The 57,840-nt window shown below is 33.1% G+C and overlaps 2 protein-coding genes across 2 annotated transcripts; both read left to right on the top strand.

The window, feature by feature from the left end:
- The first annotated feature begins 25,729 nt into the window (after nucleotides 1-25,729).
- Nucleotides 25,730-38,677, top strand: LOC125833031 (protein CHROMATIN REMODELING 25). The gene is made up of 21 exons (XM_049512193.1): nucleotides 25,730-26,013; nucleotides 26,477-26,857; nucleotides 27,384-27,470; nucleotides 27,573-27,813; nucleotides 27,882-28,007; nucleotides 28,101-28,157; nucleotides 28,248-28,334; nucleotides 28,564-28,659; nucleotides 29,206-29,256; nucleotides 30,106-30,180; nucleotides 30,287-30,373; nucleotides 31,742-31,833; nucleotides 31,924-32,056; nucleotides 33,089-33,208; nucleotides 33,286-33,399; nucleotides 33,483-33,566; nucleotides 33,648-33,722; nucleotides 33,792-33,847; nucleotides 37,489-37,663; nucleotides 37,737-37,835; nucleotides 38,219-38,677. The coding sequence occupies exons 1-21, from the start codon at nucleotides 25,826-25,828 to the stop codon at nucleotides 38,654-38,656; spliced, it is 2,862 nt and encodes a 953-aa protein (XP_049368150.1). The 5' UTR covers nucleotides 25,730-25,825; the 3' UTR covers nucleotides 38,657-38,677.
- Nucleotides 38,678-41,031: 2,354 nt separating this feature from the next.
- Nucleotides 41,032-41,479, top strand: LOC125833026 (uncharacterized). The gene is made up of 2 exons (XM_049512188.1): nucleotides 41,032-41,187; nucleotides 41,267-41,479. Exons 1-2 carry the CDS (start codon nucleotides 41,124-41,126, stop codon nucleotides 41,425-41,427), a joined length of 225 nt encoding a protein of 74 aa, XP_049368145.1. The 5' UTR covers nucleotides 41,032-41,123; the 3' UTR covers nucleotides 41,428-41,479.
- Nucleotides 41,480-57,840: the final 16,361 nt, after the last annotated feature.

Genomic DNA, 57,840 nt, shown 5'->3' with positions numbered 1-57,840 from the left:
CCGTTTATTTGTTACTATACTCGGCTGCCCACTGTCGTTAGTTGCTTCACTGTTCTACCCAGTAGCAATGTCATTATTCTCTGTTTTCTTCATGATTTGTAGTATTTTTGGTTGTAATAGTTTTCCCCACTTGCTACCGAGAGTTAGATATTATTTCCTAGGACATTCATTTATGCTTGAGACTTTTCTTGGGATCATTGTTTTACCGAAAGTTGTTGCCTGTCTGTTTTAAATCAATCTCCTAATTCTCTTCATAATTTTCCAGAAATCCTTTCATTTTAGCTTTTGTTCAAAGTAAATCACTGTTGCTAATATTTTATATTGTAGAGTTGAGTTGTGATTCATAGAAAACTAGCCATGTGGTTAATTGATTGGTTACTTGTTTGATCATTGTGAAAATAAGAAGTGTATCCTGTTAGGGAGTAATTTGGTTGGAGATCATCTAATTCCTACATGTTATCTTTATTGATGAGGTTGAATATGTAGTTAAGGTTTGTTGTTCTCTTATGCCGTATTAAATCGCTTGCTAATTCTTTTTCTTCATCTTATTTGCATGAACACTCTCCCATTGAGTCCAATTGGACTCTGCCTCTTGCATACTTCTCTTCCGTTCGAGTCAGACTCCACCAAGTCTTGAAAAGGAAGTTATTATTATTGAGTTAAAAATCCAAGAAATGAGGCAAGGTGGCAGTAGCTCATCAACAACAGCTGCAGTAGCCTAAATGGCTGAAAGAATTGAAAATTGGACTAAAGAAAGTCCAATTTGAATTCAATAGCAGCATCGACTAATTGCTTTTGGACCAAAAGTCCAAATTCTTTTAAATTTTGTCATTTTTACCATGTCGGATGTGTTATTATTCATTATTTTATTTGTTGACTACTAATGTTTATTAATTTAGATGAATCCTTGGGAGATATTTTTTGTTCAAGTTTTTCAAAAAAATTTTTTAACTCTTTTACGTTAGGCATTCTAAGCTTCAAGACTAACTTGAGAATTATCTATATTCTTTCATAGTTAGTATTTAGTTTTCAAATCCACGCCTAAGTGATTGTGTTGATTATTCAACTCAAAAACTTGACTCGGATAAATTGTTAAATTTAAATTTTATTTTGGCACTTCAATATTTGCATTATTTCATTATTTGGGATAATACGAATGTACAAGTATCAAAAGATTTCTCATTTATCAAAAAATAATAACATAAGATTTTTCAAGCAATTTAAGTTTTCTTTTAAAATTAGCCAACTTTTAAATCCGTCGGTCAACCGCGCGTTAGCGGATTCTCTAAGATGCCTAAACCCTTCCTTAGAGAATTATTTGAATCCTTACCCGACTCTGGTTTATTTAAATATTTTCTTTATAAAAAAAATTACACTTTTTAAATGGTTTTCTTAATTTTCCTTAAAAATTAAGTGGCGACTTCCAAATTATGATTTTTTCCAAAACTTAACCAAAATTGCCAAAGTTGCGAAATTGGTTTCGAAACCTTAGTTTTCGAAATCAGGTCGTAACATAACCAATATAGATATTATAGATTTTCTTATCGGATATCCTTGTCTTAAGACCGTTCTTCATAGAATTTTTAGGCCCGGTGTTTTAAAAGGTGGGGGCGTGAGGTGGGGATTTTTACTTAGTATAGGGCGAGGCGTAATCCTTGAGGGCGTAAGACCTATGGATCCTTAAATTTTTAATTTACAATATAATATAATAATATAATAACACAAAATTATAAAAATACATCAATGACTTGAAATAATTAAAAGCATGATTAAAGAAACTCATAGAAAATAATACTTCTAACATGATTATACAAGTATAAATAAACTAACATCTTAACGTTCTAATAATAAAAGAATCATTATTTCTAAAATATTGTTTCTATCATACTATACAATTCATCCCCTCAAAGAAAATAATCAATAAAACTTACTAGTATTATAATAAAAGCATCACTCCATCATGAATATAAATAAAATTACTTTCAAATAGCTAAATAAAATATGATAATTTTGAGACATGACAAAACCATGAAGACCAATCTTAAGTGAAAAAATAAAATTTTGCTACTTATTTTTAAAAGAAATGTTACGTAATATATAATCGCGCTCACAGTGTTACGAAATAGTAAAGATGCGATACTACAACTTGTTATTTGAGTTACTTTCAATCTTCTTATCTCTATAGATTAAAAAATTATTAAGTTTCATTCATTTATTTAAGAATTATGAGGGTCAACAATGTTAACTAAAGGTTTTAATATATAATTTGTGCAAGATATGTTAGGCGATCCCCGAGCGTTGGGCGTGCTTAAGGCGTACAGGCGGGCGCTTGGGGTGTAAGTCTTATAGAACTTAAGCACCACACTTGAGTCTCAGAGCGTTTTGCTAGAGCCGCGCCCCAAGGCGAATCCCAATAGAGTCTTTTAAAACATTACTTGGGCCTGTGCCACATCTAATATTGAAAGAAGTGTACATAAGTACAAATATTTCTTTTAGGAAAAATTACACATATAAGTAAACATATACTGGTTAATTAATTAACATAGTTCTAGTTTGTCTTAATTACAATTCGCGACATACTTTTACCTATAATTACGCGGCTCATCTTTTTAGTTTGGTATAATTTCCACGTTTGCATAATTCATAATTTGTATGATATAGTTTGTATAAATTTTGTATAATTCATAATTTGTATAATTGTTTACACTTCTGATGCTTGTAATTGTATAAATTCATTATTTTGACTTTATGCAAAAATAACTGAATTATACAAATGTACTTGTAAATTATACAAACATGCGAATTATACAAATTCGCGACTTATACATGTTTTATATTAAGAAGAAAACGAGAGTTTTAAGAGAGTCGCCACTTATTTTTTAAAGAAAATTTAAGAAAACTATTATTATTATTTTTCAAAAGATTAAAAACAGAAAATCTAATGAAAATATTTAAAGGGGGGTTCGGGGTTCACATTAACATTTCGGGAAAGGTTTGAAAGCACCTGAAATGCCCGCTAACACGCGATTATTCGATAATTAACTATTTGACTAATTATTTTTATAAGATAAGCATGCTTGAATAAATTGCGGAACTAAACAGTTTAAAACTTAAAACCATTTTTTCAGGGGAGGGGAAATATTACTTAAGTAAATAACTTGCCAGTATTCTAAACTAAGATCGACGATCAAATATGCTGACCAATAATTTTTCAATTTTAATTCATCACAGCGGGCGTTGGGACTCATCAGTTAATTTTTTTGGTAGTAATTCCTTTGGTTTTGTCGAATTTGGTGAAGTATACATTCTTAAGATTTTGGTTAATGTTCTGGTGCAACGGTAAAAGGTATAATTATTAAATATATATTAAGATTTAGCAATTGTTTGTGGAATATTAATAGGATTTTCACATAATCTGCATTTTAATTCTTTTTGGTATTTATTCGTTGTAATACAACAACATCATATGATTTTGGTTGTAATCTGACGAGCCGAATAAGTTTTTTTTTTTTTAAAATTAGGTTAAATTGATTAAAGCATCAAGTTAATATAAAATCATTAATTAAGTGGTTTCATTGTTATGTTGCATGTCGAATGTTAACAGATTTTATCAATAGTTTCTTTTGGTATGTGATATGGTGTACACATACCAACTTCAAGTTAAATTTCAAGTACATATTTTTGTATATTTAGTTGTATTATTTGGTATATAAAATATAACTTCCAAAAAAAATTGGTTATTTTTTTGGTGTATTTTATTTATCTGAATTGGTGTAGATAGTAATTTGAAAATTGGTCATATGAGATTTGGTACTTAATCTGGTATATTTATTTCTATAAATTGGTGGTAAATTAATACTCTGATAAATGTGTTGGTATATTTTTGGAATGTCAAATTACTTTTGGTACATCGATTGGTGTAATACATTGTATGGTTTAACTGATTGTGTGAATTACCACAAATTGATTTAGGTATGTGATGTGGTATTTATGCTGGTATATTTGTTTCTAGTAAATGACACCAAAATAATACTGTGATGTATAAGTTGGTGTATTTATTGATCTAATATATAATACCATAATTTCAAAATACGTAATAAAGTATTGATGTATGAGTTGGTGTATTTATTGGTGTAATTAATGGTGAAAATTGAGGTGAAAAATTTGGTGAAAACATTGGTGCACATTTTGGGCAATTACTAAAGTATATTGATAACTGTCTTATATACCATCGAATACCAATGTAACTACCAAACTATTTAAATTGGTGAGTGTATAAAATTCATTTTGCATTTAAATTTTTTTTTATTAATAATTTGAAATTTTCTACAGGTAATTACGTGGATTACGAAATTGAAGGAGTGATGTATGATGAAAACACCAAATACGAAGGCTTGATTACTACTATATTTTTCACAATTGGGTGTTAACACAACCATTTATCATTTGGAACTCAAGTATTTCGTGATTGGTCCATCACCACCAATGAAGATTCATAACGATATGGGTGTATATAATTCCAGCCTAAAACATAAATAATTTCAGTGAAACTACTTAATGTGAAAAACTTGGTTACCAAAAATAATAGACTATGTTAATGTAAAACGTTGATTAACAATTGTAAAATATGCCCAGATATTGATAAAAATATAGGAATAATGAATAAAGGTGTGTTAATATATTGGTTTGATCTAGAACCAATATATGGCAAAATAGTCACGAAATTGGTAAACATATAGGCGCGTAATAATGACTGTGTGTAGAAATCATATGTTTACTTTATATACCAACATAAAACAATAAATTGGAAAGAAACTAGTTTAGGTTAAAATCATGGTTTGAATGATAGCAGAAAAAACACACTATGTTAATGTAAAAAAATTGGTTTACTTGAACTAAAAATTACACAAAACTTGATAAACGTAATGGTATATATATCAAACTAAACATTGCATGAAATCAAATAGCACATATAAAAAAGATTTGGTAATGCGAAAACCAATTGCCATAATATTGGTTGTAGAAAGTAATTCAAATGTTTGAGTTATATACCAACCTATAACAGTATATTGTAAAAAATTATAAAAGGTTAATATTTTGGTTTGGACTGTTACCATAATTACCACATTCTGTTCATGTAAATTTTTTTTGTTTATATATGGTAAAAAAAAGGCACAAATCATGGTAACGCAATGGTATACATACCACAGTAAAACAATGCCAGCAATAAAATAGTTAATTAAAAGTTGAAACTGCTATAGTTACTCTGTTCAGGCAATTCTTATCCTCTCGCATTTTGATGTTTCAAGAATCAGATCCAGAAATAAATTGCATCAACAAGTTCAGTTTGATCCTCATTCCATAACAAAAACAAAACAAGAGAAATCTCAATGAAGCTCCACAAGAAAACTAGCACTTAAAAGAAGATAAATTTTCAATCTTAATCACTGAAAGTGGAATTTTTCTAAATACAATAAAGATCAATTCTAAGGTCACACATATTTCCACAATTTGAAATAAAAAAAATAGGACCATCTCTTACTTTTCCCAGCAACCAAACAGAGAAGGGAAAAAGAACACAGTAAACTTAACGAAAAAGGCAAAATACAAGAAAAATATCAACTTCCCTCACTAACACACTGATTTCGAGGAAAAGGAAATACACAAGTAGAAACCAAAAGCAAGAAAGTGACGGAAAACTGAAAATAAAAAAATCACATGAAAACTCACAAAACCATCTAAACATATCCAAAACGCAACTAAGATACCATCCAAATGTAAACAAGGGAATAAAATCCATAATAAAATGCATGAAAGTCTGTCTAAATAAGTGAAACTTTTTAGTCCTTCACCCTCTGAATTAACTGACTACCTTGCATAAATGTTTCATCTTCACTCACAGTATCAGTCTCAATTTTCCTCTTTTCATATTCTCACAGTAATGCTCCATATCTCAGCCGAAGACTTTCAAAATCAAAAATCGACATAGATATGTTCATATCTCCACGACACACAAATTCAGCAAGGGAACAGGTATACATACCACAATCACTATAAAAAAATTAAGACGAACAGCAGACTTAGAACATTACAAGGTAGAAGCAATCACAAAAAATAACACAATATACTTAGAGAAAATGGCCAAAAGCCCCCCCAACCTATAGTCGGATTCCCAACTACACACTCATACTTCACGGGGGTCCTATTACCCCCCTGAACATTTTTTTTTTACAAATTATCTCACCCTTATTTGCTGACATGTCCACATAAACCAGATATAATAAAATGTTTGGTTACACGCGTTGCCAAGTATTAAATGGACCCCATAACTCTAAAATTTCCCTTAATCTTTTCATTTTTCTCTTTCTTTCTCTAAACCCTAACCTTTTCTCAATCACTCCATATTCACCTCCATTCTCTTCATGATATGAGATTTCGTTCCAATTGAATTTGAAGAACAAGTTTTGAACCCTAACTATGAAAGCTTATTCAAGTCCCCATTTGCAATTTTTACCCTAACAAAGCAAAAAACAATGAATTTGAAGAATAATGTTTGAACCCTAACTATGAAATCGGAGAAATTACATGCCCTAAAGCTTCAAGCTTTTTCGAAATTGACACTACAGTTGAATGCTTTGACAAGTAAATTCAAGTTTTAAGCTGATTTGGGAGAGAATGAAGGAATATACAATTGAAAATTGAGAAAAATAGGAAGAAAAAGAGAGTTTGATTTTGGGAGAGAATGAGATTATACCATTGGGGATTAATTATAGTTGATTTGGACTCACATGTGTACTTTTCTTCAGTTTTTGATGTTTTATTTTCTCTGCTTACGCACCTAAGGGAGTTGTTCTCATCTTCTTCGACATGTCAGCAAATAAAGGTGAGATAATATGTAAAAAAAAATGTCCAGGGGGTAATAGGACCTCCGTGAAGTATGAGTGTGTAGTTGGGAATCCGGCTACAAGTTGGGGGGGCTTTTGGCCATTTTCTCATATACTTACGTTGAGGTGTCGTCTTGTTGAGGGATGCTATCACGCTTCCCATATACCAAAGGATCACCAACGGGCCTTTCCGAATAATGCACATCTGTATTCCAGTCAAAATCTTTCCTTATACCATAATAATCAGTAGCAACAAATTTCCCTCAAAGACTTTCTCTTCACCATTCGTCTTGGTATCAACAACCAATTTAGTATTTTTTTGAACTTTCTAGGACGAAGTCAAATCAATAACAATATACTGCTTGATTTTGTTATCAGGCAATTGTGTAAATGCATTCAACTCATAGGAAGGTCTTAAGCTTATGATGGGTGGACTATCAACACCCATTACTTGTTTATTAAGCCGAGGGCTCTTGCGGAGAGTCTTATCCATTGATGGAGGATTATATATCTGATCAGAGAAGAACTATGATGATTTTGGTTGTAAAAAGAAGGACTTGGAAAGATGGAAGGTTAGACAAAGAAAGATGGAAGGTCGAAATCTGAAAAGAAGATGGATTGGTTTTACTTGGAACAATGAATACCTGGGTAAGTACACCAACTTTATTGAAAACGTAAAAGGTTTTACAAAAAAGGAAGCAAATAATTAAGATCCCAATAAAACTGTCATTAACCCATGGAAAGTAAATATATCATATACATGTAAACGTATATAACTGGGATTGTTTAGGAGAGATAAAATAGATAATTATTAAATACCATAATTATGCTCCACATGAAAAGGCACATAATTAAAGACCATAAAAAGATAAAATCGAATAGGAGAGAGAAAATCAGAAAAAAATACATTTAAATAAAAATTAATAATTATTTTGTTATCTATGTAATTTAAAAACTCTTTATGTAATTATATATAAATATATTGATTTTAAGTTAATTAAAGTCTTAAAGTGTATATTTTTCCATTTTGGGTTTTCCCCAAATTATTTGCTTTCCCTTCGACAGCTTAACAAAGGTTGACTCGAAGAGAAACGAATGCAAGGAAATGGGGAGCCCTAATGGACTCACACGAAAGGGTTAATGCAAGAAAATGAGGAAAAAACAAATTAGTAAACGAACAAATTTTTAATAAACCAAGATATAAAGGTCGGAGATAATTAAATCAACAATTTATCCTCCACCATAGTTAAGCCGACAAACTCATTATTATCAAGAACTACTGTATTAACAAATTAATCATAAGAGAAGTAAAATTATAACATAAAACCAATGAGAATTAAAAATATTTAACTAACTTTCAAGAAGCTAACTAACTACTCTAAGTGACTCCTTTAATACTCCCCCTCAAGTTAGATACTCTAAAAATGTTTTGAATACCTAACTTGAAACTCAACACTTCATGCTGCATTCTGGCCAAACTTTTAGTTAACAAATCTGCAGGCTGTTCATTTGTAGGAATATACTTAGTAGAAATCATTCCTTGCATAACCTTTTCTCTAATGAAATGACAATCTATCTCAATGTGTTTAGTCCTTTCATGATAGACTGGGTTTGCTGCTATTTGTATAGCAGCCTTACTGTTACTATAAACATTAACTAGAAGAGTAACTTCTACACCAATCTCCTTTATTAAACCAATTATCCATACCAACTCTGCCACTGTTGAAGCCAAGCTTCTGTATTCAGCTTCTTCTGAGCTCTTAGAGATAGTTGTTTGTTTTTTAGACTTCTAAATGATAGGAGAGTCTCCAATCTTAACTACATACCCAGGTACTGACTTCCTAGAATTTGGACATGCAGCCCAATCTGCATCACAATAGGCTGATACCTTCATGTTCTCATTGCTAGACAGTAAGACTCCTTGTCCTAGTTCTTTTTTCAGATACTTCACTATTCTAATTGCTGCTTCCATATGAGACTGTTTAGGAGCTTGTAAATATTGACTCAGAGTCTGTAAACAAAATGAGATATCAGGTCTGGTCATAGTGAGGTATATAAGTTTACCTATAAGTTTCTGATAAGACCCTTGATCAGCCAAAGGTTCTGCTTGTGTTTTGAACACATGATAATCATATTCCTTTGATGTTAACTTAATATTTGCATCCATATGAGTCATAGCAGGCTTTGCAGCTCCTAGACCAATCTCAGAAATCACCTCTAATGCATAGTTTCTTTGATGCATTAGAATACCTTCCTTTGATCTAGCAAACTCAATACCAAGAAAATACTTCAACTCTCCTAAGTCCTTCTTTTTGAATACTTGTTGTAAGCATCCTTTGGTCTCATTGATCAGCTTTAGACTATCACCTGTGATAAGCATATCATCCACATAAACAAGATCTATTGTAATGCCTTCTGCGCTTTTCTTAGTAAACAAAGAATGATCTTGTTGACTTTGTTGAAACTTGAACTTAAGAAGTGCCTCTGTTAGCTTAGCATTCCATTGCCTAGGAGCTTGTTTCAATCCATACAAGGATTTCTTGAGTCTGCACACTGTCTTAGTCTCCACCTGACTCTGAAAACCTTGAGGTAAATCCATGTAAATCTCATCAAACAGATCACCCTGCAAAAACGCATTAAACACATCCATTTGATGGATATGCCACTGTTTTATTGCTGCAATAGCAAGCACTGATCTAACAGTTTTCATTTTCACCACTGGAGAGAACGTTTCTTGGTAATTAATCCCTTCTTTTTTACTATACCCCTTTGCTACCAACCTAGCTTTAAATCTTTCCACTTCACCATTAGCTTTGTACTTTATTTTGGAAATCCATCTACACCCAATAGGTTTTTTTCCATCAGGCAAAGACATTACCTCCCAAGTGTTATTTTGTTGTAGTGCACTAACTTCTTCCTTCATAGCTTCCACCCACCTAGGATCTGTGATTGCTTCAGCATAACTTCTAGGTTCTGTGGAGGCAGAAAAAGCAGCAACATAGGATTGATATTTGGGTGCCAAATGATCATAAGCAATATACTTGGACATAGGATAGGTTACTGTTCCATTCATACTTAAGGAAACAAAATCTTTTAGCCAGACATGAGGATTTCTATCTCTTTCAGACCTCTTGTTAACTCCACTAGGTGCCACAAGAATTTCCATTGGTCTAGTTCCTTCAGGATGTGTGCTATCAACATGTTTTAGAGGTGTTGTATCTCCATGTGTTACCACTATGTCAGTCATAGCATTGATATCATACTCAGGACTTCCTGGAACAAACAGTTTATTACATGATCCACTAGTATTTGCTTTGAAAGGAAAGATATCTTCTTTAAATATAACATCCCTGCTAACCACCAACTTTTTTTTATTCTAGATCATACAACACATATCCTTTCTGAGTCATGGAATATCCCATATGCACTGCCATTCTAGATCTTGGTTTAGTTTATCAAGTTCCTGCACTACCTTAGCATAGCAGAGACACCCAATTACTCTTAAATGTGAGATACAAGGTTTCTTATTGTAGAATACTTCATAGGGAGATTTTTTATGTAAAACTGTACTTGGCAGCCTGTTGATAATATGTACAGCAGCTAACACACAGACCCCACAAGTCAATAGGTATCTCAGCTTGGAACCTTAAAGCCCTAGTTACTTTTAGTAGGTGTCTGTGTTTCCTCTCAGCTACCCCATTTTGCTGAGGTGTATAGGCACAACTAGTCTGATGAACTATGCCTAAGTTATTGAATAAATCTTTGCACACTGAATTGACAAACTCAGTACCATTATTAGACCTTATGATCTTAACATACTTACCAAACTGAGTTTTAACATACATAATGAATTGCTTAATGACCACACACACATCAGACTTCAATTTTAACAAATACACCCAAGTTAACCTTGAAAAGTCATCCACTATGGTGAGAAAAAACCTATTACCATCAATTGTAGGTACTTTGTAGGGACCCCAGACATCCATGTGTACAAGATCAATGCATGCTGAAGTTTGGATACTACTTGTAGGAAATGAACTTCTAACTTGTTTTGCATGAGGGCACACAACACACTTATTCAAAGTATTTTCTATACATTCAGATTTTACTCCTATAAGCTTGTTTAGAGACATTATAGAAGCATGCCCTAGCCGTTTGTGCCACAACTCTACATCTGCAGTCATCTGATCAGAATGACCATTTTTACAGCAAAAACACATCCACTATTTTGAGGCTGAGGCTGCTGCACCTTTGTACTTCCAATTAGAATATACAACACATTCTCTTCTCTACCAATTTCCCTCACCATTCCATTGGAGAGATCCTGAAACAGACAAAAATCCGGAAAAAAACTCACTGAGCATCCTAATTCTTTTGTGAGTTTTGACACAGACATCAAATTGAACTTGAATTGTGGTAAATGCAACGCATTAGTCAAGGATGTCCTTGTAGTGATATTACTAGAACCAGCATGAGTAACTTTAGAAACAACTCCATTGGGCAAATAAACTCCCCTAGACACTATCGCAGGCTTATCTAACAGGTTGACATCTGCTACCATATGATTGGTAGCTCCAGTGTCTATTATCCATTCCTGTAAGTTTTTAATTGAATGAGTATTGGACTGACTCATACATGCTAAGTTTGTTGATGAGTTTGCAGAAGTGTTGTTGTCACTCATGTTCTTCAATAGACTCACAATCTGACTATATTGCTCCTTGGTAAAAGGATACAACCCCATTTCAGACTCTCTATTCTGTGAAGAAGACTCAGCCTTGTATGCCACTCATTTGCCGTTGTAATCTGCCTTATTTCCTTCAACCATATTCTCAAAAGGATCAGCCATCATATCACATTGTTCAGAATCCTGCAAATGACCAGTAACCACATTATGAGCCCTTGCATTTGGGTGATAATCACTACCTCCTACCTGTGCCCCTTTCTTTCTGAATTTGTTGAAGTCTGAGGGATATCCTACTAATTTGTAACATACCTCCTTAGTATGTCCTTTCATTTTACAGAATCCACACTGCATATTGTAATTTTTCTTGTATCTTGTAGAGTCATTCCTTGTAAACATAGCCATATCCAAATTACTACCACTTGATGCAGGACTTGCCCCCTAGAATTCCAGAGTTCGCAGCTACAAATTTTTGTCCTTCATCACTAATTACCATTTCATATGCCTGATTCACTGATGGCATATGACTCATTAGCAAGATCTGACTTCTTGCTTGATTATAGGCGTCGTTCAGTCCCATAAGGAACTGAAACAATTTTAACTTCTGCAAGCGCACTACAAACTCCTTTGATTTTTCACAATTACAACTGGGACTTGGAACAAGAGCTTCAAATTATTCCCACAAACTTTTCAGTTTAGAGAAATATGCAGAAACTGTAGTAGTACCTTGACTCAATGTAGCAATTTCCTTGTGAAGATTGAAAGTTCTTGAACCATCAATCTTGTTGAATCTTTCATACAGATCATCCCATAATTCTTAAGCATGAAAGGCATACAATATACCTCCTAGCAATCCTTTTTCCACAGAATTCATCAGCCAAGACAATACCACAGCATTCACTTTTTCCCAGTGACTCCACATTTGTTCTGGAAACACTTCTTTCTTACACGAACCATCCACCATTCCCAATTTGTTCCTTCCTAGTAAAGCTACTCTCATTGACCTATATCAAATCGAGTAATTTTCAACTCCCGTTAATTGAAACGAGATGATTTGTGTACCACTTACATCAGCAGGGGAAAGAAACAGTGGATGATTATAGTCAATCTCAGTCTTCTGACCAGATTCAGATGATTGTGGCAGTGTAGATTGATCTTCTTCCATCGCCATTGAAGCTTACAAAGAATTCTCAATTCCTTCTTACCAGACTTAAACAAATTTCGATCTAACGTGTGGATCGATTCTTTCAACCAACTTAGCCAGTTGCCAATTGCTAATTGCTCTGATACCAAGAAATTGTATTAATGTGACAGATCTGATCTATCAAGATGAGACGAGAAGAAGAAGAAGAAAAAAGGAATATGAAGATGACTTGAGAGAAAGAATAACCTTGTGATTCTTATTATTTAGTTCTCTTAATGAAACATACAAGACACTTATATATAGAACTTAAAAGGAAACCAATTCTAATTAACTATACTAATCTTAACTAACTATCAATCTGTTAATTAACTAACTTTCAAGAAGTTAACTAACTACTCTAAGTGACTCCTTTAATAATATGCTAAGAACACATTACTAACTCAAGCCAAAATGCAAGCTATACATATGACACTACAAAGAACCGCAGATTATGAAGAAACATCTTATCACGAAATGGATACAAATTAAAGGTGAAACATGACTATGATAATGATTGAAATTTCCAGAGTTTTTACCATTAAACAATGCCAAAATAAGCCAAGCTATGTTTAGAAGTAAAACAAGGCAATAAAATTCTCAGTCATATTTTTTAAGCTAAGGCTGACTCAGAGGATATGCAGAGGGAATTTTTTCTCAAAATCAGACATGAACGGATTCATAAGCATGCTATTTGAAGAACACAATTCCAAAACATCATTTACATTCAAAGCAGCCAAGTGCATAACTGCTTAAGGCATGTGACACCCTCCGAATTATTATTTTGAGAGAGCTGTTTGTTAATAAATAAATATAATATTTAAAATGTGAGTTGTTTAACATTTACTAATTGAAAAGGTAAATATATCACCATATGACGTTTGTGATCTTAATTGAATATTTTATTTGTTGGTTTATACATGGTTTCTATTTTGAACAATTTATAAATTGCATACATATTAAAACTACACATTGTAATTTTTATATGTAAATATATATGATTTATTCGATTTTACTATTTTTATCATCTTTTCGATTTTAAAGTAGATGGTCTATCTATTTTAAATTGAAAATTAACGTTTTTAAGTGATTAATTTATTAAGATAACAATTGTTTACCCTCAAATAATTATGACAACAAAATTGTTCTTCTCCTAGCTAGTTGACCATAAAAATATAATATTGTCCAACAATTATCTACCTAGACCGATTACATAAAATAGAAAATCTCATAATAATGCAAGGGTATAATTGGAAAGAGGCTTTTTGTAGAATTTTAATCCAAACACAAGATGAGGTTAGGAGCAACGAACCAAACACTTGATAAAAAATAAACCTTGCACTACTAATTCCTGCATTATTAATTCTTGCGTTACTAATCTCTGCATTATTTATTTTTCTACCAAACGACCCCTAAGAGTGGGAATTGGATAATTGGTTTGGGTTGCTGGGTTATTCGGGAAAATTGGAATTGGGCTGGGAATTGGAATTTGAGAACATGCCCAAATCTGATCTTAAATTTGGTCCAGCTGAGATTTAAATTGACATAGGAAAATTGCCACATGGAAGCAATTATGGCCAAATGGGAATTAGAAAGTTAGCCAAATCGAGTCGATTAGCAAATTCGGCTAAGTTATAATAAGATGAATTAATTAATTAGTTAATAAGCTTCTTAATTTCAACGAAATAAAATAATTAACTTAATTATAACCATAACTTTAAATTAAACTAATTTATAAAATATTTAAAATAATTTTTTTTGAGATGATTTTCAAATATTCTTAAAATATACTAATTATATTTATAACTATAAAACATATTTATTATTTGAAAATTATAAAAAGACAACAAACATATTAAAAATAACTTGCAAACTATATTGTCATTATTTATTTATTTATTTTGAAATTTTATAAAACTAATTGTTTAAATCGTTCGAAGTTAAAGAAGCTTAAAAATTAATTTGTATCGGGGAAGGTCAAAATTGGGTGTCAACAATACAAACGAGGTAGCTTAAACTGTAGCTACAACCCGTAAATATACAAACTATAGCTATGGAGCGTAATTAAGTGTATTATAGTGGCTATTTGCGAAAGTTTTCCCTTTTATATATTATAAACATGGAAAAATCACCCCATATACACATTTAAGAGTCAATATTACAGGTTTTAAATCTACTTTTAAAAAATTCTTGCTTATAACAGTTTAATTACGGGTTATAACATATCACTAATTATTTATAAATTAATTAAATTTTACTTTATTAAATAAGTAATTTTTTGTAATTTTATATTATTATTAAATTATTTAAATAAAGAATACCCCATAATTATCTCTTACACAATTATAGGGATTTTACATTGATTACACTTTCTTATTTAATGTTATACTCATAACCTCCCATTAGTCAATCCCACCACCCTTCCTCCACACATATCCAACTATACACGTTATTACCCCACTTTCACCTTCTTCTCTCCCATTTTTCTCACCAACCAACCACACCAACATTCAATCTTTCGTCCAAAAAAAATTTCCAACAAAATTGTCACGCCCCGAGCCTACACCCTGGGAGAGACCGGCACCCGGAGACCATTTCTAGCCCCAAGCGAACCCTTGGCCTGACTTTCTTAACTCAACGAAAACCTAACTCAACAGAAAACTCAATGCAAACGCAAGATTTCAAAACAACTTATCTTATAGCATCTGGCCACAAAGGCAACTCGAATCTCAAACTAGGATATTTACATATATACATAGATGAGAGACTCAAAACTAACTGAGTGACTGTCTATCAAGCCTCTAAAGTACTGAGATGGATGTTGGGACAGACCCCACAACATCCTAATAAAACAAAACTTAAGAATGCAAAACAACCGAGTCCTCCGGAAAGCAATGAGGCTCACCACTGACTCTGAAGTGCTCAGCTGGATCAACGACGTGCAGGGTGCTGATCCGGGGTACCTGTATCTACATTGTCATAAGATGCATGCCAACTGGCATCAGTACATTGAATATACGAGTATGCGAGCTGGAAAACTAAGCAACATAGGCTAAAAGGAAATCTGGAAGAAACTGAATAGCTTACCTGGCTCAACTCAACCTGACTGACTTCTTTCAATATAAGACAATTTAAAACAAGTGTTATATAAAGAAAGACTGCTTTAAACATGCATAAACTCTGTGTGTATACGAAGATACAATAAGCCTGAGATGTATATAGAAATACAAATGATCTGATGTATATAAAAATACAATAACTGTTGTGGGAGTTTCTCTAACCGACAACCATCACTTAAGAGCTATAGTGATGATACAACGATCGACCTCACGCTGCCAGAGCATCTTACACCCGGCCAAAGGTATAAGACCTGAACTGCCTAATGGATCCACTAGTCTATCTGGAAGAGGATTCATCTAAAAGTATGACCCTTTTCTACCCATGGTGACTAACATGGTTCTATGGGGACTGTGGGTTCTTTGAACGCTCCCCCAATTCGGTGCTCGATACTACTCCCAAAAATGTACTGGCTCTTATGTTTTTAAAACATATGATTTCCTGCTGATTAAGATAATTACTCAAAAACTAGCCCGAAGGCTCTTTGGAAATCTCAGTTTCCAACCTTGTTTAAATGTAAAAACATTTCTTTAAAACTTCTTTGGGAATACATAGTTCCCTAATAACTTTGGGAAATGAACTCAACTTTATGCTCTTGACTTAACTTGAAACTTGGGACTCTTTACTTAACTTGGAACTCTATACTCTTTTCTTGACTTGAAACTTGAACCTTAAGACGACGTTAAAACGTTCGATAACGACTCTTGAAAAGCTTTAAAAACTTGCTTGGACTTACTTCTTAACTTTACTTAACTTGACTCTAACTTTACTTGACTTTGATCCAAACTCACCTCAAATTGAATTATGGATTCAAGGTGTATGATCAAACGTTATGGAGGGGTTCTTGATGTTTAGAAGTATTTTGAAGTGTTGGAAACAACTATGAAACATAGGTATAATACCTAGGAACATGCATGAGAAAGCGTGGAAAGAAAGGGAGAACTGGCGTCCTTGGCGCTTTGCAAGGCGCGGAGCGCCAGCCCTCGAAGCTCAGAAGGCACCTGCTGGCGCTCTGAGAGGCGCGCCGCCCCAAGGGCTGGACTTTAGAGTCCCCTTTGGGGCGCACTGGCAGGCGCGACGCGCCAGACCCTTCCCCAGAAAACCTTGCTTTTCTCCCTCTTTTCTCCAACTCTAAACCTTCTAAACTTCAAGGTTTCCAGCCCCAAACATTTAAAATCACAAATGCCTCAACATACAATAGATTTCAACTCAAAAACACAACCAAATCATGTCCTACAACCAACAAGAACTTCAACAACACAATCAACAACATCAACAACACAACCTAACAACTTCAACAACATATCCAATCTTTTCTCAATAATGAAAATGAGTTTGGTGTGTGGGGAAAGGATTATCCAACACTAAGAACTCACATACCTAGTAGGGATCACCCCCGACGATATCCACGAGGATCCTTGACGGAAACTCCTTGCTTGATCTTCTCTTCCTCCTCTTCTTCTCCTCTTCTTCTCTCAAGCCCTAGCTTTCACTCTTTAAAATGGGACCAAAAATGATCCAAGAATCAGCCTAACACAACAATATAACCCCAAAAGAAAAACTGGGGAAAAGACCAAAATGCCCTTAAAATTTTCGGACGGATTCCCGGCCAACTGCCCGACTTTCAAAGGGCATAACTCGCTCATACAAACTTGGAATCGAGCAAACTCGGCAGCGTTGGAAAGATCATTCCAAGGGATTTCCAAACATAACTGGAACTACTCCTAACTCATCCGGAGCTAGGAGTTATGACTGCTCAAAGTTGGCCAAAACTCACTGATTTCCATACTTAGCCAAATTTCCAGATTTTTGAATTCCTTCCAAAAATGACTATATCCGATTTTTAAGCCTCTTCATAGATATTTCAAATTGCCAGATGTTACAAAAATTATGTCTAAGAAACCCATTGAAACGCCTCAAAAGAGTCCCATATTGGGTGAAATTGTTGAAATTTCGGCGAATATTCAAAATCTGGCGACGGATGGTTCATCTAAGTTGAAGGAGCGACAAAGAGAGAAAAAATGAAGAAAAAAAGGTCACCCCTGCAAATCAAAAGAGGAAGAAGATGATGGGGAAAATTGTTGAAACCCCTTCTGATTCCGATTTTGATTTTGTTACTGAAATCAAAAAGAAAAAAAGAAAAAAAAATGTAAAAGTTGGAGCATCTTCAAAACCATCAACAAGAAGAACAACAAAAAGTTATTTTTTTTAACTTTTGGACAATTTTTTTGTATTTAAGTATTAGATAATATATAATATCATATGTTTTCTTTCAGGCAGATAGCGTTTACATATGAATTACTGATGGCCTATTACAATTTCAAGATACTATTTTGAAAATATTAGTATGTTTCCAAACTGTACATTTATTGGATGAAATCTGATTAATATGTGTATGACTACGCTTAAATGTTTTGATTTTGAAAATTTTATGAATTGTGATATAATAATGGTATACAAATGGTATGAATTGCGTTTTAACATTGGTGTGATTATCTATTAACTGTGTTTATGGTATAAATTATTAAATTGGTATGAAAATGGTATGATTTGTCAAACTACTGATTTTTTCTTTAAAAAATCACATTATGCTTACTTTATATTCTAAACATGTTTTTGGATGAAATATGTATGAAATTTGATTAATACGTGTATGCCTATGAGTTTAATATTTTATTGTTGGATATTGTATGAATTGTAATATAATATTGATATACAAATGATATAAATTGTATGATTATATGAATTTATCAATTTTTATACATGTTGTTTGGATAAAACGTGTATGAAATTTTGATTAATATGTGTATGACACTAACTGAAGTTAGTGTGAGAATGAAATACTAATTGCAATTTGTTTTAAATTTATTTATAGTAGAACACTAGTTGAAAACCAAATTAATATTCATGTAAACTTACATTAAATTAAATACTCAGGATACCATAATTATCTTTTATAATTATCATTAATATTTACACCATCTTATGTATTAAGCTGGAATAAATTTTATTTTTAACAGTATGCAATCTGTATGATTAATGAATGAACAATATATAAAGAATGAACGGTATATTAAACACTAAGTTTATAATGCACTTCAAATCAATTATGTTTCATATCAAAACAAAACATTAATCTAAACGATAAAATAAAATAAAAATTATATATAGTCTAAACAAATAAACAATCATTAATTTTGCACAGGATAATTTGAACATACTTCATGTCGTGGCCAACTTGACAACATCTACTGGAAGTAACTTTGGACCTTTTGAATTTCACATCAGCAACCTTCTTTCATATATAATTCATTTCATTTGAAAATCAACATAATTCTCTGTTTCATTAAAAAAAAAACAATTAGTCTAACATTATACAAATCAATTAGAAATATGTTAAATAATATTAACTTTTCATTTCAAAGACAATACAAATTTCATCCATAAAAATCATTATAATAACAACAAAATTATACACACTCGTCATTATTTTTTCATACAAATATCATTCAGACAGTGCATTACAAAACAAATTTCATACAAAACATAATATTTCACATTTAATATTCACTTAATACACATTTCATACAACAATCATCATTCATACCAAATTTATACATTTTCATACTCATTTAATACACATTTCATACAAAACGATTATTCATTCAAACCATATACATTTCTCGTCCCAAATAATTAATTACTGTCACCCAACTTTATACAGAAATAACAAAACTAATATAAACTCAACAATTTCACATTTAATACCAATTTAAAACACTTGTAATACACTTCGTCAAGAATTCCAATTTTTTTTTTTACATATTTCTTAACACACTTTTCATACATAATTCATTCGACTTATACTATCAAATTCATTATCAAATAAAATAAATTTTCATAAATTCGTCAACATTATAATTAAATTATTTTTACAGATTAATTAGCACACTTTCATACAAATTTCATTTAATTTATTCTATCAAATGTATTCATAAAATCACATTAAATTTATACTTTTACAAAACAATAACCGTATACAAAATAAACACTAAATTTTTTACATTTCACAACAGTAAACATAATATGATATCAACAGTTAACAAAATATGACTCCATCCTCAATTAATCGACAGTTTGATCATTTTTGTTTCATTTCGCTATCATTCTAAAACAAACGTTAAACAATAATAAATACTAACTCGAAGGATCCCATCTTTCACCATGTTTGATTAAAACTGATACGTAGTTGTCCATCACAACAAAATCAAGAATTTTCAAAGATGAAAAAAACTTCAATTACTCGAATGTAGGATTTTTTTTTGTTGAAAGTTGAAGAGAGAGACGTTGAATTTTTTTTGTTGCAAATTGAAGAGAGAGACGTTGAAAAAAGAACAAGATAAAATCTGAATTTTTATTTGATTTTAACTGATTTGAGTGAATTAAGGATACTAAATAATCTTAATTAGTTTAAATCCCTTAATTCGTGCTATTTATTAATTATCTACAAAAGAATGATATGATCTGATTTTTTAATTTATCTTAACTGATCTTGAGTGAATTAAGGATAAAAAATATTGTTAATTTGTTTGAATCCCTTATTTCATGCTAATCATTAATTATCTACAATAAATTCAAATTAAATTACAAGCCACTCTTTCGGTTTTTTACTTTATTATCTATAATTTCGTTTTTTTAAAAAACTTTTTTCGAATTAATAAAAACATTTCTTTTATTTGTGAATTTGTTATAACCTGAAATTTTTAATGTTATAGCTTGAAAGTCTAAATCTACTGCTATAGCTTAACCCTGAGGGGTAGCTCAACTGGTAAAGGCCTGGGACAAAGTCCTTCAGGTCGCCGGTTCGAGCCCCAGCAGGGCCACTGGAGGCATTACAAACCGGCCGCGTCTCCAGGGCCCCGTGGAACTAACCGTGGTGGACCCGCCTTGAAACAGCGGGACCCGGTGGGTACAGCTAGTCGGGTTCGCAAAGCGACGCCCGGAAACCACGGTAAAAAAAAATAAAAAAATACTGCTATAGCTTGAAAAATAGTACTATAATATATGTCATATATAAAATTTACACTATAAACATTAGAAATAGTGGCATGTCTAGGTTGGGGGTAGGGGGTTGGTTTGAGCTCACGGATATTCATGCTTGTCTTTTTACACTTTTTTCTTGGTTAAAATGGATGAGATTACCCACTTTATTAACAAATTTAAAATAGAGCAAAATATATAAATTTCACTAGTTTATGAGCTAATTACTTAGATATATATTAATTTATCATATTACGAATCCTACTAGATTTTGGTGCGTCTATATACGTTTAGATATATGTATCTCGAGACACATGGGTCAAAATTAGGTGTAATTTAATTTGTTCTATTTACATTGTATTAAAGTAGATTTGCATGTATTTGGAATACATAAACAAATCTTATTTGCCTCCCTCTCATCTCGCTGTCACTCTCATATCTCACTCGCGTATTTGGTATTTCAGATACATGTGAATACACTAGATACATGTATCTAGTGTGATTCGCATGTATTTGAGATACATACATAAATCTCGCTTCCCTCCATTCCATCTCACTTGTCACTATTATATATCCTCGCATATTTGGTGTCCCAAATACATGTGACTCAAACCAGTTACATGTATTAATGTGTATCTAGTATGATTCACATGTATCTAGCTTTAAATCTAGTATAAAATTATTAAATAGTGAGATAAAATGCAATTATTTCAAATTATATGGAGAATTAATAAATATAATAGGAATGTTTGTATAATTAGATAGTTTCTCCAAAAATATTGTGTTATTTAGGGTTTGACCCAAAATTTCTTCATTCAAATGAACACATATTACCACTACACCAAAGACATAACTTTTGTCAAGGGTATCCAACTATAAATATATATCCTTTAAATGTAGAATTTGACACACACACACACATATATATAACATAATTTTCCGATTGGACACCCTGAGAAGGAAAGGTGTCTGATGCAAGAATGATGAGTTGAAGCTAAGGTGGTTGTACGCTCAGCTTGTGAGGTTGTACCTAGCCGTTAAAGTCGTTAGGGCTGCATTGTTTATTAGTTTTATTTATTCAGTTAAGTCTCTTTTGTCTGTTGGCTTGTAGCAGTTTAGGATTGGACACTTAGGTCCTGCTAATTGTGGGAATAGGATATACTTTTGGTCCTATTTGTTATTTTCTGTTTTGTCCTGGAGTTGCCAGTTGTGGCAATGGTCCAGCTTTCTTTTAGCTATTTAAGCTCTGTAATTGTCTCTTCTCTTTATGAAATGACAATATGTTTAGCTAGAAGTAGAAATAGCTTAGCTTACAAGTTTACCTCTTTCCCTTTATCAATTTCTTACAGTGTTTCATTGTTATTCTTTCATAATTGCATCAGTGTCCAATTGGACACCCTGGGATAGCTATAGCTACGCCCCTGCTACTCTGCCCTATGCAATTGATGAAACTATCTTCTCTGGCTAATGCATATAATATCGTGCAACTTGATATAACACCTACCTTGCAATGTCGTTGTTTCCTTTTGCTTATCCAACTCAAGTTGAATTATACGGTAATCTGATGAAAACTTATTGCGCTGTTAATATTCAGATAACCTTACTAAAAAGAATATTGAACCTGTGCTCATCGTTTTTTTTTTTCTTGTCTAGGATATGATTTCACATCACATCATTATAATAGCAAAGAAAATAGGAGATTAGGTTTGCTTCAGAAATCAAGTGTTTATGTTTAGTGCTTTTGTGTTTCATTTCATTAGAAAGTTTTTATTGGGTTATGTTTTGAAAATATCCTTCTTTCCCAAAAGTGCGGTAAGCTTCCTTGTGAATCTTGGTGACCCTTATTTATGAACTAGACACAAGTGCATGTCCGTGCTAGTATTGGTCAATATCTGTTATTTTTTTGTCTCACTTTATGTGACATAGATATAATTTAAATAGTCAATTAAATTTTAATTGTTAATTATTGTACTTTCTCCGTTCCTATTTATATGTTACCATTTTAGATTTCACGTGTATTAAGAAATTAAGTAATTTTACCATTCTACCCTTATTTAATTTTTTTGGAACTCAAGTTTTCAATCAATGAAGATGAATTGATTTATTTTGATTAACTAATTTAACCAATGAACATGAATAATTTACTTAGTTTTTCTAAGTTGGTCAAATGTATATTTTCAAGGCTAATAACTCACAAGGGTAAAAAAAATAATATGATAATTTATGCATTGATTTTATGAAATGACAAGTATTATGAACCAACTATTTATAGAAAGAGATGACATATAAAAAGGAACAGAGGGAGTAATTTATAGTATTTTTACGTATTTTACATACTTTTTAAATAATATATATTACTTCTCTTATCCCAATGTATGTAGCACAGATAAATTTCAAGATTCAATAAAATGTTGTTAATTATTGAGATTTACAATACTTTCTACGTAGTTTCTAAATTAAATTTTACATGTTACTTCTTTTGATTATTGTAATTTATAATACTTTTTACGTAAATTTTTTAATAATATATGTTACTCCTCTTATCTCAATGTATGTAGCACAAATATAATTTCAAGAGTCAATCAATTGTTGTTAATTATTGAGATTTACAATACTTTCTACGTTGTTTCCAAATTAAATAATGCATGTTACCTCTTTTATCCCATTTTAAGTCGCACAGACAGATTAATTTTATGAATCAATCGAATTTTTTATATGTTTTTTATCAATATTTTAAGTTGGCAATTATCATGATTTATAGTATTTTTACACAATTTTAAAGTATTTAAAAAATTAAAAAACAAGACAAACAAATTAAAACGGAGAATCACCAAAAAAGGGAAAATAGTGCAGCTGCCAGGCAAGCATGTAGACCATGACCTGCCTGGTTAGTCACTTATATATATGTAATGGATACATTATATTGACTTGATTACAATGATATGCATCCTTTTAGATACGATTGCAAAAAAGTACGGTTTCAAATATGCTAGAAACATTTATTTATTGGCTTTCACTGTGTTCTTCCTCAATTGATATTAACGTATTATTGAAAGATTCATTATGACCCCTCTCACAACTTATGATATACATATGAATTCAACTATTTAGTTTTGTTCCTACATACTCAGTATCTTCCTTGTACTAATCACATACCTCTTATGCGCTATATTTTTCATTTGATGTAGATATGAGTATCATTCTCAGGCTTGTGGATAGAGAGTAGTAGTTCATAGTTTTGATGAATCCTCATCATTGAGGACATAATTTTGTTATTTCTATTCTTATTTCAGACTTGTTTTATGGCTAGCTGGGTGCCTTGTCCCAACAAATCGTTTTATTTAGTTTAGAGACTTTCATACATTAGTATTCAATTGTAATAGACCTTTTCTTAAGATCTATTTCAGTTATGATTTTAGGGATCGTTTGGTTGGGAACAAGTTATCTCAGGATTAACTATTCCAAACATGGCAACCAAACAAGATACAAAATTTTATCCCATCACTATTTATTTTTATCCCTCACAACATGACCCCTTAGTTTACAGTTTCCACTTTAATTTTCATATGATATTCTTAGATATGTTATGCCAAGAATTATTTGGGAATCACTCGTGGTTTCAAATATCCTATTTCAGCTATGGTGTAAACTCAGATCGTGACAATAATGTAAAATACAATACATGCAATAATAATAATCAAAATGATAACTCAATGTTTATGTTGTTTATATTAAAAATGACGAAATGACCTAGGAGGCCCCTGTACTTGGATTTGTTTGTAAGTTAAATCCTTATACTTTCGGCTTTACCAACTGAACCATTAAACTTATTCAAACACAATATTTTAAACCCCTTTGACCATTGATTAAACACATGTGGCATTAATATTGCTGACTTGAAATGATGTGTAATTTCACGCATTTTTAAAGCAAGTGAATATAATATTTTATATGAAAAAATATTAAAATTTTAAAAATAAATAAATGAAAAACGCTAAAAACAAAAAGAAAAAATGAAAAACGCTCAAAAAGAAGAAGAAGAGGAGGAACAAGTCATCTTCTTCAAAGGCCAGGCCACCAGCTGCTGCCCCCCTCCAATCAAATTCCTTCTTCCCATTCCACTCTTCTTCTTCTTTGGATCCACCCATCATTCGCGGCGCACTGTCCCACTCTCAAATACTTTCTTGAAATTCCTTTATTTTGCTGTATATCAACATTACCCATATTCCTTTCCGTTTTGTCATATTTCCACTTTCAAAATCTCAATTTTGTGCGTATTTCTTGGTGATAGTGAGTATTGAAAAATGAAAAACTTCATTGATAAACGTAATAAAACTTTAAGAATAATAAATGTGTTTAAAATTATAATGGAGATTTGTTGGGTTTGTGTTTGTGAACCAAATAGTGTTAAATTCAAGTTAAATAGGTAAGAATTCCACCCATTTTGACATGAATTTGGTGCTCAATTTGAGAGCAAAAATAGAGAAAATAATGTTCAAAATTTCAAGAATACACAAAAGTAGGGCCTTCTATTTTTTATTTAATTTTTTAACATGTAATTTCTTATGTATTGTTAAAAATAATATGGAATTCCACGTGTAAACGAATGTACTATACACACACATAATGAGAAAAAGATTTAAAATATTGTGATTCAGTAAGTTTAAAAATTCAATTGATAAAATCTTAAATATAAGGTTCCACCTTACAAACTATGCCAAATACAAGGATATCTCAAGGTTATTCTGCCTATTAAAAACAAATATTTTAAACTATACATTGTAGTAGTATACTATATAATCTGTAAGATATCAAACTAAACAATCTTCCTAGAGACGCTTTCCGCTTCGACTTACCGCCAAAACGGAAAGATTCAAATGCCTTAAGCAGAGAGCAGCTCTCGCGTCTGAGCTACGAGGAATGGAGGACGAGGGAGAGGCTCTTTCAGCATCGAGCGACAAATCCCTTAGAGAGCCTGAGGATGACATCGATTGCGTATCTAATAGTGGCGAGGACGACGACGACGATGAATGGAATGTAGAATCTCAGGCGGGTACCAGTTCGCCAGACGAAGACCGTAAATCGCAAAATGTTGATGCTCTTGTGAGGTAGCGTGAATTTTTCTATACTTGAAAAGACCTAACATACTGTATATGTCATCGTGCTCATACGGTATATGTTGATTAAATTAGGGTTTCACAATTTTCCATATGTTATCTGTGACAGAAGCTGTTTAATTTGTCAATTGCACAGTCTCATTTGAGGTAGGAACTTTAACTGCAGCAGTTAATATGGATTAACTATGCCTAAATCCAATGTAGTTTGGGCCATTTGTATGAATCTTGTATATCCATTCTGCTGGGTTTGGCCAGTTGCTAATAAAGTTTGAATCTTGTGACAATGTTCCAATTCATGTCTTTTAAGTTTTTAATGTATTAGAACGCACATTTCACTTTTGTGCGAAATGAATTAGTCATACTTCTTTATCTCGATAAAGCACTAATACTTAAGGAAAATTATCTAGGAGTCTTATGATATTGATCTATGATATCATGATTGTTATGAATTCAGGGGTAACCTTATTGTGAAAAGACAGTCCCTACTTCCACGAGTCTATTCAGTGACAGATGCAGCAGCCAATCTCCGAAAGCCATTCAAACCTCCAAGCTCCAATGGTTACAGTAGTAGCAATGAGCATCTAGCTCGCCGTCTTTGTGCTCGTAAAAGGTTTGTGCCATGGGGTTCAACAAGTCCAACATTGATTGCTATTACAAACAGGCTGAAAGCTCCAGAAGCTGCTGAGATAGATGTGGTGGAAGACAATTTAGAACTGCCACCTGGTGTTGAACCTCTGGTGTTGTGGCAGCCTGAAGAGATTGTGGAGGAAGGCTATAGTTTAGTACCTATAATTGTGGATCCATTGCTTGTTAGGTTCCTTCGTCCTCATCAAAGGTACTTCACTTGATATAGGTGATATAGGGTGTATTTGATTATATTTATGTGAATATTTAAAGGCATATTGTTGAACTAAGTGCATGAATGAAAAGGCAACGTTAGAATTTGAAGCTATGGATATTTAAAATGTATCATAGTGTGAAGCACTCAAAAGAATTCTTTATATCTTCTCATTAAGTTACTTTGTGCCATTTTATTTCATAATATTCAAGTTGAATTTGCAACATTAGTTTCTGAAGATTTACATCAGTAAGTTGATAACCTGTTCACTCCTCCATCATAACTCCAAAAAGAACATTTATTCCTTATTTCATTAAAAAGAAGAACTCCAAAAAAGAACATATCTATTATTTGCCGAACTTCAACCTCTTAATTTTGTCTTTATTACCATATGTTTTTTAATCTGTTTTTAAATGAATTTCAAACAAGTTAAGCAACATTGAGAAACTCTTAGATTTGACTATGTTTGCAGCATGCCGCAGCATCTATATCATTTAAAGACTATTCATGATATTACTTGCAGGGAAGGGGTCCAGTTCATGTTTGACTGTGTGTCAGGTGCACTTAGTAGCTTCAATATTAATGGATGCATTTTGGCTGATGATATGGGGTAAAGTATTTTTGATTCTTCTCCCTGACTATGTGTCTCTAAGTTGAGTGATCTTAGGTGTTTCATTTTGGCTTATTGGCTGCTCTTTGCATTTTAGTGCAGTTTGGGGAAGACTCTGCAATCAATCACACTACTTTACACTCTTCTTCGCCAGGGATTTGATGGAAAAGCTATGGTCAGGAAGGCAATAATTGTGACCCCTACTAGTCTTGTTAGTAATTGGGAGGCCGAAATCAGTAAATGGGTTGGAGAAAGAGTTAAACTTGTTGCTTTATGTGAAAGCACCAGAGATGATGTTGTGTCTGGCATAGAAAGTTTTATCAATCCCCATAGTAATATACAGGTAAGTTTTCTGAGCGATCCTAGTTACATTATGTTTGAGGGGTATCAATCCATATATTGTTCTCCCAGGTTTTAATTGTTTCCTACGAGACATTTCGGATGCATTCTTCAAAATTCAGTAATTCTGGATCATGCGACCTTCTCATATGTGATGAGGCTCACAGATTGAAAAATGATCAAACACTGACAAATCGAGTAAGACATGTTTACTTATTTTGATGACTTAGATTACTTTTTGTGGATGAACTCTGTAATCTTTGTCGAGCCTAATTTAAAACTTGCGATTAGGCATTGGCTTCTCTAGCATGCAAACGCCGGGTTCTGCTATCAGGGACTCCAATGCAAGTGAGATCCGATCTGACTTTTCTTTAATATCTTTTATTAACATAATTTGTTTTTGCTACATAATGCATTTTTCTTTCCAACAATTTCCAGAATGATCTAGAAGAGTTTTATGCCATGGTTAATTTCACCAATCCGGGTATCTTGGGTGATGCTGCACACTTTCGGCGTTATTTTGAGGTGAGCTTACTCTTGAATTCAAAAAATTAACGTGAACTCTTATGTCCTTATTCTTTTTCCACAACTTTGTGGGGTTTAAAGAACAGATAAGCTTTTTTATTATATCATCACTGAATGCAAAATCCATATATTTTTTACTGGGTAAGGAGACATATATTGGTTATCACTATTCCTCTCTGTATATAAGCATTTACCTTACTGTGGTTTTCCTCGATCCAACTGTTTGTAGACACCAATAATATGTGGTAGGGAACCCACTGCCACAGAGGAAGAGAAGAAACTAGGATCTGACCGCTCTGCTGAACTGAGTTCCAAAGTTAATCAGGCAAGCTTTCCACTGAAAATTATGCAGTTTCAGAATTTCGGCTTGTTGTTGATCTATTATCTGCTCTGGCTAGTACCCATTATCCACCGAGTTTAGAAGGCTGTGATTGGTCCAAAGGACGGGTGACAGACGGATTTCTCGGTTTTCAAAAATAAAATAAAATTATCTACTCTGGCTAGTAATTCTACACCCAAATCCAGTGTAGAAGAAAGAGATATAATGGAAATATCACTCTATGAACCTAGAAGGCTTGAAGCCAGTCCATAATCTTTTTGTTATTCTTTTGGAAGAAAAAAAATAAATCTTCAAATTTGGAAAGTTGAAAATATTCAAGAAACGAAATACAATCAGATATGTTAGAAAATTAAATTAGTGCAAATTGGTTTTGATTAGGATATCACAGTCATTGCAGAGTTTGATGTCTGCCTCTTGTCTAAGGCTGCTTGTTAGGGATCCAAATCTAGCACATGCTCTCATATAATGATTTGGCGTGTTTTTTCTGCACATCACTGACAGTCTTTTTCTTTTTTTTTCTACGGGTCTCAGTTTATTTTGAGGAGGACAAATGCGTTATTGTCAAACCACCTACCACCAAAGGTATGCCTTCTCTTTAATTCATTAGATATTGTAATATAGTGTATTATGATAAGTGTTGATTGTGCTTCAGAAGATTTGATATTAAAAGAAGTTCAATGACTTTAGCTACTGCACTTTTAGCTACTCTATCAGATCTGTTGTTTTGGCATATTGTTGTTTGAGGTATTAATTAAGTGATGAACTACCAAGTTCTGATTTGGTGTCTATGGCAAACTCCTTTGTCTCCTGTATGTTTGCCGGACAAAATTCGGACCAAGTAGAATAGTACTAACCTTTTGGATTTTAATACAACTTTTGACTGTGTTCTCATTCTTATGATGCTAAAGAAACCTTTTCCATCTAACAAATATAGGAGCGCAGCTGTCAGTTATTTAGTACTGTAAATATAATAATAATAATAATAATAATAATAATAATAATAATAATAATAATAATGTCTCTCGGAAACAGCCTCTCTACCTGTACGAGGTAGTGGCAAGGTCTGCGTACACTCTACCCTCCCCAGACCCCACCTAGTGGGATTTCACTGGGTATGTTGTTGTTGTTGCTGTTAATAATAACAAAAATAAATAAATAAAATAATAATAATAAGAAAAAAAGAATGTTACAAGTTGTTAAAGCAACAGATAAAAAAATAAGAAATAAAATTTTTTGTCTCTAAAGAATGTCTACTCATTTATCTAGATGATAATAATATGTTGGTAGTGGTAAGGTCTACGTATACTCTACCCTCCTCAGACTCCAGTTTGTGGGACTACATTGGGTCTATTGTTGTTGCAATAATAATATGTTGGTAAGCATTTTGATCATTCTGAAGATTTTGAATGATTGCACCCTTTTACACTGCAGATAATTGAAGTTGTTTGTTGCAAGCTGACACCGCTCCAGTCAGAGCTGTACAATCATTTTATACATTCAAAAAATGTAAAATTCTCATTTTGCTAGCTTTTTGACATGTGAATTATTTACATAATTTAGCTTGTTTCTTGGATAATTTAGTTTGCTTTTGTTCTACCACTACCAAGTACAGGTGAAACGAGCTATCGCTGAAGAAGCAAAACAGTCAAAAATCTTAGCTTACATAACAGCTCTGAAGAAGCTTTGCAATCATCCAAAGGTGAGCTATCATTCTCTCATAGTTTCTTCAAGTCTATTCATATGTAACAACTACACTGCTTATTTTCTGAACTGGAAAGTATACCGGGTATTAGGTCTTCTTTTAAGAATACCAGCAAGGCTACAAGTTTTTGTTTTTTTGTGTGCTGTTTGAGGTTTTCTATATTTTCCCATTATATATGTTGAATATTTCCCCCTACTTTCTCTTTAGTTTCTTATTTAAAGGAATACAAAACAGAAAGAGAAAACTGATACTTATAAGATGTACCTAAAACCATTTCTTTAATGTTTTTTGGCAATTAACAGATTATTTTATATATTTCTTTAATGATGATACCTTGAAAATTTACCTGAAATTATTACTCCATGTTGATACCTTAGCAATGTATCTGAAAATATTGCTTTATACAAAATAGGTGTTAAGAGCTTTTTGCACTTTACAAGATAGTACTGAAGTTATTGGTGGTCTGCACGGGACTTCCATAGAAGACTACTTCTTTATGATTGGAAATTTTGGAAAGAGAAAACTCTTGAATTGTCCTTGCTTTACCTTGCTACTGTTTTTCCTTATTACTGTCACATGATAACAGAATTGTAATCCGAATAGGAGGTAGGAAATTTCTAATCCAAACATAGGAACAGTCATGATATAATCCATTTTGGATTTGCCCCCAAGGCCTAGCTCGAGTGGCAAAAGGTGGAGGATTTGTGGCTTAGGTCGCAGGTTCAAGCCCCACACCATGCAAAGCGAAGCCCGGTATTTAAGTGGAGAAGGGTAGAGGGGCAGACCCATTATCCATTGAGTTTAGAAGGTTGTGATTGGTCCAAAGGGCGGGTGCAGATGGATTTCTCGGTTATCAAAAAAAAAAAAAAAAAAACCATTTTGGATTTGTTCAATTTTCAAAGTTAAGGTCAATGCTTGCAGAAAATTCAGTAAAATGAATATTCTCGAGGATTTGAATTTGAATGATCAAAACTTTTACAAAGCTCTAGTTGTTAACTTTCTCTTTTTGATATCAAAGAAATTTTATGTGAGTTTCTGGCCCGGCTCCTGTAGGTGCACAAGTTCGAAACTCCGGGGAGTATTAGTTCGCTCCTCCGCCCTCCTCCCAACATAAATACTATGCTTTGTTTGTGGCAGTGTTCGAAACCATGACATGTATGTAATCTCACATCATATGTTGTGTCCTTACCATGGAACCAAAGCCCTGGGGCCCCACCTCTCTGGTGTTAACTTGTTACTGCTTTTCCTTATGACTTTCATAGCGCCATATAATACCGAAAATTCCTAACCATGATATTATCCTTCTTGTGTTTATTCAATTTGCTAGTAACAAAACTGTTTCTTACTAATGTCAAATATCTATAGCTGATATACGACACGATACGAGGTGGAAGTCCAGGGACATCGGGTTTTGAGGACTGCATTCGCTTTTTCCCTCCAGAAATGTTCTCTGGAAGGTAAGCTGTTTTAACCAGCTTTCTTTCTAAAGATCGTCTTCAACTTGATTATTTCCAAATAAAGAAATGGCCTTACAAATAATCTGCTAGGTGCGGCTCATGGACGGGTGGCGCTGGATTGTGGGTTGAACTTTCAGGGAAAATGCATGTCTTAGCCCGGCTACTGGCTCAACTTCGTCAGAAAACAGATGATAGGATTGTTTTGGTTTCCAATTACACACAGGTATCGAGGAGTAACTATAGTAAACAGAATCTGAAGTGTGAAATACAAGTTTTGTTACATGTGTTAGTTTTCTTCGATTTGGACGGATGTTTTGTTTGCTCTGGCTTTAATTTCAGCTTCTGAGTCTCATAGACCTCTTAGCATGGACAGGACTCCAAATTTTTCTCCAGCATGAATCTGTTATTGCTGGATGCTGGTGTAGAATTATGATTTCATGGCTTGTGGTCACAATTATGAATTCATGATTTGAAGGGGTAAATAGTATGCTGAGATTGTAAAAGTGCATTCTATCTTTTCTCAGATGTGTGCGGGGAGGGCTTTGGGGTGGCTTAAAACCAGTATTTTCCTTTAATAATGGGCCTATTAGGATCAGCACATCATTTTTTATACTAGTTAAAAGTGTTATGTATATTTTGGTTGGCTCTATCAGGATACTGTTAGAAGAGAATGAGAAGATAGCTATTGGCAGTGGTTTAGTAGTCCATCACCACAGTTTGACTATAATATCCATATTTAGCCAATCCTAGGAGTGCCACTTCCTTTTCTGCAGATGTGGTAGCTTTCTTCTTCCCATTCTCTTAGTCGAGTACTCTTATGTTTTCCTGAAGTAAGATACATGCCAGTTGCCACATTGATCTTCATCAATCTTAAATACAGAGTGTTTTCCTCATTTCTAATGTTCTAAGTTCCATATTGTTAACGGAACAAGTGACTGTATTATGTCTCGGCTCTAGCTCCTTTAGTTACTCTCAGTCTAATATCTGCTGGTAGAACTTCAGCATCAGACAAGCTAGTTTGTGACTGTAACTTTTGTTTCAGAAGATAATGAAGGTTAACAGCCTGCTTTCAAGATGTGAACACTGTGATATAGCATTACATATTTGCTTATTGCATTCAATTTTTTAGTGTATAAACTGAAATTCTCTCATTTGTTTCCTCTTCCTTAATGAATAAGTAACTGATTTCTCTCTGTTGTTTTCTCTTCCTTCTTTCTTTTGTCGTCTGTCCTAACTGTGAGTTGTGAATAATCAGACACTGGACCTTTTCTCTCAATTATGCCGTGAAAGGAGATATCCCTTCTTAAGACTTGATGGAACTACGTCAATTAGTAAAAGACAGAAGCTAGTTAATCATTTCAACGATCCAGCAAAGGTACCTGGGGATTTTGTTACACTTGTTTATCTTACTAAGATTTGGCATTACCAAGACTTATTTAGTGCATCTTTTAGGATGAGTTTGCATTTCTGTTGAGCAGCAAGGCTGGAGGTTGCGGTCTTAATTTGATTGGTGGGAACCGTCTGGTTTTATTTGATCCTGACTGGAATCCAGCCAATGACAAACAGGTGAAAGCTTTGCCCGAGAATTACCAAATGATGCCTGAATATGTTGCTTATCAGGTACATAATATTCATATTTTCTTCCTCAGGCAGCTGCAAGAGTCTGGAGAGATGGACAAAAGAAGAGGGTCTACATCTATAGGTTTTTGAGTACTGGAACTATTGAAGAAAAGGTTTGATTCCTAGAAGCCTTTGCTTAACGAGTTCCTATCTTCTCTAATTGTTCGGTTGAAGAAATTTATTTTTATTTGCAGGTTTACCAGCGTCAGATGTCAAAGGAAGGTCTTCAGAAAGTTATTCAGCAGGAACAAACAGATTCTGATATCCAGGTAATGTTTTAGAGTCTCTTATTTTTTCTTATTCTTCTGCTGTAATGTGGTACCAATATGTGATTGCAGGGAAACTGTCTCTCAGCAGAAGACTTGCGGGACCTGTTCACATTTCATGATAGTAGGTATGTTCCATGCTAAATGGGATAGCTAATGCATTATGTGAAATCTCCTATACCTTCAAATGGATCAAGTATTTTTATTAGTTATGGTGACTTTTGGGGATTCTGTAGTGTGGAAGTGCACCTCCCCCATTCCCTTTTCTTTTTTCACATCTGAGTAGTGCTGGCAAATGAATGGGTCGGATCTAATATAGATGGGGCTGAAAATGGGTTAGATAAAAATGAATAAAATTTCCAACTCACCCATATTTTATGTGGATAAAAAATGGGTTGAATGATGGATAATACAGATATCCATATTATCTACACATATACAGGACTGAAATTTGCTAACATATTATATCAATCATCAATTGAATAGTTTGACATATAAACTCTATATAAACTCAAACAATTTGAGAAAGTTAACCATTTGTATAATCTACCAGATCTGTGATCTTTACACTTTACCAATTAAATCTACTAAATTTCCTACTTGCCCCCATAAATTCTGTTTACACCAAAAAAAGGAACAAACTAAGACAATTCATCCTAATCTTCTGAATGGAATAGCTAGTATTTTCCAAATGTTTTTAGTTCCTCTCTTTCCATACTATCCACCAAATACATGCTGTGATGATCTTCCACCAATCTTCCTCTCCATTTCTCTTTCCCACGTTCATTCAATGATTCGAAAGATCCACACTAGACCTAGACATAGCCCAATTTATGCCCAAAATACAAACGAACATGTGCCACAAATTTATTGTCGTCTTACAATGGAAGAAAAGATGCTCATTGCTTTTACCCTCCTGACCACATATTAGACACCTTTAACAAATCTGAAGACCTCTTCTTTGTAGCTTTTCTTGAGATAAACATGCTCACCTTGCCACCAACCCAGACAAAACAAGATACCTTTAATGGAATTTTTGTCCTCCAAATCAGTTTCCTAGGCCATACCCCATTCGGGGGCGGCTTTCTTGTGGTAGTAATTGCGAACATCTCTCCTCTTCTATTAGCGTGCACAGTTTGCTTGCATGCCGCCTTAGGCACATCTCTCTATGGAGCTATTATGATTCATGAACCAAGAAGCTGATTTTACTGAAAAATTACCTTTGTTACTGAGTCTATCTTGTTGCCCTGGGTTTCCACCCAAACTTCCTATAAGTTGAATCATGGTAATTAAATTTTCTACTTCCCGATCATTCAGAGCTCCCCTAAAGATAAGGTTCCACCCTTATTGATTCCAAACTTGGTTTATCTGGTTGTGAGTTTGTGAGCTTATAGAGAGATCAGGAAAAGTGGATTTCAAACTACTTTCACCAATCCAGTGGTCCTCCCGAAAAGCTGTCTTACTACCATCTCCCACTGCAATCACCACATTTGCCCAAAATCATTCCACAGATTCCTAATGCTCTTTCCATACACTGCCATACATAAGTACTTGTCAATTCTATAGTGATCCATTGGCATTCCATTTCATATTCATGATTAATGAAATTTCTCCGAAGTGTCATATCTTCATTGTTGTACCTCCATAGCCACTTCTGTAATAGGCTCTTTATATGCAATATCAGTTTTTTTTATGCTCATCCTCTCTGTTTTTGGCTGAGAGCAAGTACATCCCATTTTACAGATGAGTACTACTGTTTTCTTTATTACTTTGCCATAGGAAATCTCTCTCTTGGTATGCTCACAAATCCATCTCAGCATTCTCATTTCTGCTATTTTCATCTTCTGGACTTGAGAGTTCTTAACTGGCCAACATTCTGTCCCATACAACAGAGATGATCTAACAACCACTATAAAATTTACCTTTAAGTGTTGGTGGCACATGCTTATCACACAAGACAACGGATGTGAGCCTCCATTTCATCCACCCCACACTAATATGATGTGTAACATCATCGTCGATCTCCCCATTTTCTTGGATTATTGACCCAAGATACTTGAAACTTCCTTTTTTTAGGGGATGACTTGTATATCAATCCTCACTTTCACATCTGTCTCGTTAGTTGCATCAATGAACTTGCGCTGCAAGTACTCTGTCTTAGTCCTACTCAACCTGAACCCTTTAGACTTCAGTCTGTCCCAAAGTCCAAACCTCTTGCATAGTGTTAACTTACTGCATGTCTTCAATCAATACTATGCCATCTGCAAATAAAATACACCATGACACCTCCCTTTGATATGCCGCATCAGTTCATCCATCATCAAGGCAAAAAAAAAGGGGCTAAGAGCTGATCCCTAGTGCAACCCCATCTTGACTGGAAAGTGATTTAAGTCTCCTTCCACTGCCCTTACCTAGGTCTTGGCTCTATCATGCATGTCCTTAACCACCCTAATGTATGCTACACGTACACCTCTAGCCTCCAAACATATCCATAGAACCACAGGGACTTTATCGTATACTTTTTGAAGGACAATGAACACGATATGTAACTCTCTCTATACTGCTCCACTGATCTCCTTAAGGGATGAATGACTTCTGTAGTTGATCACCCCCACATGAATTTGAATTGGTTGTCGGTGATAGATACAGCCCTCCTCACCCTAATCTCCACCACTCTCTCTCAAACTTTCATAGTGTGGCTTAGTAAGCTTGATACCTCTATAGTTGCAATTTTGAATATAACAGTTGTTCTTGTACAAAGGGATCATTATACTCTACCTCCATTCTTCGGGCATTTTTTGTTGTCTCTAAAATAACATTAAACAACCCAGTTCACTCCATAACTGTCTTGCCTACGGTCTTCCAAAATCCCATCGGCATATCGTTTTGCCCGGTCGGCCTCCCCTTCCTCATCTTACTGATAGCCTCCTTAACCTCCTCAAGCTTTAAATGTATAACCAAACAATATTTTTCAATAATGTTTGAAAAAAGGAAAAAGTTTTCATGGACAAACGGCTCTCCTTAGCAAGCACTAGCCCCATCATTTCCGCACATGTCTTCCATGTGATGCCCTTTTTATATTCTTATTATATATGGAGTATGATTGGATTTCAAAGAAAATTTAGAGCCCATCCATCCTTGACATATATCAATACTAAAAACTATAGAGCCAAAGGTAGCAGTGATGCTGCTTTCAGTGCTTGGGTTGCGGGTCATTGCCTACTGTATCACTGGATTGTGGGGACGTTCTGAAAGAGAAATAAAAGAGGGACAGTAGTGGGCATATGTAGAGAAAGAAAGAGAAAAGGGTTGGGCTTAATTTTTGTGTTATGAAGACAAAAAGTTAAAGAATCTCTTTCTAGTTGCTATGGAACAATTAGAAGATTCTCTAGAAGAAATACGGGGTTCTGCTAAATTTTAATATGTTAGCTATTGTGCTACTAGGCACATTTAAAGGGGGGAAATGGTTATAATACGAACCTGCTACCTTCATGTATATATAATGATAATATGGTTAAGAATTCATATGTTTCTCTTATTTGTTTTCTTTGGATAAGAAGAAAGATCCTATACTATATTGGAGGGGTTAACTGCATAGAAGAAACTTATGGAAGCTCACATTGTGTAATTTTTATGTTCCTATACGTTCAGCCATTTTATTATGAATCACTGTTACTCTCATCTTCATGCTCTATTATAATTTTGTATCATGTACGATCAAAATGCTTCTTGTCTTCTATATTTAATTCAATTTCTAGTGTTAATACAGGTCTGAGATTCATGAAAAAATGAGCTGCGACCGCTGCCAACCAGATGCAGTGATGCCGGATGACAACATCATAGCTGAGTTGCACACTCAGGGTCATCAGCCTGATCAAGAGGATATTGGGGGGTTTGCAGGTGTAGCTGGTTGCTTGCATACATTACAAAGCTCAGAGAAGCAGGTTGGTATTTATTTGTATAGTCCAAGTATCAGTTCTGTTATTTGGTTCTCATACAACAAGCACCCTTCTCCAGATTGGAGCTCCCAAGGAAGAGGACTTGGCCAGTTGGGGTCATCATTTTTCCCCAAAATCAGTACCAGATGTAATTTTCCAGTCCGCAGCAGGAAATGAGGTAAGCAGAGAGTTCAAATTACTGTTGCATTGAGCTCAGACTAAACCCCTCTCCTCTCATGTCCCCGAGCAACAAAAAAGTAAATGAAGAAAAAAAAGGAAAGAACAGTGAGTCAAACTTCTGAGTTCTCATTTAATGTACTTAAAGATCTACGAAAAGCTAATCACGTGTCATACTCCAATTTTTTTAAAAAAATTAGTATGACCAGTGGAAGGTATATGGGCAGATTTGGTATTATGTGACAGTTACATTTTATGATACTATGATATTATATATTGACGCCAAATGAAAAAGGACAAAAACTTAACCTTCTATGTCCCTCGGGGTCTTGTTTGCTGTTTCATTACATTAAATTGGAATACTCATTTTTCTAATATTTGCAGGTTTCGTTTGTTTTCACTTGCCAAGTGGATGGGAAACTCGTGCCTGTTGAATCAATTCTAAAGTCAAAACAAGAGGTGGAAAATAGAGATTCACCTCATTTCAAAGAAATGCTTATGAGAAAGGCCACATTTTCATCTCCACGTCAAGCACCATCACTGAAGACGATGTCATCAAGCAAGCCGTCTAGTGAGAAAGAAAACTCTTTTCCGAAACAGGATTTGATATTGCAAGCTCAAGCACTGTCAGCATCAACTCCTAATGGAACTTCTATGAGTACATTACCTGCATTTTTTAAACCTTTGCAAAAGCCAAGAAGCAAGTTAAATAGACCTTTAGAAGATACTAAAATATACGAGAAGAGCAAACTCTCTTCCGAGAATCTTTTGCCCAAAAAGAGATTATCTCCTGATTACATATATGATGATGATTTTGCCTAGAACTTGGTCCCTCTGTGTTTTTCCCTTTAGTTTCAGTTTACCTGGTTACATGCATAAAAAAATCCCAATATATCAAACCTGCTGTATGTTTCAATTCTATCTGGTCCTCATTAATGATCCAAAGTAGCTCTCAATACAGAGAAATTTGATTAATGAAATTATTTGCATTGTAAAATTTGGTGGTTTGGCTAATTATTCTGGCCTCGATTCAGGTAACATTTCCATTAGTCAATTCTTATGTTTTGCAAGTGTTTTCTGTTTTTCCCATTATGACATGTTGGAAAGACACTTCTTGCTATGCCATGCCAAGAAGTATGTTGATGGGAATTTAGTTGCAGTTCCACACCTTGTAATCCCTCTCTCCACTTTTTGATCTCCTATGTTTTCTATTCCTTTTCCTTCTATGTGACTGTATTATAAGATTTTAAAAAAGAAAATATACAAGAAAAAGAAGTTTATTTATGGATCTAGGTTTTGTCTTCAAATTGACAAGTTGAACTTCTAGGATTTCGTTTATCCATAGTATTTGTCCATTTTGATGATTTGGCATAGGGGTGGCAATTCGATAGATTGAGTCAAATTTGGGTGAGTCATAATGGGTCAAGATTCAACTCAATCCAAATTTGCTTAGTCTTAATGTGTTGGGTCAAAGTCAGGTAATGGGTTATAGATGGGTCAAGACTCAACCCAAATTTATTAAGTTTTTATTGTTTTATTTTTTCTTTTAAAATAGAGAAGAGACTCAAATATGCCACCGAACTTTGACAAAAGGCTCATCTATGCCATTCGTTAAAAGTTTGGCTCATCCATGCTATTTCCATGTCACGATCCGATTTCTCAGGTCATGATGACACCTACTATATCTCACTAATAGATATGCTTAACTCATAGCCCAAAACCAGAAGCGACGGACTATCTCGCGGAAGAACACATAAAGGAAGCAGGGAATAAATAGCATGAAGAAGAAAGGGAAATAAACAAATTAATACATAACAAGACAATCTCAAGATTTGACATTAGTCGGTAGTCGAGCTTATAATCAAAATAGGGGTACAAGACTTAACAAATACAGTAAGTACATAACTATCTTTGAAAGCATAATAAAGACTAGTCCTAGCCAACATAGAGGGAGATAGACAACCTGACGTTAGGAGCTCACCCTAGTATCTGAATCCCAAAAGCTACTTCGTGCGAGATCCAAATCAACGACGAGAACTCATACTATGATCTGTAGGGTGCAAAAGTGTAGTATGAGTACAAAAAAAGGGTACTCAGTAGGCAAAGGCCGACTGAACTCCAAAGATAAAACAAGTAAATACAACATCTAAATAAGGAAAGCACATCACACAAGTATCTATCGAGGAGATATAACATGATAATACAAATAGTAAGAACGAAGGAATAGTGTACACTAAGTAAGAGACCGAGACAAAGGAACATATCTAGAGGCGCAAGCCCAACAACCTAATAATGATAAGATCCTACTACGGAAGTCAACTAACCAAGGAAAGAACCACAGTAATACCGCTACTCAACATAACTACAACTGAATCAAAGAACACTAAGATAGGGCAAAACCTACCACTTAAGCAACTAACGATCAATTCGACATAATATACACAATTTTAGTCAAACAATAACCTAACCAGATCTCCAAAAAACCGAAGGTACAAATAACAAACATAACTCAACCAGCTCCCATAAGACCGGCATATGCAAACAACAACCAATTATACTAGTGATAGGCAATGCATATGAATGCACGTAATGTAGTAGAAACTAGTCGAGCCATCAACACAAAGTTCCACACAACCAAGTATATACACCTACCTCTTGTCCCTGTAGCTAGGTAGGAACCATGCGGCTCCCTCCTCACGTTCAGTAGGTCACACATTCAGAGGGACCCATAGGGGACGGGAGAAGTCAGTATACATTGCCTGGTCCCGATCCAGGACTTCCAAATATATATATCTGTCGAATACAATAGTATCCAATCAAAGAGAGAATTTCGCTGGATTTCGAATACAATTGATACATAATACAAAACAGTTGTGCATTAAATAAATACAGAAGACAATGTAAAATAAAATACAAAATATAACCCGCCCTCCCCCCTATCTGATCTTGCTCGCCTCTCTCCTCCTAATTTGTATTCATTTTGATACAAATCAATTTGTATTTATATATTTTTCTACAAAATTCACAAAAAAGATATAAGAATACAAATGCGTAGCAAACCAAAGTATAAGTATAAATTATAATGAGTGAAACTGTAGCTAAGAAATCGTATCATGATATTTACTGTTTTTGAAAGTTTCCCATATTTAATATTCAGTTGGAAAAATAGTGACTACTCGCCCAATTTTCCCGTCCATTGCGGGCCGATCCGAATCCGCCCGTTTCTCTATTACCCGAGCTGAGGGGCAGGCAAATTGGGTGCTACGAGAATACAAATACAAACAGGAAAATGTGGAAAGACAGAGGACCAGGAGTGAAGATCCTCTGGCTTTGGGCCATTGGAACTGCTGGAAGTATACCCTTCATTCTTCTCCATTTTTTGAGATTTACCTCTTTCCCCTAAAACTTTAGTTTCTATCTCTTTTTTTGCAGTTTTAGTAACTAGCGTTGTGAGGACAAGACTGCGGGATATGGAGCAGTTTATGAACGCTCAGCAACAAACTCCTGGGCCTATTGACTCACCTGCGATAAGCGACAATGATGATCATCAATCATTGCATTCTGAGGATTTCATTCGGGAGGAGAAAGGGTGAATAATAGTCTTGTATGCTATGTGTTTGATGAATTGTCTGAATGGTGATTTTAATTGTCCCTTTACAGCATTTGGAATTATTTAACTCTTTTCTGGTTTTCCTTCAAAATTTTTATCAATTTGCAAGCTTTTATATGTTGATCATCTTTGTTTGAAAGCATAATACATAAATATGCCCTTTAATCTTTGCTTCCATCAGCATCTACACCCTCTAACTTTGAGTTTGCACAAGTAGACATTTAAATTTGTATAAAATTGAACAAATAGACATATTTGTCCTACGTGGCGTCCTACATGATAATTTTGTGTGGTGTCTTACGTGTATTACGCCATGTAGAACGTGTGTGTATATTTGTTCAATTTTGTATAAGTTTAAGTGTCTATTTGTGTACCTCCAAAGTTGGAGATCATAGATACAAGTTGAAGCTAAGTTAAAGAGCATATTTATGTATTATGCCTTGTTTGAATGCTGTATAAAGTAAAACCAGTAAATTAGTTGATCGCCTTAATTGAGAAGTTATACCCGGTAAAAGGGATCTTTCTTCATATTTAGCAAATCATTCATCTGCTAGTGTAGTTTTTGAAGCTAGGGGTCGTTTGGTAGTTGATTTGGAGGTGAGTTATGCAGGTATTAAATTCTGCGTCAGTAATACCAAGTTTGATAGTTAGTTAGGAGGTAAGTTATTCATGTATAACTTCATCAACCTCAGTAACTAGACTCTTCTTCCCATGCTATGGATTTATTGCCTTTCATATACATTAGACATGCTCCATTGACATTGTTCGGAGTAGCTGCAAAATAAGGTTGGTTGTTCACTACTCTGGGTAGGAGGATCTTGTATCAGGTAAGAAACAAAAAAGGAGGATCTTGTATCAAGCTTTATGCTCTGCAGATTTGTTTCCAGAGAAATTAGAATGTCGAAACCATGTAGTAGCCTAGAGCTGTCCATCTTTGTCTTACCATGAGTTCTATTCTCTGCAAGAGTCGTGGGCTCATTCTATTATACAACATATTCTTGTCATATACATGTTGAGGCTTCATTGAGTCGATATTTGATCTGCCATCAATGAAACTTCACTTGACTTTTGATAGAGTGGCCGGCTAGAAGGACCTGAGAACACAATAAAGCTATAAAAATGCACTCTTGCGATTGTTACCTCTGCTTAATATGCAATGGCATTACTCTGCATATCCTTTGTATCATAGATCTGAAATAGTAGATAATCTACTTATCTAATTTGTTTCTACTGTTGACTTCTGGGCTTGTGTATACCTCCTTCATTTTAGAGATTTTGCAAAGGTAGCTAATCTACTTAGCTAATCTGTTTCTAATACAACTCGCCCTCGATCAGGCTTTGGTCTAGTGGTGTGGTGAGAGCACAATGCATGATGTTTTCGAACCTTGCCACATACAAAAGCCTAGTATTAAGTTGAGAAGGGTAGACGGGTGGGCCTGAATTGTGAACAACTGGCTCTTCAGGATTTCTTAGTTATTAAAAGTATAGTGTTTCTAATATGACTTCTCGGTTTGTGTTTTGTGTATTAAGGAAGATACTCCAATGATTAAGTTAGCATATTAACACTTAACAAAGAACTCAAAATGCAGTGGTAGTAACTCACAACACTACAGGAGCTACAAGTGGAAAATATGGAGGTAGTCACTCTAGAATGCTCCCAGCATATGCAACAACTCAATGCCCACGTGGTTTGGTTATTGGTTTAGTATATTTAAAAATAAAAAACCGAACCAATTGATGTGTATGCATATGTCAATATCCCCTTCTAAACCTGATGATTTTGAAAATTCATAGTGTTGAACGTTTAATTAGCTTATTGCATGACCAAAATTTCAAGATCAAATGTCAAACGTGTTTAGCCCGACTTGGTTCAACACTGAATATATGAATAAAGAGGCGTAGAGCAGGTCAGGTGCAAGCTAGTTAAAAAACCGCTAACAGTGAAGTAATGAGCCAAATAATTTAAATTGAATGTTAGTTAGTATTTTTTCTTTAAAAAAATTAATTTTTACCTTTTAAAATTGAAAATTTTAAACGTAAAGTACTCGAGACTATGTACTCTCTCAATTTCATATTACTTGACTTGGCACATCTTTTAGAAAAACTTTTTTTAGAGATGTATTTTACTAAACTAATCTTATTAATTATACTTTGAAACTCTGAATTTAACTTACTACTTTATATAATTATTTAATATAAAGGCTAGAAAAAATAAAATATAATAAATTTTCTTTCTTAATTAAAAAGTAAAATAAAATATCTATTTTTGAATCGAATAAAATTATCTAAACAATTATATTGATCTAAATTACCAGCAGGTAATTTAGCACTTTCCAATTAGGGGATGGACCTATACATATTTTATTTATTTTTTTAAAATATGAGGGTAGGGCTAAGGGAAAATGAGGTACGGGATCACAGTCTTAATATTTTTTTTAAAAAAACAGTAAAGAAAATAAATTGGTAAATTTTATCTTGTTTTATTAAATTATATTTATTTCTGACCATTTATATTTCTTTTCTAGACATAAAAGTACGTACTTGAGGAATGGTTAATTGGTTACAATCTTGACCAGGAATTTTTTTAGCTATACACTATCTAAATGATTAATACACTTTCTTTGAAGAAAAATAGATATAAATTAGCCAGACAATTTGAGTACTTAAAATTTATTATTTTTAAAAGTAAAAAAAATATTAATTACATTGAAAAGAGTTAAGGAGTTCTAGTGAAATGTAATGCGCCAATCGTACATGGTATTATAAACGCTTCGGTATCCTTCTTTTTTTGTACTAACGTTCTGGTGGCTATGACATTACTCCCTCCGTCCCATTTTATATGTCATTCCTTTCTATAAATAGCTGGATCATAATACTTGTTATTTTATAAATTTTTTGTATAAATTACCATATTTTGCCTATTTATACCCTTGATGGAGTAGTTAATAAATCTTGAAAATGTATTCATCATTTATTATAAAGTTGACTTAAGAAAACATTAAATAAGGGTAGAAAGGTAAAGTTACATCATTTCTTAATGCAAGTGCAAAGTAAAAATGTGACATATAAAATGGGACGGAGGGAGTATAATACTACGGGTGTGTTTGGTAGGAAGGAAAATGTTTTCCTAGAAAATATTTTCCTGAAAAACAAGTAGACTTTGGACTTATTTTCTCATGTTTGGTTGGTAAATAGAAAATATTTTCCGTTAGTGTTTGATTTATAAATGAAAAATATTTTTAAAAATAAACTTAATTTTTTTTTGGAAGGGGTGGGGACTGATGGGGGGGGGGGGGTCACGGGTAGGGGGTGGGTGAAAAAATAAAAATTTGAAATTGAAAATATTTTTTAAAAACAAACTTAATTTTTTTTGGAGGGGGTGGGGGGTCGGGGTAGGGGGTGGAGTGAAAAAATAAAAATTTGAAATTGAAAATATTTTTTAAAAACAAACTTAATTTTTTTTGGAGGAGGTGGGGGGCTGATGGGGGGGGGGGGGAGGTTGCGGGTAGGGAGTGAGATGGAAAAATAAAAATTTGAAATTGAAAATATTTTTAAAAACAAACTTAAATTTTTTTTGAGGGGGGTTGGGGGTCGCTAGTAGGGGGTGGAGTGAAAAAATAAAAAATTGAAATTGAAAATATTTTAAAAAACAAACTTAAATTTTTTTTTGGAGGGGGTGGGGGCTGATGGGGTGAAAATAAAAATTTGAAATTGGAAATATTTTTTTAAAACAAACTTAATTTTTTTTTTGGGGGGGGGGGGGGGTAAGGGGTGAGGGTGAGGGTGAGGTAAAAAATTAAAAAAATTGAAGTTTAAAATACCTTTTTTTTTAAAAGCTTTAAATTTATTTTTTTCAAAAGAAAAATTGTAATATGAAGTTGGATGAGAGTTTTGGAAAATGTTTTTCTTAATTTTTGAAGGGAAGTCATTTTCCTTAAATTTGAGGAAAATGAGTTGATTTGGAAAACATTTTCCAAAATATTTTACCCAACCAAAATGAGAAAATTGAAAAATATTTTCCGGAAAGTGTTTTCCTTCGTACCAAACACACCCCACAACTTATCTTCTCCTTCAAAGCTCTGTCCTCTTTTTAGTCACTAGATCTTTCATGAATGTGACATAGTCTAGCATCTGTTCTAGTGCTGCGATCAAAGGGACATTTATTGAGAGTTGTTTCCTTCTTTGTACTTTTTATATATAATTTTGAGAAAATAGCCAAATGACCCCCCAATCTATAACCGAATTTTTAATTACACACTTATACTTCACGGGAGTCCTATTACCCCCTTGAGCTATTTTAAAGTGAAATTATTTCCTCCTTGAAATGTCATTACCAGACATCTGTCTTGTGGTGAAATACACGCACTTGACACGTGTATTTCACCATTTAATGATTGTTTTTTTTAAAAGAGTTCTCCTCCTTTCTTTCTTTCTTCCCCAATCATTTCTTCAACCCTAACTATACTAAACACCATTTTTTACCTCAATAAATTTATATATCTCTAACATTTTATAAAAACGAAAATTCAATTCACCTTTTCATCTACTCTTAATCTCTAGAGTCTAGAAGATAGCGATTCCAATTAATCAAATCTTTTATCCAACTAATTCAACAATTTTCCACATATTTTTACATTTCGTTCAATTTTCTTCCTTAGACAATTTCAGATACACATTAAATGGGTCAAGAACATTCGAGATCAGATTCATCCCTTAAAGATTTCGCCGACAACTCAAAATAATCGTGGATGAGAAGACCAATTTGTAACACCAATTTGAGAAACCTCTCTCTCTCTTCCTCATTCTTTATTATTTCTCCCTCTAAAATTTTCATGATTAATTTATAATTTGAGTTTTTGATTTTGATTCTTCATGGATTTTAGGAGAACATGTAGGATCCTTCATGGATTTTGATACTTCACTTTGATTTTGTTACTCTTGAATCCATCACTTTAAAAATTTTTAATTAATGGGTATGTTTTTATAAAAAAATAAATTTAATTTGTTAGATCTATTCTAAATAAGTTTATTGAAAAATTATTTATTCATTAAATGCATTGTTGTTGATAATTTTTATTTCAAACATCCATTGAAAAAGCTTCAACAATGATAATGGTGAAAAATGTTATATAGATAAATAAGAAGAAAGAGAAAGAAAAAAGAAAATTAAAAAAAAAAAACGGATTTTTTATAAAAAAAAATAGGCAACTCACTCTCTCAAAGAGAGCGTGACTCTCCATGCCAACTCAAACACTTAAGGGGTTATTTATTCCATTTTAAAGTATTTTAGGGGGTAATAAGACTCCCGCGGAGAATAGGTGTGTTGGGAAATCCGGTAATAGGTTGGGGAGTCATTTGGCCATTTTCTCTATAATTTTTTAAAAGACGTGTAAAAAGAAAATGTGACAATTAATATGGAACGAAGAAAGTAATTAGCATGGACCAACTCATTGTTAACTTATCAATTAGAGGATTAAGAAAGTAATTAGCATGGACCAACCCATTGTTAACTTATCAATTAGCCCCCCCCCCCGCCCCCGTCCCTTCTTTTTTAAATGTGACAATCAATATGGAGCGGAGAAAGTAATTAGCATGGACCAACTCATTGTTAACTTATCAATTAGGGAATCCCCACCCTCCCACCCTCTTTTGGGTAAAAAATGTTAATTACTACTTGCAAATAACACCACATTCAAGTGGTCAGGCAAAATTGATCCTCCTCATTGATATTTTAGATATAATAATAGGTGAACTATTCATATATCGTTTTGAACATACTTTCTCTGTCCACTATTGCCCACTATTGACTTGACACAAGAATTAAGAAACAGTAAATGATATGTGTAATTTAACCAAATCATCCTTATTAAATATATGTCATATACACATTGAAAATTGAACAATATTTAATACTCCCTCCATTTCAAATTAATTAAATTGTTGAGGTGTTTCACACCCTTTAAGAAAAGAAGATTAAGACATAAATTAGGCTTAACTTTCCGTTTTTATTCTTATTAATTATTATCAAAATTATGATTAAAATAACTAAACATTAATTAATAACTAATTCCAATACTAACTAATGAAGGGTAAAATTGGAAAAACATTCTAAAAATAGTCTTGAAAATTGAACAATAAGTTAATTTGAAAAATAAAAAATGTCTCAACAATTCAATTAATATGAAATGGAGGAAGTAGCAAGGATAAAATAGACACAAAATGATAAATTATTCATTAATTTTATAAATTAGACAAATATTATTGGATATTCTAAATGATATAGTGGACAAATAAAGACGGAGAGGGAGAATATTTTTGACAATGATACAAAGATAATAATGCTCGAGGTAATTATCTCAATGTTTTATATATAACATAATAACAATATAACCATTGAGCTTCAAAAACAAATAAAATTAGAAGAAAAAAAAGAAGAGGAAAAATTGTCCGAATGTTTTCCTATGCACGCAGTTGATCTATCTTGGGAGTTGTCATGCAAGTAGGGCCGGATCAACATAAGTCGAGGCCTAAATCAAAATTTCAATTAGAGACTTAAAATCTAAACAAATATCATATGTATTTATTCAAAAAAATTATTTTTCTTACACTTTTTAAATTCAAATTGTTGCTTAATTCTTTTATAAATGATTTTTTTGGTTGATTATTAGTTTTAAGTAAATTTTATCAATTCAACGTTAAAAAATATCCTTTTACTAAGAGTCTAAGACAATTATTATATGAATTGTTAACATAACTCTATAGGTAATAAATTGATAAATTTTAAATAAAAGTAAGAGTTAGAATTGTAGAATATGATTTAAGAAGTTGATAACGTGATCCCAATTTTAACTCACTTGTTGTAATGCTTGAAAATTAATTAAGTAGATACTAATAAGAATATAATTTGTACTTCACCTTGTTCAATATTTTTCGACTATTGATTTATATTTTTGATATACTATTACTCTAACTAATCAAAAATTTGAAGAAAGAAGAATAAAAAAGGAGTTACAAAAAAATAATAATATGAATGTTATTAGCAAAAAAAAAAATGTAAAGAGGCAAAACAATATTTTTTGATTTATTCTATTTGAGTAGGGTTAAAGAAAATAAAACAATATTTATTTATTATTTTTTAAAAAGTATTTTTATCATAAATAATTATTTTATTTATAAAAATATTAACATATAATTTATTTTTGATAAAAGTTTAAGAAAATTTGAAGCCTTCCAATTTTTAGGCCTAAGGTATATGTCTTAATTGGTATAGCATAGAGCCATGCAAGTAATTAAGCTATGCCAATTAGGGGTTGGACCTATATACTCTCCGTAATATATAGTTCTAGAAATTTTCCACAAAATATTAAAGAATATTCTATAGCTATTCCTTTCGAACAACTTTACTAAAAATAAATGATTTTAAAAAAAAATTATTTTAACAAATCAGATATAATTGGAAGTGAAATACATTGACTAATTAATATAATAAATCTTGAAAAGCACATACACATATTTAAAGTGATTGTTTAGATTAACTCTTTTTATTTATTTATTGAAGAAAGATTAAAAATAGCATATTATGTTTTAAAAATATACTTTAAAAAAATAAAAAGAAAAAAGTATACTTTAAATATAGAAAATAATATATATATATATATATATATATATATATACACACACACTAGATCGGGCGGGGCACATTTTTTCGTTCACTTTTGACTGAATTATCACACCCCAACCCGCCTCTAGTATAGTTTTGCCACTACTGTATTCCTTATTTTTAACTATAGTTGTTCACTATATTAAAAATAGTTATTTAATAATATTTGTTTAATTTAAAAAAATAAAAGATAATTTATTTTTTATTTCTATTTTATCTTTCTTATTAAATATTATTTATCATCTAACACATTTTTCAAAATATTAAATATAATAAAGTCAAAAAATAATAATATCACCTCTATTATTTATTGTTTTTTAAAAGATGGGTAAGTTAATAGCGTACAACTAACTAGAACGGGCGAGGAGTAATATTATTTTTTTCTGGATTTATGCTTCTCAAAAGTCATAGTGATGATGGGACGACCAAAGAAAATCAATTTGGGTCTTTCTTTTCGTTTTCTTCTTCTTTATCTTTTTATTTATTTATTTAACACACTACTTATGTTATCTATTTAACATCTAGTAGTTCAAAGAGTCAAAATCATATATTTTAATTAATGAATGGTTTAATGAAAATCGGAATAAGATAGTAACTCAAGGATCAAAATTGTTATTTTCCCAAATAATAAATCTATATAAAGCTGTTGGGTTTTAAAAGGTGTGAATGAAAAATGAAGAGTTGCGACTTTTATGAAGAGTTGTGACTTTTATGAAAAAATGTGATTTTTATGAAAAGTTGTGATTTTTATGAAAAGTTGTGACTTTTATGAAAGGTTGTGACCTTTCCGAAAGATTGTGACTTTTCCAAAGGTTTGTGACCTTTTTGGTAAGACACAATAAGAACCTTTTCACACTACCCTTTGTTTTCTATAAATTGAGGGATTTCCTCTCATTTTAGTTGAACAAATTTTTCTGGACTTCTTCTACTACTACTAAATCTAGTATTCTAAGTGTACTTTACTACTGTTGAGTGGTTCGCTGACATCGTGGTTTTAGGTTCCGATACACCGGTGAGTAAGATTGTTCTATCCTGGGAGGATATATTCCATTAACCTCAGGTACTTGAGGGGAATAATTTCCTTAAGGGGACACTGCGCATTCAGTGGACTCGATTTTCTTTCTTTGAGAAAAATATTTTCATATTGTTTGTAATCTCTATTTTCTCTACTAGTTTTAATTTTCTAGTTTGAAAATACTCTTTAAACTTTGTTGTTTCTTACCAAGCTTTTCAAAGTTTTGTTCTAAGTATCTTAAGAATACAAGATGAACAACAATCTTAAGGAAATTATTATACTGTTGGTATTTCTTGTATTCTACTAATTATTCTACTGATTGAGAGAAACAAATCATGGAAGTAGAAGATTAATGCATTACTTCTCCAGAATTTGGTGCTTTGTTTAGCAAAGTGGAAGTGAGAATGTACTAGAAGAATTGGTGGTATTTCGGTTAAAGATTACACCAGGTAATTAACCTTATTATTATTTATCTAAGGAGGAAAATAGTTTCTAAAGTTAACAATTTTGATATTTATCATGTATGTCTTTGGAAAAAGATCTGCAAATCATATGATTTTTGAATGAATTTTCCTTGGCAATAAGTGTTGCCTTTAAAATTCTTTAGTTTGCAGAATGAGAGATGGACATTTTTGTTTGATAAAATAGTATGTCAAAATGTTATAGTTAGAAGGCTATTTGAAAAGAAAAGCATTTTTAAGTGATAATATAAGAATATATTTTATTTTGTTTGGAGATTTTTTTTTGTAGTTTTGTACTCCCTGTGAATTTGATTGTGTCTGATTTTTGTAGAGTAAAAACTTTTGTAGTTTTCTACTCTGGATAAATAAGATTATGCAATTGGTTTGAAGAATATGAAAACTTCATCTAATAAGTCAGTGTTGTACTTTTTGTTTTCTATAAACTTCACTGTTAAATAGAAAAAATTATACAAAAGTTTTTGTCTTTATTATTAGTATTCTAAATACTAAGTGGTATGTCTAATTGTGATGGAAAAAAGATAAGTAACTTAGAGTTTGTGATTTTGTGCCTCTATAGAATGAACTTTGACCTTGTGTAAAGATAGTCAAAGGAAATTGAAGCACTATAATTCTTTTGTAGAATAATATTTCAAAAAAGGTTTCATATTGCCAATGACATTTTGATAGTATGAGAAAAAAATATGTGGAAAATCTATTTTCAAATACCTGAAAAATATTTTTGAGATCATATTTTAAATGTGGGGGTTCTTTGCTTATGATAATGATAAAATTAGACTTCGTGTCTAATTTAAATTTGGAGCACAAGATACGAAATTTAATGATACTTTTGTATTATGTTAGATCCATAAAATTCTTGGAGTATATTTGATATTGTGGTCGTTGAGTTTCTCTTTTACTAGTATATGGTATGACTAGTATGAAGCTACCAAATTATATGTATACTTGTTCAAAATGATTGAGTTCTTTTATGAAAAAGTGTCACTTAGGGTGTGTTTGGTATGAAGGAAAACATTTTCCGGAAAATATTTTCCAATTTTCTCATGTTTGGTTGGGTTAAATGTTTTGGAAAATATTTTCCAAATCAACTCATTTTCCTCAAATTTAAGGAAAGTGACTTCCCTTCAAAACTTAAGGAAAACATTTTCCAAAACTCTCTTCCAACTTCCAATTAAAAAAATTTTTGTTGAAAATATCAATTTATTTTGTCCCTACCCTCAAACCAGCCCCCCAACCAACCCCTCCCCAAAAAAATAATAATAACTTCCCCCCGCCCCCCAAAAAAAAATTGAGTTTATTTTAAAAAAATATTTTCTACTTCAAAATTTTATTCTTTTCACCCCTACACTCGATCCCCCCCTCCCCCCCAACTCACCTACCCCCTATTCGCCACCCCTACCCCAATTTTTTTTTTTAAGTTTGTTTTTAAAAATATTTTCAATTTCAAAATTTCATTTTTTCACCCCTACCCTCGACCCCCCACTCACCCACCCCCTACCAGCCCCCCCTCCCCCCCAAAAAATAATAATTTAAGTTTATTTTAAAAAATATTTTCAATTTCAAAATTTCATTTTTTCACCTTACCTTGACCCCCCCTCACGCACCTCCTACCCAGCCCCCCACCCACCCCACCCCTACCAGGCCCCCCTCCCCAAAAAAAATATTTTCAATTTCATGAAAAGATATGTCTATTAAATATAACTATTTGTGTAGACATGAATATTGGTGAATAGTCATTTGTCATGTTTTGTAAAAGAAGCATTTGGACTATATTGCCTTTATTGGACCCGATGAAACTTTGTTCATGGGTAGTTCTATAACAATCAAATTGAAAGTTATGAAAAGGTCCTTCCGAAAAGGACATTTGACAAGGTGATGATTCTAAACAATGCTTGTATCACACAAAATTGTAAGAAATAGGAACAAAATATTTGTGAGAAAAAGCTACCTCGCGGAGAGCTTTTTAAACTCAATATTTTTATTTGTTCCTACTTGCTTGAGTCAAACTGTTTGTGACATGAACACTTGGGGAATGTCAATTACAAAACCTTGTAATGAAAACTGATCAACTTAGAAGTTTTGTCTAACTTTGAGTGCAATAAATAAAAATGTCAAGTTTGTGTGGAATCTGACTATGTTGAGCATTCTTATAAATCTGTTGAAAGGAATTCTAATCCATTAGAGTTGATTTACACTGACATTTGTGATATGAAGTCAACACCATCTCGTGGTGGGAAAAAGTATCTCATAACTTTAATTGACAATTGCATTAGAAACGACTATATCTATTTGCTTAATGGTAAGGATGAAGCAATAGAAATGTACATACAATATAATATTGAAGTTGAAAATCAGTTGGGAAACACATAAGAAGTGATAGGGATGGAGAATATAAATCTCCTTTTGTAGAAATATGTTTGGAAAATGGATTTATCCATCAAACTACTGTCCCATTGACCTAAATCTAATGGAATTGCAGAATGAAAAAAAAAACGAACTTTGAAGAAAATGATGGCTGCATTACTTATAAGTTCAGGTTTACCACAAGACTTGTGTGGAAGAACTATCCTTACTGCAAAAGGGAACAACAAAAAGTTGTCTTTTCAGAAAGAAATCAATTTTGTTTGTTCAGGACACAATCTATTCCATATGAGAAATAGAAAGGAGGGAAATCCAACTTGAAATACTTCAAAGTGTGGGGGTGTCTATCCAAAGTCCAAGTTCCTATTCCTAAAATGATTAAAATAGGATCTATGATTGTGGACTGTAAAATTAGACTTGAGTAGTCTAGTGAAGGGTCTAAAAGACCTTGGAAAGAAAAAAAGAGAATGTACTTAATAAAGAGATTCAGAAGCGTAGTAAATGTCAAAGGACATCTACTTCCTTCGAATATGATTTTGTCACATTTCTTGTGTCTTCTGTAGACTCATCCTTCTGGAAAGATGGTGTCAATAGTGAGATTGATGCAATCTTAAGCAACCATATTGGAAGTTAATTGATCTTCTTCCAGAAAATAAACCTTTGGGTTCAAAGTGAATCTTCAGAGGAAAAATGAAAGCCGATGGAACTGTTGACAAATATAAAGCAAGACTTTTTGTCAAAGGCTTTAGACAAAAACAAGGTCTTGATCTTGTCGATATATATTCGTCAATAACTAGAATTACATCCATTCGGATATTAATATTATTAGTTGCGGTATATGACCTCCAAATTCATCAAATGAATGTGAAAACAACTTTCTTAAATGGAGAATCGGAGGAAAAAATTTACATGGAACAACCCGAGAGTTTTATGGTTCCTGGTAAAGAAAAGAAAGTGTGCGAACTTGTTAAGTCACTTTATGGACTAAAACAAGCACCCAAACAATGACATAAGAAATTTGACCAAACCATGTTGAAAAATGGATTTAAGAATGATGGAAGTGATAAATGTGTTTACATTAAAATCACACAATCATTGTTTGTTTGTATATTGATGACATGTTATCATTAGTAGAGACACTAATGACATAAATGTTACTAAACGTATGCTAGAAAACAAGTTTGATTTGAAAGATCTTGAAGTTGATGATGCGATCTTAGGTAAAAGAATTCTTAGAACTCTATAATGTTTAGCATTGTCACGGTCTCATTGCATCGAAAAGGTACTTGACTAGTTCAAATATTTAGATTTCAATATTGTCAAGATTCCAATAAATGTGAGCTTTGCATTTCAAATGAGTGAAGGCGAAAGTGACTCACAATTGGATTATGCTAGAGTATTGTGAAGTATGATGTATATCAAGAAGTGTATGCGATCAGATATAGTATGAACTATTAATAAACTGAGTCGGTTCATGAGTGATCCCAATCAAACTCTTTGGATGACAATGAAAAGAATTTTGGGGTATTTAAAACATACATAAAACTATGTCGTGAATTATAACAAATATCCAGCATTATTGAAAAAATATAGTGATGCAAATTGGATCACGGGGATCAAATGAAGTAAAATCCACGAGTGAATATGTATTTACTCTTGGTAGAGGAGCAGTCTCTTGGAAATCTTCCAAAAAGACATGTATCGCTAGCTCTATAATGATCTCTGAGCTAGGTGCTCTAGATAAGGCCGGTGAATAAGTTGAAAGACTCCGAAATTTCTTGATAGATATTCTTTTTTGGCCCAAGCCATTGGCATCAGTATGCATACACTTTGATAGTCAAGATACAATAGGTAGGGCATGAAGCATGATGTATAACAGAAAGTCTCGTCATATAAGACACATACATAATACTGTTAGAAAACAACTACTCTTTAGTGGAATTATCACAATTGACTATGTAAAGTCAAAGGAAATTGTGTCGGATCCACTTACAAAAAGGCCTAACTAGAGAGAAAGTTGAAAGATCATCTAAGAGAATGGGTTTACGGCTTAGGACAAGTCATCATGGCGGTAACTCTATCTAGCAGACTGGAGATCCCAAGAGCTAGATTCAAGGAGAAAAATAAAGTTGTGACTGACGGCTCGACATTGTCAATCAACTCAATCCATTCTCATGATGAAGACAATGTTCAGGAACGAGGTTAAAACATTAAGGCTTGTTAATGAGTTAATAAAGCTTAAAGTTTTTAATGATTTTCTAAGTTTGGAAGACTTGACCAAATAGTGTATCTACGCGATGACATGGTTAGAAATCACATGTGAGTGTGAAGTGTAAGCCGCTTCAAAGAGAATTATTGTCAAAAGCCTATTCTCTATACACTCATGAAACTAGGAGGTGTTCATGGCTGAAACGAACACAACCGTAAGAACCATAAACGATAAAGGGTTAATTGTGTGACATGTGGTTATCTAGGTATACCCCAAAGCTCGACGGTTCAAAGATATCGCATCTACCGATTGATCGAGTATATCCGACATATGTTCACTATGAAAAGTCCAAGGGGGAACCTACTTATCCAGATGCAATTAATTCTTGCTTGTAAAGGACACATACTTGTCCATTTCTTTGTCTTGGAGTCATTCCCCATTCATGCGGAGGATTGTTGGGTTTTAAAAGTTGTGAATGGAAAATGAAGAGTTGCGACTTTTATGAAGAGTTGTGACTTTTATGAAAAGTTGCGACTTTTATGAAGAGTTGCGACTTTTATGAAAAGTTATGACTTTTATGAAAGGTTGTGACCTTTCCGAAAGATTGTGGCTTTTTCAAAGGTTTGTGACCTTTCCGGTAAGGCGCAATAAGAACCTTTTCACACTACCCTTTGTTTTCTATAAATTGAGGGATTTCCTCTCATTTTATTTGAACGAATTTTTCTGGACTTCTTCTTCTACTACTAAATCTAGTATTCTAAGTATACTTTACTGCCGTTGAGTGGTTCGCTGACACCGTGGTTTTAGGTTCCAATACACCGGTGAGTAAGATCGTTCTATCCTGGGAGGATATATTCCATTAACCTTGGGTACTTGAGGGGAATAATTTCCTTAAGGGGACACTGCGCATTCAGTGGACTCGATTTTCTTTCTTTGAGAAAAATATTTTCATATTGTTTCTAATCTGTTTCTGATTCTATTTTCTTTACTAGTTTTAATTTTCTAGTTTGAAAATACTCTTTAAACTTTGTTGTTTCTTACCAAGTTCTTCAAAGTTTTGTTATAAGTATCTTAAGAATACAAGATGAACAACAAAAGTTGGATCTAAAATTGCTAACGTGGCACCCTTCAATGACCAGCATTTGCAATTATCTATTTTTTTTAAAAAATTATTCTTGAATTTTTCTTTAAAAAATAAGTACATAAATTAGTATTGAATAATAGATGAAACTGCCATTTTAAATGAATTAAAATTGACAATTATGATGAATGATTATTGGTTTACCCGTTTCTATTCCTAACCTTAATGTTACTTTCTCTTCTCATGTCTTTTGATACTCCAAGTATGGAAGAGTATTTGTAACGATCGGGTTCCTTCGTTATAGAAAAGCCAACGGGAATTTTTTTTGGGTCGAAAAACTTTTTCGTAGTAACTTGGAATTTCTCAACCTAGTCCAGATTTGGACGAAATCGGAGTCATTAAAGTCTAGAGAAATCTGGTAGCAATTGGGTAATCTATTTATTATTTTGATCACATGAGTAGATATATAAGTCGTTAAGGAATCTGTACGACTTTACACAATTGAATTCAGGTGAGTAGAACTCCCAAAATTGATCTTAGCGTGAATGGGTAGTTTCTGAGTGTCGTTGGTTAAAGGCGTGTTGTGAAATGGGGGCGTTGTAATTATTAAAATAGCTCACTATTTCGTGCAAGCTGCTTTGGCGGTGATTTCGGTCGCCAGGGCGGGGTCGCTGTAGCGGGGTGAGGACCGTTGTGGCAGGCCAGACGCAACTTAAAGTCGTAAATAAATCCCAAAAATGTTTTATTCTGCAATTTTCGAACTTAAGAGCTAAGGAACGAACCCAAGTCTTTTCTTGACGGTTTTCCACCATTCTTGAGGCTAAAGGTAAGATTTCAATTCCCCGAATCCATTTTTCGATCCGTAAAACGTAATCTAATGAGTAATTATCAATGAGGGAGGGTTTTGATCTAGAATCTATGGTGGAAACAACCTAAATTTGGGTACTTGGGATCATGGGTATGATCTAGGGTTGATAGAATTGTTAGTAATCCGGGTAATTAGTGATTGTTTATTGATTCCCGTATTATATTGATTGTTGGTAGACCAAGAACAAGCAGAACGAATCCGAAAAGAGAAGGATCAAGTTTCTTAGGGTTTCAAGCTTGTTTTGAGGTAGGTAATGGTTGTGATTCTATGATTGTTTGATGTATGTTTGTTCTTGCTTTATTATGCTACATGTTTATATGCGAATGTTGCATTTTTGATTAAATTAATTGTAAATGAGGATATATGAATGATGAATGCCATGAATCATGACTTGATTGTATGATTATGAGAATGTACTTTGTGATTGTGATTGTGATTGTGACTTGTTGAATGGATCGGGTGTTGCGTTCTGACACATTAACTTGGATCGGTTGCCACGTTCTGACATAATTATGGGATCGGTTGCCACGTTCCGGCATAATCATTTGATCGGGTACCACGTTCCAGTATGCTAACAGTTTGGGTTTGGGTTCCATGAGAGGGTCAATGATTTGATATAATTGTGTATCTTGAGAATTGTGAAACAACTGTTCATTGTTCATAAATGTTGATGATATTGTATATGTTCGATATATAGATGTGATTATATTGTTGTATTGACTT

This window comes from Solanum verrucosum, unplaced genomic scaffold (genome assembly GCF_900185275.1).
Source record: "Solanum verrucosum unplaced genomic scaffold, falcon-dt-bn FXZP01000070.1, whole genome shotgun sequence".
NCBI lineage: Eukaryota > Viridiplantae > Streptophyta > Magnoliopsida > Solanales > Solanaceae > Solanum > Solanum verrucosum.
This window is presented reverse-complemented; position numbering and strand designations above follow the sequence as displayed.

What these genes read in the sequence shown, in the direction of transcription:
- LOC125833031 (XM_049512193.1), top strand. Translation starts at nt 25,826, where the DNA reads ATGGAGGACGAGGGAGAGGCTCTTTCAGCATCGAGCGACAAATCCCTT. An exon ending in ATTTTGGCTGATGATATGGG is followed by an intron (nt 27,471 to 27,572) that starts GTAAAGTATTTT and finishes ATTTTAGTGCAG; the next exon opens with TTTGGGGAAGACTCTGCAAT. An exon ending in TGAGTTCCAAAGTTAATCAG is followed by an intron (nt 28,660 to 29,205) that starts GCAAGCTTTCCA and finishes TACGGGTCTCAG; the next exon opens with TTTATTTTGAGGAGGACAAA.
- LOC125833026 (XM_049512188.1), top strand. Translation starts at nt 41,124, where the DNA reads ATGTGGAAAGACAGAGGACCAGGAGTGAAGATCCTCTGGCTTTGGGCC. An exon ending in GGCCATTGGAACTGCTGGAA is followed by an intron (nt 41,188 to 41,266) that starts GTATACCCTTCA and finishes CTTTTTTTGCAG; the next exon opens with TTTTAGTAACTAGCGTTGTG.